The sequence below is a fragment of the Maylandia zebra genome, linkage group LG1, assembly GCF_041146795.1.
Source record: "Maylandia zebra isolate NMK-2024a linkage group LG1, Mzebra_GT3a, whole genome shotgun sequence".
NCBI lineage: Eukaryota > Metazoa > Chordata > Actinopteri > Cichliformes > Cichlidae > Maylandia > Maylandia zebra.
The window spans coordinates 7,939,245-8,011,333 of NC_135167.1; the positions used below are offsets into that span (position 1 = coordinate 7,939,245).

Below are 72,089 nucleotides of genomic sequence, written 5' to 3' on the forward strand. Positions count from 1 at the left end.
TTGTTTAATGATGTACCTTATTGTTTATTCTCTATGAGAACAATGTACGGCGGAAATTGATTATTTTATGTTGTTGTACAGTTCTCACGGCATCGTTACGGCATCTCTGGTGGCATCGTTGGTGGCGCCCGTGTGCAATAAATGCCAGTAAATCAAGAACGCCTTGTGTTCGTTTTTCAACTTGGAGGGAGTTACAGTGAGAACTCAGTCTGCTCGGCATGAGGCGAGGAGACGAGTAGCGGTGTCGTCATCCACTGAGCAAGAAGAAATTCATCGCACGCTAGCATCAGACAGATAAGACTATGCATACGCCAGTTAACCTAAGCAGCAAACAGTTGAAGTTTACATGGACGATCCTTTAAGTGATGCATTTAAAACAAGTTAAATGTTAAGAAGTGGGTCAACTTTGACGACCGTTTAACGGAACACTGTAAGAACTGAAAGTAATCTGTGCTCTGCATATCTCCTTTCTAAGTTCATGGTTCTGTCTAATAAGATTTTTTATAGGTGAAGTCATTTTACCTATTCGTGTTATTTGGATGCTAGAAGTGTTGTAGAATTAAGTGCTGCGTCGTATGTGTTGTTGGTTTAGGAACAAAGTTCACCATATTTATACGACTCAAGATGGTATTCATTCAGATATTTTATTAAGGTTTAAGGTGTTGTAAAATCTTGAAGGTATTATCCATTCTTGATGTTTTGGACAAGTTCACCTAAAGACAAGGTTAAGCTTGTAGCTATTAATATTTCAGGCAATTGAGCTGGTCTGTTGTTAAACCGCATGTCTGTTAAAGGTATAGCTAGAATTTATTTTGTGCCAAGTAATAAGTAAACATCGCAGAATGGATCAAACAACTGAATATGAAACTAAGAACGGCGACTTACTTGAGGATAGTAGTGCCACAAATGTACAGCAGTCATGTGAAGAAGAGCCACGAAGAAGTCAAAGACCTCGAAAGCTTACTGAAAAGGCTCAGCAACTGCATGATGATAAGTCAAAAAAACTTCAGCATCGTTTCACTACAACTTATGATAAATGGAAAGCAAACGCCAAGCAAGCTAAGAAAATGATAAAGGGAGCCCCCTCTGTTGAGGTTGTGAAGGATTTGATGTGTAAGTTAAGTTGTGCATCAGCAGATGTGAAACACGCATATGAAGATTTGCGCAAATGTGCTTCCCCAGACAGTGAGATCCGTCGTAGGGCAGACACCTGTGACGCGGTATCCAAAATAATCTTGGACAATGCAACCACTTACCTTCAGAATAAAGATAACGAAGACGTTCAGATAGAGGATTTAGTCTGGCCTGAGTCTAGTTCAGTGTTTTCATCTTCAGCTTCTCAAGGCACAAGTAAGGGCTCTCAAAGAAGTCTAAGCTCTGCAAGCAGTTCCAGCATAAAGTCACAAAAGTCAAGCCTTTCCTCCATTAAGAGACAAGAGGCCGTAGCAGAGCTAGCTGCTACACAAGCTGCACTAAAGGTCCTGCAAGAGATAGAATGTGAGCAACAAGAACTTGAAAGTCTTGAAGAAGAAAATCGAAAGAAGATTGCATTACAAGAGGAAGAAAATGTGGCAAGAAAGAAAGCACTGGAAGAGAAACGCAGACAAATAGAGCGCTTACAGACTGTTAAGGAGCTAAGTGCGGCGAAGGCACGACTCCAAGTTTATGAACAAGACATAAGCTCGGATGAGGAAATAACAGAGTTACTTCATAACCACGCAGCTCAACAACATAGATCTCCAGGAGTTGTAAGGAGTCCACGTGAGCATCCCGTGATACACCAAGCAGATAGTATCACAGTCCTCGCTGAAGCAATAGCAGAGTCTATTAATGTAAGCCGTCTCCCAACACCTGAACCATCTATCTTCATGGGTGATCCACTAAGGTATAGCGATTGGAAGATGTCATTTCAAACCCTGATAGGCAGGAAAAACATTCCAGTAAGGGAAAGAGTCTATTACCTTCGTAAATATGTTGGCGGACCTGCAAAAAAGGCCATTGAAAGCTACTTCCTATTAGGAACGGATACAGCTTACAACTCAGCATGGGACATCCTGGAAGAAAGGTTTGGAAGTTCATTTGTGATAGCTAAAGCTTTCAAGGATAAGCTTGCCGCATGGCCCAAAATCGGACCCAAAGACAGTGTTGAGCTGAGGGATTTTTCAGACTTCCTTAGAGGCTGCCAGGCTGCAATGTCCCAGATTAAGGGTCTGGAAGTATTGAACGACTGTGATGAAAATCAAAAACTTCTAACAAAACTGCCAGATTGGCTGGTGGCCAGTTGGAATAGGAAGGTGATTGAGATAGAAGAAACTTGTAATGTGTTTCCTACTTTCAGTCAGTTCGTGGAATTCATCACAAAGGAAGCAAAAATAGCTTGCAACCCAGTGACTTCTCTTCATGCCCTGAAGTTTAATGATGGTGAAAAGGTAAAGATAACAAAGGCACGAAACATTGGTGCAAAGGTTCTTGCGAGCAACTCTGAAGAGAATGCAGAACGTAAGAAATGCACTTTTTGTGAAAGATGCAATCATGGCATACAGACATGCTGGAAGTTCAGGGAAAGACCAGTTGAGGAACGCGTTAAGTTTGTTCAGACAAGGAAGTTGTGCTTTGGATGTTTACAACCAGGACATCTCTCAAGGACCTGCAAAAGAAGGAGTCTTTGTGAGACATGTAAGGAAAAACACCCAACATGTTTACATGAAGACCGTGAAAGAGCAACCAGAAGAGAGAAAGGCAGTGATGAGCATGGGGAGAGTGTAAAAAACTCGAAATATGCTAAGTCAACGGAAGGAACAGAGAGCAAACATACTCCTGAACCATCAAATGAAGCCACGTCAAACAGAGTAGTGCAAGGTATGGACAGCATGTACTCCTCTACGGTTGTCCCAGTTTGGCTATCTACATCAAGTAACCCAGAGAATGAAATTCTTGTATATGCACTACTTGACAACCAAAGCGATACCACATTCATTATGCAAGATAAGGCAGAAGCTCTGGAAATGAAAGGGGAGGCTGTGCAGTTAAAACTCTCCACACTTTCATCCAGAAATACAATCATCCCGAGTCAAAGGTTAGTTGGACTGCAGGTGAGAGGTTTCTATTCATCAAAGAAGATTTCTCTCCCTGTAACCTATTCAAGAGAGTTCATCCCTGCCAATCTAAGTCACATTCCTACACCAAGAACGGCAAGAGCTTGGACACACCTAGAGCATCTTGCAGAGGAGATCGCTCCATTGATTGAGTGCGATGTAGGGCTTCTCATAGGATACAACTGTCCACAGGCTTTGCTGCCCCGAGAGGTCGTCCCAGGTAAAGACAATGAGCCATTTGCTCAAAGGACAGATCTTGGATGGAGCATAGTCGGTTGTGTTAGCCCATGTGTCGACTATGGTGATGCTATAGGAAGCAGTCACAAGATTGTCATGAAGTCAGTGAAACCTCACCTCCAGACATCTAAGAAGCTCACAAACGAAGTGAAATATATATGTCGAACCCAAGTCAAGGAGTTCATTTCACCGCCAGATGTGCTGAGGATGCTTGAGTCTGACTTCAGTGAGAGAAGAGTAGAGGATGCTAATCTATCTCAGGAAGACTTGCGTTTCCTAACCATCATGGAAGAAGGAATCAAAATCAAGGCGGATGGTCACTGTGAAATGCCGCTCCCCTTCAAGAAAGATCGACCAAATCTCCCAGACAATAAGACGTGTGCAGTCCATAGGCTTCGATGTTTGAAAGGAAGATTTGAAAAGAACAAACAATATCAAAGGGACTACACGACCTTTATGAGTGAAATCATAACAAATGGGGATGCAGAAAAGGTCCCAAGAGGAGAAATTAACAACAGTCCTGTGTGGTACATTCCTCATCACGGGGTGTATCACCCACACAAGCCAGGAAAAATACGGGTTGTATTCGACTGCTCAGCAAGATTTGAAGGCGTGTCACTGAATGATCACCTTCTTACCGGACCAGAATTAACGAACAGCCTGATAGGTGTTCTCTGTCGCTTTCGCAAGGGACAAGTTGCCATAATGTGCGATATCGAGCGTATGTTCCATCAGTTTCACGTCAAAGCAGAGGACCAGGACTACTTGAGATTTCTCTGGTGGGACGATGGAAACTTCCAGGCTCAACCATCAGTCTATCGCATGCGAGTGCATCTATTTGGAGCTGCCTCTTCCCCTGGTTGTGCAAACTTTGGGTTGAAACATGTTGCTGCCCAAGGACATGGTCACTACAGTGAAACGACCATTCAGTTCATTGAACGAAACTTTTACGTGGACGATGGGCTCACAAGTGTCGCAACCAAGGATGAAGCCATTAAGTTAGTAAAGGAAGCAAGGCAACTCTGCAGTGCTGGCAAACTGCGAATTCACAAATTCATTTCTAACGATCATGAGGTACTTGCATCCATTCCAGAGAGTGAACGTGCAGATTCAGTACGAAACCGCAACTTGGTTCTTGGTGAGTCCCAAATTGAGAGAGCTCTGGGAATCAAATGGTGCATTGTTGCAGACCAGTTCCATTTCAGAGTGATTGTGGATGAACGCCCACTTTCTAGAAGAGGAGTCTTATCAACTGTGGCATCCATCTATGACCCTCTCGGCTTTGTGGCACCATTTGTTCTGGTTGGAAAGCAAATACTCCAACAGATGTGTCAAGACAAGGTTGGATGGGATGAACCACTGTCAGAAGAGCTCAAACCACGGTGGGAGTCTTGGCTATTGGATTTAAGGAACCTGGCTGACATCAAAATTCAGCGCTGTTATCTCCCAGAAGGTTTTGAGAAGGTCGAAAGATATGAACTGCATCATTTCTCAGATGCGAGTGTTAAAGGGTACGGTGAATGTTCTTACTTGAGAGCAATCAGTGTTTCAAACCAAGTCCACTGCTCTCTAGTTATTGGCAAAGCCAGGGTGACTCCTACAAAGGTCACCACAGTACCCAGGCTTGAGCTATCAGCAGCAGTTATTGCCGTGCGAACGAGTGACCTGCTTAAAAGGGAGTTGGAAGTTCAAGCCAAAGAATTCTTTTGGACAGATTCGAAGGTTGTTCTTGGATACATCAACAACGAGGCTAGAAGGTTTCACATATTTGTGGCAAATCGCATTCAGCGTATCCAAGAAGGTTCCGATCCAGACCAATGGAGATATGTGACTTCTGAGAACAATCCCGCTGACCATGCATCACGGGGTCTGACAGCAAAGGGACTAATTACTTCCAGCTGGTTCACCGGTCCAGATTTTCTCTGGCAGGATAAACTTCCTGCTGATGACATTAAGGTGGGAGAGTTGGGAGCTGAAGATCCAGAACTTCGTAAGACTTTTGTCCATAAGACACTGACCACAGAAGATTCGTTGCTCAATCATTTCTCAAGATTCTCAAACTGGACAAGGCTAGTTAAAGCAATTGCACGACTCAAGCGATACGTCAAAGAGCTGAAAGGTCTGACGTACAGAACAAACGAAGTCACCAGTCTTGAGGAGAGGAAAGAGGCAGAGCTTTTCATCATAGCTACTGTCCAAAACGAACTGTTTTCTGAAGAAATCAAAGATCTGAAATCGAAGCAGACAACAACAAGAGATCGTGCAAATAGGTTGCACAAACTGAATCCTTTTTTGGATAAAAGGGGTGTGTTAAGAGTGGGAGGTCGGCTGGAGCATGCAGATTTACACCCACACATCAAACATCCAATGATCTTGCCAAACAAAACCCACATATCAAAGTTACTGATTGAACACTTCCATCAAAGGGTTCATCACCAGGGACGTGGGATGACGATGAATGAGCTGCGATCAAATGGCATTTGGCTATTGGGATGTAGTCACGCAGTGTCTTCCTACATCTACAAGTGTGTCAAATGTAGGAAATTCAGAAGGAATGCTGAGGTACAAAGAATGGCAGATTTACCGCGTGAGAGAGTTGAAGCATCGCCCCCTTTTTCCTATTGTGGAATGGACTGTTTCGGCCCGTTTTACGTTAAGGAGGGAAGAAGGGAACTTAAACGCTATGGTCTGCTATTCACATGTCTGTGCTCTCGTGCTGTGCATATAGAGCTTCTCGACGACATGACCAGTGATGCCTTCATTAATGCTCTTCGAACCTTTATCGCCATACGAGGAAGTGTTCGACAACTTCGGTCCGATCAGGGTACCAACTTTGTTGGAGCAAGACGGGAGTTCTTGGTATCTGTAAGGAAAATGGACCAAGAAAGCCTAAGACAACTAGGTTGTGAGTTTGTCATGAACCCGGCATCTGCCAGCCATATGGGTGGGGCCTGGGAAAGGCAGATTAGGACGATTAGAAGTGTTTTGACATCCATTCTGGATCATTCATCCAGAAGACTTGACACTTCATCCTTGCGTACCTACCTTTATGAAGTCATGGCGATCATAAATAGTAGGCCCTTAACAACTCACCTGTTGAACGATCCCACTGGTCCACAGCCTCTTACGCCGAATCACATCCTGACTATGAAGTCTTCAGTGGTTTTACCACCACCTGGTGAGTTTGTGAAGGAAGACCTTTATCTTCGCAAGAGATGGCGCAAGGTGCAATACCTGGCTAATGAATTCTGGACCAGATGGAAAGGGGAATACTTGCTGAATCTTCAGCAGAGAGGAAAATGGTACAAGGCACGGAGAAATGCTAAGATCAACGACATTGTGGTGCTGATGGACAATAGTCTACCCAGAAATGAGTGGAAGTTGGCCAAGGTAACCAAGGTGTACCCTAGTGAGGATGGAATCATTAGGAAACTCGAGCTGCTAATCAGTGATGCGACATTGGATGACCAAGGAAAAAGAGTTAACAAGCCAGTGTATCTTGAAAGACCTATCCACAAAACAGTTACCCTACTTGAAGCTGAATAGTTCAGAATTCTTGTCTCTGTGATCTATGTGACTAAGGGACTGTATACACTTGCCTTTACAACGAGGTTCAGTTGAAAAATCATTAATGATTTGGTGGGAGTGTGGCTGCCGTCAGCAGCAGTTATGCAATTTGAGACAATTTTATGGTTCAAGTTACAATGAATAAGTGAAATACTTTATTGTTAATATATGTGTGTGATGTAATGTATGTTGTTGGCTGGAAATACATTTACAAGGGTTACAGAATGTTTCCGGGGTGGAACCAATGTTTAGTCTGTTGTTTGGGGTGACAATATTTTCAGTTACACGCCACACTCGGTAGAGCGCAGCATGCTTTTCGTCTCTCTCTGGTGGTGGTAGAAACATGTAGACGTATGCAACGGAGTGTTCGACTATGGGAAAGAGTGACACTACAAGAAGCGTTTCATTTAACCCCTGCAAGTTAATGCGGCCAATGAGGTATGCAATTTGTATATGTTGTGATAGAAAATAAGATGTTTGTTTGTGATAGAGCGAGCGAGTTTATGGTAACCACGTGTATATGTTAGCATTTTGTGAAGGTAAATTGTAAGCATTTGTGTTGTTTAATGATGTACCTTATTGTTTATTCTCTATGAGAACAATGTACGGCGGAAATTGATTATTTTATGTTGTTGTACAGTTCTCACGGCATCGTTACGGCATCTCTGGTGGCATCGTTGGTGGCGCCCGTGTGCAATAAATGCCAGTAAATCAAGAACGCCTTGTGTTCGTTTTTCAACTTGGAGGGAGTTACACTCCTTATGTCCATTGTTGTGTACATCAGTACATAACTGAAACCGATTTAGTTTGTTTAGCCGTGGAGAGTAACAACTGAAAATATGACTTATGGTCCTTCATTTGCAAATTTAAGATTTTATAATATATAACAATATAATACATCAACTCTGGGTTTAACATGAGAAACTCTGAATCAGAACCACACTTAGACAACACCAGATGATTGGGTTTAACTGTTGGCCCACTGCCTTGCTCTCCAGTTGTTCCTGGAGCCGTAGTTGGTACTGTGCCAAGACTTTCCTGTAACCCATTTCCTCTGATACACAGGTGTGGGTTCCTTCCTCCTCAGGTCCCATGCTGTTGATCAAATAAAGGCACTGATCTGCCTTCCAGATGCAAGATGAGGAGTTTTGAAGGTGCTGCCAACTGTACTGAGCATGACGAGATGACATTGAGCACTGCAGAAAATGCTTTGCATGAAGTCTGACTTCATTCTTTTCTGGATTTGGAATGGGACTTGTAAATTCTGTGGAAAGAACACAAGAATGTCCCTTTAGCTTGTTTTTCTCCTTATTTCTAGTCACAAGTGGAATGTAAGATCCTCAGAAAAATGACTGGACCTGCTTTTAGGAGGCAATGGGCACGCTATCAGATTTTGTAGACCTAAAAAAGAAATTGCTCAAATGTGTAATGAAAACATTTTGGTTTTCAGTTTGGAATAAAATGGGGGACTGCAGAACCAGAAATATTTTAGCATCTAAGTAAAATATGCCTTTTAGCTGTTGATAAAATATTAACATGAAAAGAAAAACATTTTACCAGAGAGTAGGCATGGCACTGATAAAACTGAGGTAGAGGTTTATGGCATACAGAGACAGATATTAAATAATTCTCAGAAGACTCAAATCTTGCTTTCAAGTAGATAGCTTGGGGTACTGTAGAGATTTTGCAGTTTTCATCAATTTGCTGGAGCTTTCAGGTGTTCGATTACTTGTGCATGCGCCTGAATTTAAATACCTTGTGTAGTGTCGTCTCCACAGATGCCAAGGTTCCCAGTTGCTGCATCGTGCCACCTCCCACTATAAAGGACGATGCATGTTTAAATAAGGCAATATGCAACCATGATCCTTAACATGGATTTAAGAAATAAACAAATTATTGAAACTCAAAAACTCTATCCCATTAATTTAAAAATTAAATGATCTTTATAAAGTATCTTGACAACACACCTTCAATGAAAAGCTATTGAACATGAAAATAAAAATAAAGAAATAAAACAAACTCGCACAGTACCAAACTTTTAGATACTGCAACCAATTTAGAATCACAAATTAACTTAACATGCACCTAACACTGTGAACTGCTGGGAAGAAGCTGGACTATGTAGAGAGAACCAATGCAGGCAGCGGGACAACATGCATTGGATTCAAACCCAGGACCATTATGCTGTAAGACAACAGTGCTAACCACTGCAACACTGTATCGTCAAAAAGATGATGGAAAAAAGGATGTGCATGGTAGCACTCTACTTTCTTCTTAATGTATAGTTTATTAGTTACATGTTATTATTAATACTAATTCAAATAGACATTTCTGCCAGTGATTTCAAGTTATTTTGGCTGTTAATCATCATCAGCAGTAAGCAGCAAAAAAACGTATCGAGAAAGAGAGAAAATATAGGTGATAACTAGTGAAATATGAATATAAATGTGAACAATAAGTAATGTAGTAGTTCATCAAACTAATCACTATCACAATTCACATGTTGGTCATTATGTTAAGTTAAATCTGACCAACGCTTCAGAGGCAGTAGTAAATCTTGTGAATTATAGCGTAAGCTCTTCAATATCAGTCCTTTGGCTGGAGGACCTAAGAAATTGGCAATTTAATATTTCAGTTGATGTATAAGGAATGAATAGCATTTAATACAACTGTTAGACCTTGAATGTGGTGAGGGACAATAACTATACATAGCTTGGGTTTGTTTACAATTAGATAAAGCTTAAGGGTGTGTCGTTTAATTGTTGGGTCAACAGTTATTGTTCACAGGTCACAGGTCTGCAGGTACATAAAGTCTTACTTTGCATCAGGGGTGCAGTGGGTGCCATCCCAGCCACAGTAGGGATCTCTGGATAGCATACAGTCCTGGCAGGTGTCTCCATACTGGGAACAGTTTGCTACATCAAGTTGGACCAGTTCACTTGCAATATTCACATACAGCTTTTTCTGCAATGATTAAAAAATGTTTTCTTATTGTTAAAGGCCTACTAGTAAAAATGGAAAAAAAAAAGAAAAAAAGAAAAGAAGCTAATATAAGCATGTAACTTACATATAAAGATGTAAGTAAAATGCTTGTCTTTATGATGTTCATAATTTTCCTTTAGTTGACTAAAACAATTATTTCCAATCAGTAAAGCATCAACAATTTCACCTTCATGGTTGGTGGGGACAAAAGTTTTGTAGGCATCATTGTTACTCACAGAAGATTGGTGAAGGATGAGGCGGAGGATGCGAGCGTGGCTGAACGGTCGATACTCAGCGATGACAAAGGTGCGACTTTCATTGTGCAGCACTTTATGAATCCCTCCATTGTCTATGGAAAACCACAAAAAAGAGGAGGAATGATACTAAATATGATGACTTTTCAAAAACACACTACCTGTTGTTTTTCTGGTCATATATTAGTACAGAGTACTTAAATACTACCTTCTGTTACAGAAACACATTAAAACATTAAAGTACATTCTTCGTAACATTTAGTGTGTCCTACTTCAAATTATTTTTTTTACTTACTTAAAGATAAGAAGATGACGTTCTGATTTCTACTTCTGCTGTTTGGTTTACTGTCAACATGGATGTGGGTATACTTGTGATGATTAAAGAGAAGAAGGCCAGAGGTACCCACAGGAAGAACCAACTGCTCCATCTCCGAAGTCTTGAAAATCTTCTTCAGGGTGTCCACTGGAAGCTTGGTGGTATCATCAACGCACTGAAGAAATGAAGTGCTTAACTTAGACTGGCTGAACACCAGATGACTGGTCAATAAGCCTGAAAACCTGTCTCTGGTTTGCTTTTTAAGTTTCTAAGATGACTGTTTAAAAAAAACAAAAAAACATTTAAAACCTTCTAATTTAGTCTTTTAATGAGTCCAGTGTTTATCTTAAGCTGTCTTAAGCTGAAAGAAAATATTTAAAAGCCTGAGCAATTTTTTACTCTGACTACACTTAACCACTTGTTTTAAATTATAATAAAGGGCTATTCTATTCTTGTCTATATACTCCCTCCAAAAAAGGTTGGAATGTTTTTGTGATGGCACCAGTTATTACATTTTATCAATTATCAATATTCAATACCGTCCTTGATCTGTCCATTTGGTCTTTTGTGTAGCCTTTGAATGGGGAGTTTTTGAAGATGTTACTGATGTTTCCTATTGTGTAGATGCAGACAGCACTCATTCCCCTGCAGGGAGACAAATTTAGCCTGAGACATTTGCAGCAATATTGCTATTATTTGCAGTTAGTGGCAGCATTAAAAAAAAAAAATAAATCAAAAAATACATAATATGAGTGAAAAAGAACAAATACACACACAAGATAAAGATAGTTGCACTCTGGTCTGAGGCATTTGGAGGCAGTACAAGTTATTTAAGAGTTATACCGTTTGTTTCTAAAAAGTCCGTAGATCTTAGTATCCTGCCACCGATCTGATTGCACAGTGGCCACATCTACCAGTTCAGAGAAACGCTGCTTTCTCTCAGGGTCTCCACAGAAGAGCCTGGCATTCATCTGGGATGTCCAGGTAAACTGCATGTTGTTCTTAGGACCACCAACATCTGTCTAGAAGAAACACAACTTATTAATAATTGGAAGAATATTTATGCAAATATAAATCTTGTTTTGTAAAGTGGTTATGTGGTTACTGATGCTGTTCATTTTTTTCTGTTTTGGAAAAATGTAGGCATTACCTATTTAATTCAAACTTCCCCATTCATTCTGCTCTTACCATGCAAACCTGGGTCACAAAAGGGAGCCACATTTCACTGAACAGTCCAGTGTCTTCACTTTTCTCCTTATAGAAGCCATAAAGTCTGTTCTGGGAGGGATCCTCTTCACGTTTGCTGAGCACCAATCCTACATAATGCTGCTCTAAACATTGAAAGAGAAATATTTATTTGAATCCAAACATTTATAGTGATGTGATTTCACTAAATAAGGTCTCTGTGGCTCTAACTTTATGAAAATACCTTTATCGTGGTTCTTTGGCCCCACTCTTGCTTTACCAAATTTGTGAATGCCAACAGATTCAACAGATCCACCAGATCCAGAGCGTGTTATGTAGAGATCTGTACTTTGTTCAGATTCTGGAACAAACAGTGGCAAATTGACGTTTTATAGGGATGTACAAACAGGGAGAAACTAGTTCAATATTATAGTAATAGGGAGAAGAAGCAACCTTTAAAAGGGACTGATTTAAATAAAAGATGTTAGTAGTTTTGACAAAAGTACAGACTTTCTGTAAACACACAAGAAGGATTAAAATTACAGACTCATAGAAAAAGGTGAATGAGGAAGGAGGGATTCATCAGCAGATTTATTCAAAAGCATCTTGTGTGTAAAAAACTCACCTGCAAGGGCCGACAGGTCACCTTCCTTTATGTTAAATGAGCTTATATGTTTTATTAAACTCTCCTTGCATATCGGTGACTGCTCTGCCAAATTCTATTAAAGAAAGAACAGTTTATCTTAATGTTTCCCAACTAATGTACATCACAGATAGCACGCATATATATATACCCAACACCCTGTACCTGTGATGTATTTGCTTTCTTTTCAGAAGAAGGTTGTTTCAATTAAACCAAAGTAGAAGTAACTTATCAACCCTGAGCAGAAACACCACAACTACCATTTCCCAGTATTATATCAGTCCTCTGTCACAGTACTCTGTCCTACCGAGTTACAGCAAACTGTTTCATCGTCAGTGGTTCCACACACAAACAACTGGTTAGCATCTTTCTTCGGGTGGACCAAAGTGATGTTATAGCTGCAATCCTAAATGACAAGATGAAAATTGTTTGTTAGATTTCTTGAGTGGTCAAAAAATACAATTTGACAAACTACTTCTTTTTATTTTTTTGTTTATCTGTTCACTGCTTACCTCACTGTTGCAATTCTCCAACCGCATAAGTCTTTGATTCTGTGGAAATACATAATGCAGGACTATTACTTTTCCATGATATTAATATGAAGATACATTTATTTCAGAGCATTCAGTACAGTAATTTACTGTGATTATACAGCTATGTTCTACCTTGTTCTGGTTTTGAAAGTTGTAGGTATTCAGGTATGTTTTTCCAACAGCTAAGGCAGTGTCCGGCTGCTCTTCTAGAAGAATCTGTACTGGTGGATCTTGGGGAAGACTGAACCGTTTCATTGCAGTTTCTAAAACAAATTTTTATTTTTATTTATAATATGTGTGTGTGCGCAATATATATTGAAACTGGACAACGTGCTCAGATGCTCAGAGATTTCTGGAAACCAAAATAAATTTGGTTTTGGTTTAAGAACCAACTTTAAACCAGTTCATCATATGTGCAGTCAGGAAGTCCTAATGAGAAACATGCTCTTCAGACAAAGTCCTCCTGAGGTCATGTAGAGGGATATAAAATATCATTTTAACAGTGGTTTTTTCTTAGCAAATACTTTGGACAGATGAACAAATGAAGCAACATTGTGTAGCACAATATCTCATTTTAATTCATAACATTAACATTACCATTGTCACCACTTTCGATCACGTTACTCACACTTAATGGATTAAATGATATCGACTCTATCTTCATGTGTTTGCATTTCATTTACACCTTTTTTCCTGCAGAGCTGTCTTTTAACTATTTAAAGAAACACAACATCACTGCCACCACAACAAACAAAAGTTGAAGCCAGTATGTTAAATCAACATCGCAGTCTAAATCTAGATTCATTAGCTTTCATTTAATCAATCTTGAAAATTAGTGGTCATTTTTTGACCACTTTTGAAAAACCACTTACATCACAACTAAAAATCAACGGTGCTCTAATAATATTTTAGCTTACACTAAACACAGCAACTTATTAACAACTAACATCGCTGAGTCGACCATTCAGCCACAAACTAACAACTTACATATCACTGTATTTCTTTATCTAAAGCAGTGGCGTTCCTTCGAAAATCAAAGTAAGTAGTTCTTGTAAAGTGAAATCTACACTTCAATTAAACCAAAGTCAAAGCGTGTCTCTCTGTACCTCAATAGGCATTCTGTCTAGTTGGCTGCTTGCACAATCCCTTCAAATACTGACATCTTGTGGCCACAGTTGGCGATTGTCTCTAGAAGAAGGCTTGACTTTTCATTTAAAAGCCACAAATCTAGAGTTTTGAAATTATGCTACATAAATAGTTTTATTTAACATTAGGCACTGAAATAAATTAAAATGTTTTTTTTTTATTTTTTAATTGAATTTAATTTCTGATGAATTCACTTATTGAACGATGTCCTACAGAAGAGGATTAGGGCCACTGGAAAAAAAAAAGTGGACATGTCTTTTTTTTTTCTTCTTTTCCAGAATTCTGACAAAAATGTCAGAATCCTGAGATCAAAGTCAGAATTTTGATTAAAAAAAAGTCAAAATTGTTTTATATTTTTATTTGTTCCCATGAACAAAAATTATAGTGCACACATTCTTTCTATACTTTAAAATTAAGATTTTCCCTTTCTTTTGTGTTTCTGGGTTTATAACTTTATCCTGACATTTAAAGTATTGATGTAGAACTGAAGAAAACAAATATTACCTACCTTTTTCTGTGAATATTATCCTTGGTGAAGACGCAAAGTTTGCCTCAATCCGACTACAGAGGAGTAAAAATAATAAATATGCCGCTAGGCTCATCTTTGGGACCGTCAAGCACGGTTGTCTAAAGATTTGAATACGATTTTGTGAAGAAAAACAACAACACACAAAAATACACGTTCGGATTGCCCAAAAAGTCCTATTTTTTTTTCTTCTTGTTAATAGCCAGGGGCCTACGCTGGGGCAAGAGGGGGGCAACGCCCCTTAAATCAAACTTTTAGAAGCTGAGAAAGAAAATAATAGATTACCCACAAACTGAATATGGACAAGATTTAGCAGATGAAAAATCCACTGGAAAAGGCACAGATGAGATGATAGCTTTCACCTCTTGTTCGTTCTTTCCACTCCGTGGTCTGTTTGTGCTCTGTTCTGCGTAGGCTTAAACAGCACTCGGCAGAGATCTCTCCCCCTGGGCAAACATCCAGTCACGTATGCAAATGGCCCAGTGTCAGGCAGGGCAGAGCAAAAGGAAATAGCAAGTCTCTGTCGTCAAAATAATAGCGACTCGTGAGATAATTAACAAGTAAAAAACAAACAAACAAAAAAAGGTCTATATTTCTACAATCAATGGGGTACTAGTCCATTGTTCTTCTCACACTTTCAGTCTGGCAGAGAAGTTTTTTCTTCTCGATCCAAAAAGCACCACTGTGAGCCTGTCTGCTGAGCCGACTCGACTGGAGGACGTGTTTGTCAGACCCCGACACAAAGCCCCGCTTCAGCTTTCAACTCTGAGCAAACTTTAAACACACTTAAAATTTCTTCTGAAATTTTTGCTTTCTAGTTTCATTATATACTTTAGCTCAGGAAGCAAAAAAACAAACAAAAACATTTATATGTATACATGTATTTAATTGATGTATCACAAATATATTACTTTTACCAGTCAATGGGAGGAAGGTAATTTAGAACCTGTGGAGCAGTGAGGAGGGAGAATAATGGAATAGAGTCATGGTTTTAAATGGTAAATATGAAATTATGTTTCCTGTCTGTTACACAAGCAAAGCTGTCAGCTGGCTTGCACACCAGGATAATGCAATGTAGTGATAATTGGAAACTCCTATTGCAGAAGCAAATGTTGGAGAAGACCTGCTCTCATCACTTTCACGAGATGACATCAAAGATCTGTTTCCTGGTCCTGAACATTTCCTCAGACGTCGGGCTCTATGGCTTGCAGTGCACAAATGTGAAGAAGTAAGTTATGTCCTATCGCTGTGTGACAAAACTGAGAACACACCAGTTTGTTTTATGCAGTTTCAAGTAATTCCACCAATGCTCACTTAACAGAAAGTAGAAGAGATGTTGATCATCTTCTTTAGTTTTGACTTAAATCAAGTGGCCTACATATTTAACACTTACTGATATTGTGTTGTATTTTCTTTCATGTGTAGAGACCTAAAGTTCTTGTGCAATTTTATGTGAAAATTAGCCCTGTGTACACTGTATTTTAGAACAAGACTGCTGCTGAAAAAACGCTAACAACCACTGGAGATGGTGACTTCTCCAGAGAAGAACCCAGCACTTCTAAGTTTGTAACTATGTCCAACCCAGAGTACATAGTCTTCACAGACAGTGAACTTGAGCAAGCTCGACGTTCCTACTTTGAACAGAAGCAGCTGGGGACAGAGTGTGCTGAACCTTTGTCAAAGGAACTCTTTTGTCGACTCGTAAGAAACACCATGACAAACATGATTTCGATAGCAAGAGCAGCTGAGGACTCCAGATATCCCAGCAAACATGAGGTTGATGCCTAACAAAGCAATTGATGGAGTACTACCCAATGCTTAAAGAAACGTGGGGTGACTGGGTAAGTAGCATTTTCTCACTATCACTCTGTGTTAATCATGGGTGATGTGTGTTATCATCTCTTAATTATTACTGTTTGTACCTGTTAGGAGCATGTTGCTAAAAAGCTAATGAAGAGACTCTCCAATGTTAAAAGTCCAAGGAAGGGCAAAAAACCTCCTTCGAAGAAGCCAAGAAAGGATGGGAATGAAAGCGTTGCAAGAAGTGACAGCAGTGAGGAATCCAGTGCATCAACTATTATTCTAGATAAATCACCAGTTAGATCGATGGGCATCCCAGTGCACCACCAGGATGGCATTGATGAAGAATATAAGTATGATTTAATGCACCCTCTTAATACACCTTGAGTGTATATGTGGTTTAAGGGATACTTTTTTTATTTTCTTAAAAATTCCGCTAACAATAGAACCCATCTACTTCACTGTTTATGTTGGAATCTTTGCGTTCCATTTAATAGTGACAACTTGACAGGATGAATGAACAATTTGAGGATAGGTGGTTAGTTAATTTGTTGATCTAATTTACAGATATATTTTTGGTGTTTTTGTTTTGTTTTGCACCAATAACAGATATATAAAGCCTTACTGTTGCAATAAATAATTTACACACCTCTGCTCTGTGTGTTTAGCTGGTTCAGCTGACTTCTTTGACAGCCAAAAAACTCAGGCAAGACACTACAAGACTCTCCAAGATATATAAAAGACCCAAAAACCAAACCAATGCTGTAAAGGAGCAGGACAGAGCAGTGAAGATACCAGAGGCATACCTTTGTTTCAGAGATCTGGATCATGTAAGCAGCACTTATTTCTTTTAGCCATCCTGTTATTCCTTTGGGGACATTTTGATTGTCATCAGTTATTGTCAAGACCACACACAGAGCTAGATAGATCTCTTAGTTGGGTTTCTGTTTGTATTTTTCAGGTCCTGGATGACCTACAGAGAATTATTCAACCATCCAACTCGAAATACATTTCTGAGATGAAGGATAGATGGGAAATCTTCTACTCGAAGGTGCAGTTCTATGGTGTCATGAAGAAAGTTATGAAGCTGCCAAAAACTTTGAATGGAGGTAATGCTACAGTATCTTGATTTGTCTATATTTATGCTTTGCAAATTACATTATTTGCAATGCTTAATGGTGTTGCCCTGTCTTATTTTTCTTTTTTTCAAACCAGTGGAACATGCAGCAGCTGTGTTCAGAGCCCTTCCAATGCTTTTCCCTTCCAGCACAGTACCACCTAAGAAGCTGGGCGTCTGTAGTGAGGCTTTTTTTTCCATGTCCTAAAGGCAAGGCTGCAATATTCTATATTTATATATTATTGTATTTTGCAGTTACTCATGCTTTCCTTTTATATATTTTACTGTGGAGTCGGTCTAAATATTCTTAAAGTTCAGATCCCCATAACATGTTGATGTTAATGTTATGTAATCTTTCAACTTGTTCTTCTAAAAACTTGTGTAATATAGGATAAAAACTTATGTAATTCAAATGCAGATTGTTTTAAGCTGCAGCTAAATTTATTTTTGCTACCAGAGTATGTTATACTGATATTATTCCTGTTAAGAGTATCTGGAATATGCACTTTTTATATTGACGATGTTACACAGTACCCTGCTGAAATGTAGATAATGTTAGACATGATTCTCCTGGAACTGACCTCAGTACTATTAAAATTGAGTTACTGACCCATTGCTGTGTCAATAAAAGCGCAAAAACTAAGAGTGTGTCTGCTGTCTTAATTTAAGATGAAGTCCTTTATTTTTAGTAGCTTTTGAAGAGATGGTGTCTTATTCTCAGGAATTTTTGCTAATTATTGTTCTCAGAGGTGAAATATATTTCTAATAGTTAGTTCAATCAAGAAAGAAACAATTCAGTTTTAAGAAAATTTGTCCTATAGTAATTTTTTTTTTTGTTATGTGGAAAATCTACATTAGGTGTAGAATCTTAAAGTAAGCAAATAATTCTTGAAAATAGCTTGTTCAAGAAAGCATAATATTCGATTTAGGTACAGATTTTCTAAATATCAAAGTGTCTTTCCTTATAATAAGTCACATTTTCTTCAATTAAGCATACATTTTAGACAGTTTTATCTAGTTAAAAGGCATACAGCAGTTAGCAGTTTGCTAGTTTTAAGAATTCTAGTCAAGCAACTTTTGCTTACCCCATTGGCAGATTTTTTTCCTCAAAACAAGAAAATTTTGTTAGATTTGAGAATATTTGGCTTGTATCAAGTATAACTGTTTTTGCAGTGTGATGAGAGAAGGATGAGAAGCTAGTAAGCATTGCTAAGGGAATCCCAAAAGATGCAAAATACACATCTAAGGATATCCAAAATGAAATTATCCCAACACTGGCTGAGCTGCACACATTTTATGTAACAGTACGGGTAATTGGTGTGTCTTCAGAATTGTGGGAGAGCAGTTCAGTTCCAAACAGAGTTCAGTTCCTTGTAAAACAAGCAAGCTTAAGATAAGAAAAAAGAAGAAAAAAGTTCAAGTGTTCTGTTCTAAATCTGTTGTGTTGTACAAATTAGTAGACATGGTGAATTGTTGTTGTTTTTAAAATTACTATGCCAACCCTTTTTTGTTTTGTAAATCTGGCTTTTATTCCTACTTTAATTTGCAAATTTATTTGAGAATTAGGCCATGCAATTAAGATAAATATTATTTTGTTGGTTGCAAAGATCTGGATGGATCATTTATTTTATTCTTTATTTTTTATTCTATTTTTCTGTTTTATTTTTCAAGACTTGGTAAATTTACCTTTTTTAAATAACTTGGCTCACCCTTTTTAGTTTTGTTAATATTGGCAATAGTGAGAAGTGTTATTGTTGGGTTTGAGTATATTTGATATAGGTCATCCAGTTGAGGTAAATGTCATGTTTTTAGTTGTTATAATCGGATGAAGATTATTTTATTTTATTTTTAAGTTTTCCCCCTGAGGGTTTGCCACCTTAACGTGGTCATGGGGTTTGCTGTGTCAGTGACCCTAAGAGCTAGACCAGCAGAAGCATAGCCTTCAGGTGGGACACCCAAGTTGGACAGGTCTTAGGGTAGCGGCTTGACAAAGTGCAATCCAATTGCATGACAAAAACAGTTATCCAGTCTGCAAGAGTGGAAAAAAGGTCAGGAGGTTTTCAACAAACCCACTTCACTAACAGACTATAATACACATGTGGAAATGTCTTAAACATGCATTCCTTATAACTTGCAGAAGGTGACTCTTTGTCTTAAAAAGAACTCCAGTTGTTTAGAAGACTGCAACAAGTTGCTCAAGTACTCACTTGGTATATGATTGTTATGTGTTGCATCCTCCTCCCATATGCGCTTCTAGTATTGCTCCTTCTACAGCTTTGATGGGGATGTTCTCATATTGTTCCCACTGAGAGTACACCTTGGATGGTTCAGTGGAATTATCTGTTTTATTCTGGTTTCTCTCTCTCCTATCTCTCTTAAAGTGGCTAGCCAAGACTTTAAGTTTTCACTTCATAGCTTCCAAGGCCACAGATGTGGATAGCTTGCTGTACTTCTTACACATCCCTTTCTTCATCACACCTGATGTGTGTATTTTTTTTCCTTTATGACATTAAATATTTGAATATTTCAGACCTCTTCGTTTCTGAGACAGGTGTTATAGACAATATTGTATACCAATATGAATGTTACCATCTATCGTGTAGACAACTTAAATCTCCAGCAGATGGCAGTGAATGATCATATGATTCTTCATCTGCAATTCAAATTAAACACTTTCTAGACTTATGATAAAACAATAGCAGCACCAGTTAAGTTATTTTTATTCAGGTGAGTTGTAAGAGTTCTCATTATTATGTGGATGCCCATTAACTGTTACTTTAGCAACAGCGTTTCCTTTAAGGTCACACAAAAATATTTTCTCATGCAGAGGAACGTGAGCAAAACTGGCTGAAAGAGTTTAACTGTCATAGTGGTGGTAAAAATGTTATGACTGATCTTTATAATTGCGCTAAAAGTCTTAAATTAAGCAGGATTTATTGACTATACAGTAGTGTATGCATGTTTGCGTCTTCAACCAAGAACTAGACTACAGTTCATACTGGAAGGAGGCCAGTCCTAAGGTAAATGCAGCTGCAGCATGTGCAGAAGACTTTCTGCAGTTACTAATCAGAGCAGGCGGCTGAAATGAGTAAACCTGTGACGCTCAGGATGACACAATGTAAAGGAACAAAAGGAGCATTTTAAATGAGTGATGTAGGGATTTCATCATCCAGCTGACCAACACCCAGTGGAAGTTGACCGAGGACGAGTGAAAATGCTCGACACATGAACTGGCCATTTAATCAGCAAACATTTTCCTGTAAATGCACACCAGTAGATTGGCAGCTCTGAACAGGAGATAGAGCCTTTGTTTTATGTCCTGCGTGTGCATCACAACCAATTACTTAAAAATCCCCAGGCTGAGACTTGCTATGCTTTAGATTTTGAGAAGGAACTTGCATTTGTCAGTTAAAAATAAAGGCCTGCAGAAGAGTACGTGAGTTGAAACAGCCATTTCATCCAAAAAGAAAAATCTCATTTACATTAGTTTTATTGTCTCAGTATGAAAACTTACCAACTTTCAACATAGCAGTGGATACAGTGAGTAAAAACACATTATAATAATGTCACCAATTTTCTAAATAAATATATTTCTAAGGGTGCTATTGACATGAAATTACCACCCATCTAACCCAAACATTCAAAGAAATCAAGTCATAGATGTTCATAAATTAAGTTAGTTGTGATAATAAGAAAAGACACAGGGAAGAAAGAGAGGGAGATCCAAAAAGGCATGGGAAATCATGACACCAGCGCAAATCTATCAGCAATTACGTCTTATGGTGGGTTGACAATGAGCTCTCGCAGGAACTTTGCAATCTTCTGTTGCAAAAAAGTGATGGAATTGGTTACAGAAGAATTTCTAAACTACTGAAGGTTCCAGTGAATTCTGTTGGGGCCATAATCCAGAATTGGAAAGAACATAATTTCACCAAACTGGCAATGACAGGGTGCTCCTGCAAGATTTCAGACAGAGGAGTGAAAAGAATTATCAGAAGAGTTGTTCAAGAGCCAAGGGCAACAGAAAGATGTGGAATCAGCAGGTACAGTTGTTTCACAGAAAGTAAGTAATTAATGCCCTCAAGCTTTAAATGCATGCACCACGGCCTGTTTGCACCCGCAACATGCAAGACTCCGTTGCTAAAGAAAAAGCATGTTTACGTGTGTTTAAAGTTTACTGAACAACATTTAGACAAGCTTGTGAAACACTGGGAGAATATAGTCTGGACAGATGAGACCAGAATTCAACTCTTTGGATGCCATAATGCACACCATGTTTGGAGGTCAAACATATTGGTATGGTATTTTGGGGGTGATGTGCACATGTGAGGATCTCAGTAAAGATATGCTACCACCTACCAGGATGATGAAGATGAAAATGAGGGTGGACATTTCAGCAAGACAATGATCCCAACGCACAACCAAGGAAACTCTCAACTGGTTTCAGAGAAATAAAATAAACCTGCTAGAATTGCCCAGCCTGAATCCAGCTGAAATGGACTGATAGAACAAAAAGAAGGGGCCCATGAAACCTTCAGGATTTGAAGACTGATTGATTTATTTGCATATCTCTTCTCTGGTGAGAATTTCATGTCAATAGCACCTTTGGAAATATTGACAAATTTACTTCAAATTTAAGTTGAAAATGTGTGATGTGTTCAGTAGTTATTTTACCTCCTGTATATGGTAACCAGTTATCCAGCCCTTATTTATTCCATACTTTACCCCAACACCTTTGCACTCTGCACCATTGCACATATAAATATAAATACAAAAATGCTATACATGTTGTTTTCTGCGTTGCCATCTTATGTGTTGTACGTTTGTGTATTCTGTTTAGTACAGCGAGAGCAAAGAGAGAACCAGAGCCCAGGTCCTTGTAAATATACACACTTGGCTAAGCATGTGAACATATACACATACTTGATTTGTATAGAAACACTGATTCTGATTGTGGTTGTGAAAAGAGAGCACAGTGAGCCAGACTAAGGAAAAGAGAAGACAACCTTTAATGTTGAAGTGGTATATAAACATGTGGGGAGTAAAAAGAGGTGAGTGGAGAAGAAATTTTCAGTGCATCACATGAAGTCTTGTTCCAGTTTGAGCCTAAAACTAAGGGATGGTTCAAGGTACAAGCTTTATTAAAAACGTTTTAAGCCTGAACTTTAAATTCTAGATACATTGTAAATTGCCTGTTTTTTATTTAAAATATAGTGCTTTTCTAATGCACTTGGGAACTCAGTGTTTCATAGAAAGAATGGGTGTCTGTCTGTAATCTATGACAGACCATTCCTCAACAAGCTGAGGGGACAACCCCAACCATCCTAGGTAGCATCTTATTGTTTCTCTCTACCTCCTTATGGGAAGGATGATGTTTCATACAACTGTTTATGTGTAGTTTATGTGCAAGTGAAAAAAAGTTGTACTCCCAAGTGGAAACAGTGAGCCAAAATTAAAATTGTATTGTCCTCCATTCAGGTATTTCTCTGCAGGGAGAATGTGCTATGATTCTTTTTGATTTTACTACCTACTTAATGTTTGTAGGTAAGTCAACTAAAGCCATGGCAAATGAGGATTTTATTGTGTTAGACCCATGCTCACTTTACCAATGGCTAAAGGGGCGATCGTGGCTCAAGAGTTGGGAGTTCATCTTGTAGTTTGAAGGTTGCCGGTTCGAGCCCCGGCTTGGACAGTCTCGGTCGTTGTGTCCTTGGGCGAGACACTTCACCTGTTGCCTACTGGTAGTGGTCAGTGGCGCCAGTGTCCCGTAGCCTCGCCTCTGTCAGTGCGCCCCAGGGTGGCTGTGGCTACAATGTAGCTTGCCATCACCGGTGGATGACTGGATGTGTAAAGCACTTTGGGGTCCTTAGGGACTAGTAAAGCGCTATACAAATACAGGCCATTTAATCACATCAGTTTATATTTCAGAACCATAATATGCTAATCATAAATAAATGCACATAAGATTCCTGTGTTTTTTCTCCCGTATGATAGTCAGTTGTGATAATCACAGCTGACTCTTGCTTCAGGGAGAAGTCCTCTAAAACCATTTGAGTGTGTGTGTGTGTGTGTATTAGGCTGACCTTAAAATATCTGTTGTTGCTGTAAGCATACTGCTAAGATTTGACAGTCAATATTTTTTCAATTGTCTGTGGCATTTTAAAAATTATTGCATTTAAAAATGTGCTTTTGCTCTAATGCAGTTACCTCTCAGCACATCCAAATGGCCAATCTGAGCTCAATTTTGAGGTCAGGTATGAAATATTGCCAAAGTTCCAGATGGATCAAAATCTTATGATCTTTTTCTAAGCACATCCACATTCCCAGTTAGACTATGAATGCACACACAGATTTTCATTTCTATTGCAAATGTGTTTCAAATATCAGTCTCTTTCATAACCGATAATTTCAGAATGACCATACTCAGTTGCCCTAAAATGTTCACGTACAAAAATATTATCTTATTAATTTGCAGTCATATTATAGTTGATTCATCCTTACAAAAGCTCAGAAAAAGTGACCCTCCAGGATATGTAATATTTTAATCTGGAAGAACATAAAACTTCCGTCAAGGCCCATTTTCGCCTTAAGATAAATGTATTTATAGCACAACAATACCCATAGTTCATGGCTGGACATTGCTGCTTTCAGGCATATAATTTCTCTCTAAGACTGAGGATTTTGAGGACAGACTGTTTTTTCTCTCTTGAAGATTAAAAGGGTGTGACACGGTGTGGAGATAGGTGAAAAGGAAAAGTCTAAGTCTTATTTATAGTTCAATTTGAATTTGTATTTATTTTTTTAATGTAGTAATGGTGGTGATAATTATGGGGTGTGTAGCTCGAAATGAGGCATCTGTCTCCTTCTAAGTGCCTGCAAGTTCTACACAGTGCGTTATATACTCGATTTGTCACCAAAAGCAGCTTCTTAGTAAATGTAAAGTAACTTGTAGCATTGCGTAGCATTGTTGCAGGGCACCTTAAAGATGTGGCTTGGAGGCAGGTTTGATTAATATTCAATGTGGTTTAATAGGGTGTTTATATACAAATAAATCTGGATTGGTGCAGCTATTTCTACTGTTTTTCACAGCTGACTTGCAAAAAATCTGATGGCCCAACCGATGGCAATAATTAGCCACAATATTAAAACCCACTTACCTAATATTGTGTCCAGATAATGTACTGATTTATTGGGCATGGACCCGTGATCCTCTGGGTGTGTCCTGTGATGTTTGGTACTAGGATCTTTGCAGCAGAATCTCTGGTATTATGTGGGATGCTCTTGTGTATCCCTATGACACTTGATAAGAAATTTGTAGCAGCCATTATCTTAGGTGTTTTGTTCTTGAACAGTTTTGTGTGTGTGTGTGTGTGTGTGTGTGTGTGTGTGTGCGCGCGCGCGCGTGTGTGTTCTGCAGGTGGAGAGAGCTCCAATCAGAGTGCAATGTCATTGGGGTGCTTGGTTTATAACATAAAAAATTGAAGCCGTTAAGATTTAGCCGTTTAAGCTTTTTAAGGCTTGCAAAAAAGCATATGGTCAAATACCTGATTTCAGTAAATCACATTCACATTCACTAGTTTAGCACATTCTCTTTTTCTTCGACTTCAGCTTACAGTAATTTTCAAACAGTCCCTTACTATTGTCACGGAAGATCATTACTTGGAGATTGATGTAATCAATAGCACGCCGTATCTGACTTATTGATAGGCATGCATGAATTTTAATATGATATTCTGCCTGAGCATTTGTTTTACTTTTAATTTGGTTACAGTTGCAGGACATCTAGCATAAACCTAGCTGCTGTGCCTCATAAATTTGTAAAGTGAACAGTAACGTCGGTTGGCTGAACTGTAGTAAGGAGGCAGCACCTTTTTATGCCTTCAATGCACGGTCAGTGCAACTGAAATAAAAGCCCAGTTACCCGATGAATCTATTGGCTGGAAGGCTTCAGGTTCCTGCGCACTGGCGATGAACCACTCTCATAAACGGTGCTCACAGTGACTCCACACACAAACCAAACGGCGTGGGAACATGTCGCAGTACATGCTGGCAGGTAGGAAATGTTCGGTGTCTTTTTTAGATTTGACTAATTTTGTCAATGAACAGTCTGTGTTTGCTTTAATTTGTACCTTAGTCCCGATGGTCTATTCTTCAGACAGGGAAACATATCAGAGCATAACATCGTTTTTTTTTTTTATATTTGATTGCTTGTTTGTTTGTTTTTTCCACTTATGGCTGTTAAAAAGATTTCAAACACGAAAAATAACCGAGAGGAAAATAGAAACAGCTTTAAAAATCAGTTTGTTTTTGCACTGATACATGAACTGCAAAAACAGAGTGGGAACGTATCCTGGTTACAGTTGTTTTAGATAATTTGGTATGAAGAAGATAAAACAAATGGATAAATAAATAAATAACAATAAAAAAAAACAACCTAGGGAGTACAGTGATCTTAATTCAGTTATTTGCATGCCATTTAAAAATGTTTAGTGTAGGATTAGCTATGATGCATACCATGTCAAAATGCACACACGTCCTTCAGGATTAAAAACAAGAAAAAAAGAAATCTGCATTAAATGCTGATTTATCTCTACTCAGGTTTCACCATCACATCAATTGGTTGGCAATAATGTCCACTGGCTGGTCAGGCTGACTCATATCTTAGAGCAATCCCATCAGCCTTTAATTTTCAACATCACTGCTGCATCCACCCACTCTGTACTGTCATGACTGAGGCAGAGTGAGGAGCTCCCTGCTCCTGGACTTTGACAGGGCTGAAATTGATCTGCTTTGATTGTGATCCCATCTTAATGTAATAAGTGAATAATTGTGGTAAGTAATAATTGTGGCGTTAAAGGGTGCAGAGTGCGTTGACTCTCTAAGTCTCCTGTGATAAGCAATTTTATAGATGTGAGGGAGACACTCCTTTTGGGGGTAAGACCGTATACCTCTTCATAGCAAAACTGTGGTGGACCTACTCTTAATACTTTCAAAAACACAAGTAATGGTTTACTGTTGGCATTGTTGGTTGTTTACCTCACAATAATCATGCTTACTGCGCTGTCCACGAGTGTGTTTGATGCATGAGTCATCTCAATACATTATCCCATTATCTGACATTAAATCAGCATCAGGGCTCTGTTTTAACAGCTTCAGTCTGTGGTTGTTTTGATATTCTTTCATGTTTTAAAGGTGTTTAAAACACCAAAGTGGACTTTTAGCTCATCATAATAACTTGATGCAAACGAAAGGTGATGTTACAGTATGCAAAAACCTGTTTTATTTTTTAAACATGGATGCTTCTAAGATAAATAAAAACAGAAATAATTGATCTTACAGCAGTGCAGTGCTCCCTTGGATCAAAAATGCAACTACAACAATATAAATTATACCGTTATCATGATGACAATTCCTCCAGAATGCAGCCACAACAAGATGTTTTGCAGTAACTTTGTTTGTAATGAATATGCCTTCAATTTTCTGAGCCTTCAGTCAAACAAAATCATTTGCTTCACATTTCAAATACCTGTATCTATACCTGTGTGCTTTGATTTCCTGTTCCTTTCTAGTTTTTGCATTTTTACGACATAATATTAATGTTTTATATTTATACCTTTTTTCTAGTTCACTTGCAGATCCTGCTGGCTGTGGGTCTAGCTGTATTCTGCTATTGTCTAGTTCTTGGCTGCATCCTTTGCTATCGCAAAAGGAAGAAAGCCTCATTGGAGGACAAAGAAGCAGTTTTTTTGTCTCCTCATCCTGCAGAGTGTGTGACTGTGACACTGACTCCTTCTCCCTGTACGCAAATTGTGAAACAGCAATATGAAGAATTGGATGGGGATGTGTTTGAATTTTCTTTCTCTAAGAGCAGCTCTTCTCCCTCTGAAGATGACCTCACTGCTCTGCCCTTTGACTCCAGCCCTACCAGGTCAGCTGACCTGGTAAAATCTCCTAGATCTTCTTTTCCACTGCGGCGCCTCAGCACTCCTGCAGTTCCCTGTTCACCTAATAAACCTCCAAGACATGGCCGAGCCTCTTTGCCTTCTCTCACCAGGTTGAGTTTTGTGCCTAAATCCCGTCGAGCAATCGGCCGGCGCTGCACTGTGACTGGTGAAAATTTTATTTACAGTGAGAGCAGTTGTCTGACTGCAAGCGCCGTCAGACCTCCTGTGGAGGAGGGAGAGCCTTGTCCATCACAGTATGGCTCTAACTCTCTCTCCCCTCCCAAACCAGCTCCACTCCTTCACTTCTCCGTGGTCTTCTCTTCTGCTTGTGGCACCCTGGTGGTCAACATCCTAGGTCTCTTGGGGGTCAGTCGAAGGCGCAGTGGGGTGTTTGTTAGGGCAAGCCTTCCTCCACTTTGCCCTTCCCCACAGCAGATATCCTCACGACGGCGCAGCCTCAGCCCAGAGCTCCACAACCAGAGCTTTGCACTGCAGGTGAGCTCTGTGGAAGAGCTGCGGACCTGTACCTTGAAACTGGCTGTCTACAGTAGGGACTTCTCTGGTCTAAGAGAGGCTGCACTGGGGATAGTGGAGTTGCCTTGTGAGAAGTTGGACTGGGAGCCTGACATTGCCACCACCTACACCAGGCAGCTCTGCCCAACTAAGAGCAAGCTGAAAAAGGTATCGGGTGAGATGATTTGATCATGAAATTTATTTGGCATAGGTATTACAATTAAAAAAGGGGCAATGCAAGTTCCAAAACACAACAGATTGTCCATAAAAGCTTCTCTGACCCTTATGCTTGTAGAAAGTGACTTTAAACACTTGAACTTGAGATTAAAAGAGACCTAAAATAAATGCACAGTACCAGGGAGCATAGTGAAATACCATAGAGAGTATGTGGTAATGCTTTATCTGGTAACAATACCAAACAAATGAAAATTATTATTTTTTAAATATCTCCTAACAGCATTCAGGACTTTTTTCCTTCAGTGGGCTGGTTTCAGTCATTATGCAAATGTAATTATGCAAATGTACTGTTTATAAGATTGGGGAAACCTGCAGTCAGCTGAGACTGAAGAAGTCACTTGTATGAGTGACGAAATGTTTCTCCCACTAAAAAACGCTACGGCCAGATGAACAGAATCAACTTTTGGAGACATGCAGGACTTTAGAACTTCAATAGAAATAAAGAGCACAAAGTAAAGAGTTACATCTGAAACTGTCTCTTCGCCACCTGTGTTTGCTTAGAAAGTATGAAGCTACAGCCACCAGATCGTTAGTTTAACAGAAATCAAAGGGAAAACAGACAAAATGACTGGACTGCTCACTCAAACTAAGATGCAACAATTTCCTAATGAGTATATGGGTTCTATTGCTCTCCAGTCATATTAAATGCAATTTAATGTAGATTTTGCAAATTATAATCAAGCAGGAAATGGACAGTGCTGCCTGCTAAAGGTGGACATCTGGGTGGGGAGTCCTTGAGTACTTACCCAGATTGGCATTTTGGTAACCACCAAAATCTAGGGCAGTTAACAAACCAATGCCAACTGTTTAGATACATGACTACAACTGTACACATGATCAGTGATGGTATTTTAGAGGGGGTAGTTATAAAATCTCTCTTATTGCTTCCTGCAAGTGATTCTATTTTAGATTTCCTCGGTTCATTTAGTTGCCGTTTTTACCGTTCAAGTGTAAATGCATTTTTAGTGATTAATTTTCTGTAAATCTTGTGAAAATGCTATTATTACAATATATATGTGTGATGAAAGTCAGATATTGTAGCAGCCCTGGGTGAACGTTTGTTTTCAGTGAAAAAAAGCAGCATTATACATGATATGACACATCAAAGTCTGCAGAACAGTTGGTTCCTCACATATGCTGCTTGTGTAGCTAAATTAAAAGTACCGTGTCTGCCCTAACTCAGTCAAAATTTCAATCAAATAAATTTACTTTTGTTCTCCTGGTTTCATTGACTTGATAGTATAATTTCAGTCTCCATTTTCATTTGATTTAATAGAAAGGGAAAACTACACTTCAGTCATAAATAACACGTATCATGGTTTTCCCATGAAGGAATGTAGCATCTAATCAGCTCTCCCATTAGCCTGTTTTTCCACTGTTGTTAGTCATGGTGACGCTGTTGTTCGCCACTGCAGAGCAAACAAGTAGAGTGCAGCAAATGGGCAGTGTGCCCACGCTGTGGCCTCTGCGGCTCTGCTGATACTCTGCCAGGAGACATTAATAACAAGCTTTTGAAGGGAGGTGAGCCTAGTGTTTCAGGTCACACTGAGACGTGCTGGATTCTCTTGGGGTGTGCCAACTTGCTTTTTACAGTAAAGTGACAATCAGCTGGGTATACCCACCTCAGTCTCTCACCTTTATACCTGATTCAAACTCTCCACATAAACACACCTTTACCTTCCTCTTTCTTAGTAACAGCAGCTGCCTGGCACAAAGGTGTGTGCATACAAAGCGGGAGTTTACTTAGAAAAAACACAGCTGCTCAGCAATCTGAATAGTTCTTGTGTATTCTTGTTCATGTATATATCAACTGTGCATTGGAAGCTGTAGAAATCTTCTGCATAGATAGTAAAGGGCCAGTTTTCTTTATCAGTGTAATGGGATCAGCTGAAATATTGCTAATCATTCATCTGCATTGCCTTAGTTATTTTGACATTTTATGGGAATGAGGGGCTGATATGTTCAAGCAAAAGTGGAGTGATCAGGATGATCTGCAAACTTTGATTTGTTTCATGTAAATGCACTCTTTGTTTTCACTTTAAATCACAGTCCTGTAGCGTTCCTGGCAAATTTCCACTTTCTCCAGTATAGGAGAGTATAGGAAGGGAAAAATAAATAACATTAGGGAAGCCTTTCTGAAAAACAAACAAAAAACAAATAAACAAACCAGAGAACCGTTTTGCTTGCTTAGCTGGCATTAGTAGCAGAAAGCTGCAGAGTTGGAGTTTCACATAATATTTCCCACCAGGATGCAGAAAGTCTACAAAAATAATCTAAGTATCGTATTATATTGTATCACTGCATCAGTCAGCTGTTACAATTAACTTATTACTTTTCCTTTAATGTAATGCAACTTCTTGTTACATAGCAAATAACCTTTCAGCTACTGGGGGGCAAAAAGCATTCATGTTACAGAAAGAAGGTTAAAAGTACAAACTCTCACAAATTTAAAGTGACCTTTTTACTTTATAGGTTTAAGGTTAATAGTGTTGAACTGGTGTAAAACATCGATTTTTTTTCCTTTCTTATAAGCACTACCTGATGTTCCCAAGTGTGTCACTAAGCTTGGAGGGCCGGTCGAGTGAGCGAGCACTACACCTGTGGGTGAAAGAACACTTTACCTTACTGTATAAAGTGCCTTGAGGCAACTTTTGTGTGATGTCCCGCTCTATGGTATAAATAAACCTGAATTTATCTGATGTAATGGGAAGCTAATATAAGTTGTTGCTTACAGAGTATCAATGTGCAGTCAATTGTTCCTACTTATACACAGAAATTAGGTTGGAGGAAAATATTTCAGAGTCTCTTTAGGCATCTGTTTTTTGGAAATTATTGGATGATTCATAGAATCTGTTTGTTATATAACTCGAGATGATTTACAATTAAGAAGAGACTTTCATAGTCTGTTTGCAAAAATAACAGCCAGAAAATTACATAACGCGATGTTTTCATGTAAAATATAATCTGTGGGTGGAAAAGAATTTGCTTTGGGATTTTTTTTAATTACAGAGAAAATTAAATATTTTTATACAATGATATAGTTGCAAAACTTGATTATGGAACTGACTCCCAAACAATCTCATATTTGCATTAACAATGTAAATCACATATTGTAATCCTGAGTTGTGAGACCTCTGTTCTATTTTACACTTCAAGGATTTTCTTTCTCCAAAAAGTCTGATAAAAATGTTTGTGTAGGCTTCCTGAAGGGACGGCCTACACAAGCCCAATGGCTTCAAACTAATGATGAACATTTGTTGAACATTTAGTAAGCTGTCTTTAAACAGAGTATAAAATGACCAATGCTTTTTGAAAAGACCAATTGTGTCATGAAACTGTGTTATGATCTTCTGCAGTTTTTTTTTTTCAATTTTTGGACTCTGCTATAGTAGCTTTGCATAATTCACAGTTCAAAATAATCCTTCTCTATCTCCGACTGGGACTGATTCCTATAAGGTGACCCTCTTCTTAAAAGCCAACAGCAGTTGGGTGGGACTACTATGTTTACAGCCAGAGCTGTAATGACCATATTAATTATATTCTATTCTAAAGATATCACATAGCGCAAGAGTAGAACTGATCTAAAACATTTAGAACAGGATGAAGCTTTCACTAGGAACTGGGAATTCATTTTTAATTTCAAAGTCTATAAGTGAAATCAATTGAGAGAGCTGCAAGTACTTCTGCAATGTATCCAATGATGACGAGGCAGAAAAGGAGAAAGTGTTCTTTCCAAGTTCTGCACAAACTGATGGAACACTGAATGTAATGAATTCTTGAGACTGTAGACTATGACTAAAATGTTTATGTAACATGTAATCTGATAAATAAGAGGCGAGTATGCAAATAGATTTATAGATAAAATTAAACCAATGAACCTTCCTGCAAATGGGGAATGAGGACCAGTCAACAGTCCAAAAGTCTAAAAGATGGAGAGAATGAGCAGAGGCATTCATATAAATTATATAACCATAATCCAGGAGGGGTTAAAAGGTGGTAGCATCAAGCCTTTTTCCTTGTAGTGAAAGAGAAATAAGATGCATTTCAGGAAAAGAACCCCAACTTCAAAGTCAACTAAATTTTAGTTGACTTTTGTGGTCTTTCATGCCCTTTGGTGTTGCTCAGATGACCGGTGCATTCCTTATTTTTAAAAAACCCACCAGGTTGTTTATTTGATGGCCCTCACTTGCACTTATATTTCTTTGAAACCTTATATTCAAATAACAGCTGCTACTGTAAATGCACTAGAAGCTTAGAATCAACCCCAGATCTTTTTTCGGCTTATTTTGCCAATAATGTGGGGACATGCCTCATTGCACCCTGAAACTGCTTTTCAGTCAATTGTTCAATTTTTTTATGCTCTGAAAACGGGTTACTATGTGTAAAAATGTTTGTAATTCCTAAACAGAAAAAAATAATTGTTAGATCCATTGAGAGGCAAAACTGTGTCATCGTCCAAAAATTTATGGATCTAACTGCAGTACATGTTTGACAGAAAATCAGAAAAAGAAGGATAAACCTACCCACAAGGCAGTGCTACCCCAGCAAGTCGCTGACGGGCTAACACAGCAGCTTGACAGCAGAATGTGACTCACCAACCAATGAAAGCTAATGAAAGCTGACATGAAGTCAGATTAAAATTTGTATCAGATTTAAAGATGAGCTATTGCTTCTATTCACAGTGCATGGATGTCTTTATTGTTTAAGGATGACTGGTCAAATGGAATCCTCAAGCATGACAGCTGCACACAAAAGACAACCTCTAATATCGATGATTTGATTTAAGTGACTGAAAAAGTGGCGTAGATTTAGCCCTGCTGAGTTCCTCTGGCAGGTGAACCCAAGATGTCGTATGATGTTTTGCAGAAACTTATTCAGATTTAAATTTCTGACCTGTTCCTTTATATTAACAGGCAATGATTCACAGCAAACCCCATTGATTGAGAACTAAAACATTGATTTTCACAGATCTGAGCCTTACTGCTTTGATCGACTCACTCAGTGATAGCACTATAGAAGCATATTCATGAGTACTTCTGGTTTTACTGCTTGAATCACCTCTTTCCCTTGGTTTTTATCCACAGTTCCCCAAACAGATGAAGCAAACATCTGCTGAGTGAAAGACAACTTTTCCCCTTCTTCCTAAGCCTCACATTTCTATCTCTTCGTCTTTCCGTCCTTTCTACCCTTAGAGTGTGAGTTCTCAGGAAACGCTGGGCCGCAGGAAGAGCTCTGTGTGTGTGCCACGGGCTTTGGGGCAACTGTTCATCCTGCTGCAGTACCAGACACTAGCCCAGCGCATCAAGGTGATGGTTCGAAAGGCTGAGAATCTGGCCAAGCTCACAAGGATCCCAGGAGCTCCAGGTGAAGACTACACTCATACCTTTATCCATTCATCCATTCTGCTGGCTAAAGCCTATCCCAGCTACCATAGAGCGAGGGGCAGGATATACCCAAGACAGTTTGCCCGAATGTCGCAGGACTAACACAGAGAGACAGTAAAAACCATTCACTCTGACACTCACACCTATGGGCAATTTAGAATGTCCATTTAAAACTAACACCACTAATTACATGTCTTTGGGCTGTGGGAGGAAGCATCATACCTAAATTACAAAATAGACTATTTTTGCCATTGCCTTCCTTAAAGCCCAATTTTAATCAAAACCATAATTAAAAGACACAGACACTGACTATTGGTGGGAAACTCGTGATAACTCAGCTCACAGTTAATTGATGTCATTGACAGGTGCCATCAAATAACAGTAGCACTTTATTTGATAAGTTAATGGATTATTATCTCTGGATGTGAAGTACTGGTTTTCTGCCAGATACCTGTGTCATCTTTAATTTCACACTAAAGTGTCCCAAACTGACTAACTAACCCAACTACATTTTGACTTTGATTTTTTACTTTATCAAAGCCTCTGACTTTGTGCATTTTATGTTTTTTACTCTGTAGGCATTTGGTATTACCTTTGAGAAATTCCTCCCAAAACGCTGAACCCAAATTAAATCTGTTTAATCCTAAAGATTACCAAAAGCAACAAACGTTTTGTCCTGCTTGTCCTGCTCTGCTTGTTTTTTGTTTTTAAAAAATCAGTGGTTCGATGTGAATATCACAATACTGAAGGCTTCTGTAATATTTAGATAGTGTAATATTAATGTTGTTTTAGTAATAAGGTGGCAGAGTGGTGCACTGGAATGCACTGCAATGTTTCTTCGTTCCTGACTGGGTTTTCTGCCACAGTCCAGGGATATGCTTGTTAGGTTAATTGGTCACTGCTCAAGATTATAATTATAATGACATTACTGCTCATAAATTTGCCTAAGGTGTGGATGTGAGAGTGTGTGGTTGTCTGTTTCTTGTGTTATGTCTGTGATGGACTGATAACCTGTCTAGAGCGTACCCTGCCTTTTGATCTGTGTCAGCTGGTAGAGGAAAGAAGGAAAAAAGACAACTCTACCCACCCTCAACAAAGCTAGCTCACAAGTGTGTTATGAACATTTTCTTATATGTTAAGTGTGGATTATTAACCCTTTCATACATTTTGCATTTTAAAAAATTGCATATAGTTTTCTCTGCACTGAGCAGTAAAAAGTAAATGTTAGTATTTTTTAATATACAAGTCACACACACTCTACTGCCTGGCTGGTTATGATCTGATTAGTCTTCCGTCCCTATGCCCAGATCAAAGCCCCTTGAGGCAACTGTTGTTGTGATTTGGCATTATATAAATAAAATTGAATCGAATTTAATACATCAGAGGACCAATTTGGACCCAAGGACCACAACCAGTTTCCTCTGGCTTCACTCTTGCCCAGTGGTGTTGGTGAGACAAGCTGGTGAAGCACTTTGAGCATGGGGACCAGGGATCCCACTTCACTTTCACTGTGCCTTGGGATTTCGATGGACTCTTTGATTCACATGTACTGTAAACTTTTGAAGCCTTAGTCTATGTTTTTACTGCCCACCTCATTTTCAAAATGATATAACCCAGGACAATCCAAATTTACAAACCAAAAAGATAGTGAACCCTTATAATAATCATAACATTTTTTTAAACATGTTTTAATAGTCCAGAAAAAATACTAATAAAATGTAATGCCTGGTTGCTCTGTGGTGTATTGAAGTAAACCATGATCTCCTCCAAGTAAAGGAGAAGGGTTAAATTTCCCATTAGCACATTGTAAGTATACAGATCTATTGTTCTGTCTCCTGTTTGCCCATCTATGGTCAGACAGACCAGATCTCTGATTGGTTTGTTATATAATCAGATTAGGAACAAATCGCCCTGGTGTCATTTCCCCCCGTCTGTGCCATCCGATTTAAAGCCTCGCTGAAGAGCAGAGGAGGAAGTAGGAAATTGTGTCAAAGTAAAAACAACAACCTAAACTGACACTTTGAAGCATAAAGTCAGTTATGTGTTTCTCGTGAGCTTTAACATCAAATTACCCGTGTCAAATATATGAATAATGGGCTTTGCAGATGCACGATTGCACATTGCTTTTAGTTTTAGTAAATCGAATTAGTATGCTTGACTGGATTATTGAGATTATGTATTTATAAGTGATCATGCAGATATGCAACAGTTAGAGAAGAGAGGAGAGCAGAGGGAATTTTAAGGATATAAATAAACTGTTGCAAATCATTTTATGTGAATCTAGCAACACAGCCCTGCAGAGAGGTTGCTTTGGTTTGTTAGCACCAACTGAAAATGTTCCTGTAACTGATGTTTGCTGCTCCTTTTTATTTGTTGACCTTTCTAGAAAGGAAATGTAATTTAATAAACTGATTCAATCTGATTATAATCATAACTAAGGATGTAATTTTATTCCAACAGACCACTATGTTGTCATTAACTTGCGTCAGGATGGGAAGGTAATTGGTACTAAGGAGACTAAAGGGGCCAGTGGTCCAAACCCCATCTGGAACGCACCATTCCTGTTTGACCTGCCTCCCGGTGACATAAATCAGCTACCACTGGTGCTTGAATTCATCGTCATGCAGGTAGGAAGTTCTACAAAAGTCACCAACCAGTATCGTATTATTCTGAGATCTCTGTCGCATCTTCATTTTCTTGATTTATCTACAGGGGCGCCTCTACACTAAGAGCAGCATTCTGGGTCGGGTGCTGATTGGCACTGATGCTTCAGAGGAGGGACAGAAACACTGGAGGGAAATTTGCAGTCGGGGGCAAATAGAAACTACTCGCTGGCATACCATCCAGTCAGATGCGCTGTAAGAGTGTGAATGACTGACACAGCGTGGGACGCCCTTTGCTGACTAGTGAGGATGATTTCAATAGCTATGATCACAATTTCTGCCAATTATCAAAAAACAATTATTAAATAATAACTCTTCATGATTTTCTATGTACATTGACAGACTTATACAAGTAAAAAAAAAAAAAGAACACCTCATCTGCATCCAAATCATTACATATATTTTAAGGACAGCTGTGAAGCTGTTTTCTCTGTATCAATAATATTTTTAAACCATGCATTTATTGTGATTCTTTCCATTGTGACTTCTTAACCTTTATTCCGTTTTTTGTTTTGAGTAAAAAAAAAAGGGGAAACATATTTAGTTTTCTTTATAGCCACTAGAATTACAAATGAGGGGAAATTTTGATTTTAATTCAGCTATACATTGTATTTTCATATTATGTATTATGTATATGCATATTTAACATTAATGAAGAGCAAATTATTATAAAACCTGCACATTTTTCAGACCCCTGTTTTCCATTCTGTCTTACTGTAGCAGCATGACTTACTGTTATTGTGCAGCATCCGTCCATAGCAGCTGTTTTGATGTTTTTGTTACTAACCATTATCTAAAATACACAAGATTACCTACAGTACTTATGATTAGATAAGTAAAAAATTAGGGAGCAAATAACAAAACTAAGGAAACCACTTCTGTTTTTGATAAGAATTTCATATTAAAAGATACTAGAATATATATATATATATATAAAGATGTATAGTTATTAACATCATTTGGGAGCATTCTCATATATAAAAATGATTCTTTAATTATAAAATTTTATTTAGGAATTGTGTGTTTGTATGTGTAGTATACTATCCATGGGAATGCCTACGGTGACTTGTCTTATGTCTGAGCTGTGTACTGTATGTTTTCAGAGGATTAAAAAAAACAAAAATCAATAAAGGATTTTTTTCCAAAGTATAATAAATTCTTATTGATCAATAAAACTGTTTCTTGATGGTATGATCATACAGAAACATATTACAAACGCACTGGTCTAAATAATAAAATTAACAGTGACTAACTTTCATTCAGCTATGACAATGTCAGGTGTTTCGTTGTGCATGCTAGCTCATTACCAATGTCCGTGAGGATTTTGCTACTGTCACAGTACAAGGCTTGTTGTTTCATGTTGGCTTTGAGTTGTAATGTTTACGTTTTAGTGAAGATGCTTTTACTGTTGGAATGTAAATGCTTACAATGCCACGCAACAATTCTTCTACCTGATTTTTATTAATGGCCACCAGGGGGTGACTGTTGTAGCTGAAAAAGTTTTTCTGCTGGCCCTCGGTGTCTGCCCTTTTTGATCTCAGCATACACTTTCCTCATGATTTTAGTTTTTCAGTCACTATTTCCAGTCAGGAGACGTGTGTGACTGAGGGCGTGTCTGTAAAACTATGATGTTGCAAGGAGTAGAAGTAGTGAAGGTGGCTGCATTTAAATACCTGGGGTCAACCAGCCAAAGCAATGGACAGTGCACAAGAGAGGTGAATAAGAAAGAGCAGGATGGAGAGGATGGAGTGTCAGGGGTGGTTTGTGACAGAAGGATGGCATGTGCAGAAGATGAATTGTGAATATATTACATTCAGGCAGGAGGATAAGATTAAGACCACAGAGATGATTCATGAATGGAGTAACAGAGGACATGGTGTGACAGAGAAGGATGAGATGGAGGCAGATGATCAGCTCTGGAGACCCCTAAAGGGAGCAGCCAAAAGAAGAAAATTTAAAACATGAAGTTATTTTGTATTTTGTATTTAGCTTGATCGATCCATTAGTTCTGTCCATGAAGTGGAGCTGACGTTTTCTATTTCTTTTTGAACAACTAGTCATCTGATCCACTTCAAACTTGCTAGTCTGCTTGCTGGGGATCGGGATAGGTGCACTGTTGAGTTTGAGGTCAGTTAGAGCTGTTGCTAGGCAATTAACGGACAAAGCCTGTTGCTGTTATTGCTAGGTGTCATCAACAAAGGCAAATGCATGACCTGAAGAGATGATAACACAGTTCAGATAGTATTGTAGATACTATTGTAGATTCTCTGGCTAATTTGTTTCTTCACAGATGATGTCACATGTCTTTGTGGCTGTGTGTTGATGCTAGTCCAGATACTGTAGCTTAATTAAGCTACAGTATCTCGTTCGTGTTTCTCAGGTGATTACCTGAGAAACACGAACGCTTGCTCAACATTTCACGATAATCCATTCAGTAGCTGCTGAGAGATGTCGCTTAAAGAGGTCTTTTGAAACTGGTAATTGCATTAATCACATTGAAATGTACAATTTACAGCCTCACAGCCCTGAATTAAATAAGTGGAAGAAAATAGGTTGATACATTTACTGTGACGCTGAACAGCTGTATGACATCCCTGAAATAAATACTGGAGCAGCTCCAGTGAAAAATGGTGAATAACTGACTAATGCCCTCAGCCATTATTATGACTTTATGGGAAAATGGAAACGTTTCTTTTTCACTTCACAGCTCAAGGTTCTGCGCTCAATAAAAGAAATGTAAAATAATAATAATAATAATAATAATAATAATAATAATAATAATAATAATAATAATAATAATAATTGTGTGTCATTTTTCCAACTAAAACTCCATAGAGACAGTCACTAAATGGTAGTTAGTAGATTGAAACCTGCCCCCTGGACTAAACCTGGTTGCATTCAAATTATGTGGTGTTGACAGAAATGTGGTAAATGTAAACTTCATGACAAAATCTTCCAGTCACTGTTTCTTGTTGCCAGCATTGTGACGTCCACCCAACGAGTTATAAATATCCATAGGATGTGCAATCTAATGGTGATGCAATCTAGCTCCTGGGGTGATCTTATGTCATATCAGATCACCAACTGAATGTGACTGCTATCACACACCAGCACACAGAGTTATGTCTCAAGTGTTTGTGACTTGCAATATCATGACATCGGAAACTTTAAGGCCAGTTGGCTGGAAAACACATTCTTGCACCCAGTTATACTTATCATATCAGGTCAGGCTTTGTATTCTGCACCTGATCCATGAAGTGGGGCATGAAAATGCTGTAGATATGTTTGAAACCTCAGATTATATTACATATACGTGGTCCCATGTAAAACCTTAATTTGCTTGATTTATTCAGTATATTTATTTTCAGGTAAGCATGGTTTTAGAGCCTTTTTTTAGCTTTTGATATAACTTAATATATGCATACTAAATGTAACTGGTAAATAATTTAAATCTACTAGTGGATTATTAGTATCCTCTGTATTCCAACATATGTTAACTTTACTTGACTTTGGATGTTTTTTCCCCCCCGAAGTGTTTCTGTGGTGCTGTAATGGGAATAAATCATTTGAACATGAAAGCACAGTGAAAAGGACACAAATGAAACCTGCTGGTGTGGGGCTGTAAAGCATTTGATACAGACATGCTTCTCTTTCTCCATTCCTCTGATCTGCCCACTCTCCTGAGGGAGACTAAATAAATGAGATTTTGCTGATCTGTTCGCAGTTCTCTCTGTGTGGGCCTGCAGCAACTCTGCCACTCAGGTTCCCTGAATCTGTTGCTGAGAGACAGAACATTTATTACTTTGAAACCATTAAGATGTGTAAGTGAAAGAGATAAGTCCAAATAATAATCGTAAAATGTATTATCTTCCTGTTTTCAACGCAAACCTGATTACATTATTCTGATATGATCAGACACTCATTTCTAAGCAAATAGAAACATTTATATCTATTAATCTTTGTAACAACCTGGCTACCTATGACTTAACAGATGAGCTGAAGTTAGAAAGAGGTCTCATCTTTTTGTGACACATCAGTTTTATATTAGTAATAATAAATCAAATTATTTACTATTAGGTAGACAGATGGGAAGCAATGCAAATAAAGGGCAGGCAAAATCGCAGTACAAAAAAGCAAAAACCAAAAATACACTAAAACAAAATGTACTAATAACCAGATGAAAGTTAAAGAAAATGATCACAGAAAACACAATAAATGGTAAATGACAAAGAGTTAAAAAGAAATTTAATGGATAAAGGAAGCAGGGAGTGTATTTACAGAAAACCTTGATTGAATAATTTGTGACAGGTGGTGCAAAAACTAATTTGGCAAAGAGTTTATTGGGACCAGCATACATACACTGTCTTGATTTATCATTAATTGATTCAGCTAGTTTTTCATATCTTGGTACAACAGAATTGACCCTTAATAAAGTATCGTATTGTAACAGTAAACAACTAATAACCAATGAAGAGTTTCTTATGTGAAAGTGGTTCTAAATTTCTCTTGCCTTACATTGTGTGTGTGTGTGTGCGCGTGCGTGCGTGCGATTTTGCTACACAGTGAACCACAAAGGCAAATGTTGTACCTTCTCTACTGTAAGAAATTAGTGGTCTAAAATAAGCTACCTGTACTGTTACTGACCTGGACTCTGTGTTCTCACACCAGCGCAGAGAGCAGTGAGCTGCTGTCCCTCACTCATAGTCCCTAAACAACCCTCCATTAATATGCTGTATTGATCCACAGTGTGTCCACATGTCTACCTTTCTGTTCAACACTCTGAATGACCTCTGAGTAGATATTATTAATAATTCCTCTCTGAAACAGAACATAGTGCAAAGTTTTATTAATTTGTGTGCAGGTAAAAGCATCATTGATGTTTTGTGTGGGTTTACTTAGACACAATATACCCTTCAGCAAGTTAGACAGTAATGATCTCTAGCCTCACAGAGTTTGAACATCACAGCACAACAGGATGCATCCATGACTCACTGCTTCGCTTGGCTGCCTTTACTAGACCCACGTTCTGACATTTACTGCCTGTCACTGAGCACCTGCCTTCACCTGAAGAGACAGCAGGGCCTTTTAGAACCGGGGTGGAGATGACGTGTCCACCTTCTCTGTTTTATTAGACTAAATTGAACATTGAGGCGTGCCGCCTACGTTCTCAAACCAACTGTTTTGCTGCCCCTCCATGACAAACAAGATTAAAAAGTTTCTGTCTTCTTCAGGAGTACTGAAAAAGTCCACCGGGAGTGAACAAACAAAACAACTTTCCATTCACATCTACTCACTGTTCAGTTTCTTTGGTCACTGAACTCTAATGATAAAATTCTGACCAAACTTTTTTAATGATGCATGCAGAGGGCAGTTCCAAGAAAGCAAATATCTTTCAGAAATATATCAGATTTGATCTGACCACAGTCTCGAACAAAATCCCAGAATGAAGTTACACTTCCAACTTTATACTTTCCCTCAGCTTTCTACCCCTTCCTGGGCAGAGACAAAGCAAGACACAGCAGGTAACCTCAATCAATAAAGCTAAAACAGCAAATTCCCAAGAGGAATATCTACATTTTGCTTTTTTTTCCTGACTCTGAAGTATAGAAGTACTATAGATGTGTTTTCCACAAACAAAAGATTATTTTATATAAAATTATGAAAACAAAATGACAGAACAGCCCTGGTAATGGAGTGACCTAAAGACACATAGGGGGTAATGCAATTCATTCTATATTTGCATGTATTACTTCAGTGTCAATAGGTGTTTTCTTATTGTACGCTGTACATCAGTGAAATGTAAAAACCAAAATCTCACACTTCTTGGGAACTTCAGTTTTCTTTATAGATAGAAAGCAGTGAGTAGCACCTGAGGCTGAAACATGGGAGGCAAATAATAACAGTGGCTCAGTTCCATTAATTGTTCCATTAAGCCATGATATTAAACATGAATACACAGAAGAGGGATCTCCCTAAGCAAAACTCAACCTTCATACCATTACACCTGTGCTTTCCCTTCTGTGACAAGTCAAGATGTCTGCTATGAAGCAGAGCAGCTGCTGAGCCTCCAGCTGCGACTCGGTCCTGTGCGCACCAACTGGATCAAATAAAAAAACTCACATTTTCTAATATTATGAGTAAACATGTGCTTTTAATACCGGCTTAATTGTACTGACGGTTACTAATGAACCATAGTTGCAACAACAATTTCAGTTTTTCATAAATTATGTTTTTACAACACAAATGAAGCCGTTTGTTTATTAAGATAAGATAAGATAACTCCTTATTATTGATAAGCACACGAGCATTATTACTAGTTAGATCATTGAGAATCACAGCAAAGATTTGAAAATGCCGCACTAGAAAGAAAGACACAGCTATAATTGATAACAATAATGTTATCCATACTGCATGTGCTTTTCTCTAGGTAAGTTTTAAACAGATGTGTGCAAAAGATGAAACAGACAGATACGTGTTATGTATTACAACTGATGTAAGTTATATTATATATAGATAAAGGTTTTATATTTTCTATATTTTCTGTTATCTGTTAATTTTTGCACATTAACTTCTGCTTTAAAGCAGATGCTTTGAAGTGAGCTTTCATCAGGCAATTTTTTTTCAAACCATGAACAAACCATGAGTATTAAATACATCTGTGTGAACATTGCCATCTAGAGGCTGTCTGAGACAAAACATCTGCAGGCTGAAAACTGTAACTGAAAACTTGTGAAACCTGGCGTTTGTCAGTGAGGTCACATCTACATGACTCAAACTTACCTGAAGAGTTTGGGCATGTGTCCTTGTATTCATGTAATGAACAGCGCACTGACAGAAGAAACAGCTGCTGCTCTTGTTGACTTCACAAGATGGTTGTGAAGTTCACAGCAGCTGCGTTTTCCAGGTGAGAACTTCTCCATCCATATTGATAACACAAGAAAGCCACATTTGACCTACATTGTTTCAAAGCAAACACATGCCTCATTGCACATCATGTTATGCACAAGGCATTTTGCGTGCTTGGAGATGGGTGTGTGAGTGACTTCACAGTCCACCCTCACATCTGGAGCCCACTGCAACCTGGTACAGGATCAGAGAACTACAGCTAGAATCAGATCCGCCTCCTTTTCTTTATTAGAAGTCTCTGTGACCATGATTAATGAACAGTGTGTCACGATTAGACCAAGTTTCACGCCCCTTTGTGCCAGCTCAGAACTTTAACCCCTCTGGCTCAGGTTGCTCTGTGCCTTAAAATCGCAGCACGGTCAGAGGTCTCAAGTCCAACTGCACTGGATCAAATGCTTGGCGGATTGGAGTAGACATGAAAACCGTTCATGTTTCTCAGAGATTGGCAGAAAAAGGGTGTAAACATGTTGACATGCTTACTGAGTTCTTGACTAACCATTTGAAGACTATAGGAAAGGTCCAAAAACTGGGTGGGGGCTCAAACTAACTCTAATCACTGCCAAGACCATTGCAAACTCTTACTCATTTGGCTCAGAGTGTTTAAACACTTACAAAGAACAAGTGGAATGTATTTACGATGCACTGATGAGGCTCACAATAATTAAACCAAAAAACAATGCTCCTGTTTTTACAGCACGGATGTACGTTCAAGGTTTAGGTAAGAGTGATCATGCTCTTGCAGGGGCAGCTGCAAAGGTCTTAAACAGCAGTCCTCTCACAATCCCAAAGTAGGCATGTATGACTCTTACAAAGTGCAATACATACATGTTTTATCAGTTGTTGCATGAGTTTTCTTTACATTTCATCATAACTTGCTTTAATATCAACCCAGTCATTTATTGCTGTTAGGTATTATTATTTATATTTCAGTCTACATTTTGAAATAAAGTAAAAATATGCTTATTTTATTTGCATAAAAAAAAGTTTCATGTTTTTCTTAAGTTTACATTTTGCTATTTATTCTGTTATCTATCCCATAGCTGTTGTGTAAAAAAAAAAAAAAAGAATCTTCTCAACCAAGTTCATAATATTCTTGCAGTCTTTTAATGAGTTTTCTTCTCTTTGAAACAATGCATCCTCACAAATTGTATCATTTTAATTCAGTTTTTTCTTTAACTAATGACTGACAAATGATACAATTCATTTGCCACTACTTTCATAGACTCTTACACTTGGGCTGAAGGTGATAATAGCTAATGAAAGATATCAAATTGTCAGTGTCTGAAAAGGCATAGCATGTTAGCACAGATCTACACTACCCTAAAGAAGGTTTGGTGTGCATTCAGGGGAACAGCATGGTGCATGACTACAGCTGCAGAGAGGGCTGGTGAGCACTACAATGAAGATGTGTTGAAGACAGTGAAACTCAAATATTCCAGAGCAGCTGGACTCAGTGTGCCTCTCTCTGCTCTGTGTAAACAATGGGCCAGTTTAAGCAAAAACAGATGAGATTCATTTCTACTTAGACTATCTTTATTGTTGTGTTTGCTGACAGGCCTATCTGCACGAAAAGACATTCTTTAAAACTCCACAAAATTTTAAAGCAGTTGAAGAATGGAAAGGATGACATTTGTGGTTTTAACTCTAAAGAATGTCAAACCAGTTAAATATCTCAGGAGACTTATTTTCTAAATACTTTACTGTAGGAGAAATACAACTGAAAACAATGGAATTGACCACATCCAAAACAGATTAATGTCAAAATTCAATGATTTTCCTTGGGTAATACAAGGATTATTCACTTTGTCATTTGATATATTAGGAGACATCCACAATGTTGGTCCATTTTCTGGCGAGACAATAAAGGATTTCTATGCCAATTAAATGATAATATAAAAAAGGTTCTTCAGTTATATAACATTATAAGAAATAAGAACCACATCCCTATAAAGGGACATCATTTCTCATTCTCACATCCATAGTTATCAGGTGTCAAGAATGGTACAAGAATAAAACATGTATAAAGAGACATGAATAAAAAACCTACAAAGAATGATGGCACTGATGTGTACTGTATGCATTCTTAATTCAGTCATTATGAGTCTTGTTTTAATTTCTGAGCTGCTGACCGAAGGCTCCATATACACCACTCCCAGCCAGCAGACTGTGTCGACTCTACGTCACCTCTGCTCTGTTCGTCTGCCAGGGAAAATAAATAAATAAGAGTAAACCAATAATGGGAGTCAGATGATTATGTGACAATGATGTTACGGGAAATGTTTCGGGCTCAACATGTGATATGCAGAAGGTCAACTGAGTGTTTTACATTGGCTAGAAAACAGAGAAGGAAAACCCACAATTACTTTTTACTGTATTTTACTATGCAGTTACAGTACACATGTTGTAAGTGCTTTCTTTTATATTTTATTACCTTCACTGCATATTATTTTGAATTAAAATCATATCTCATGATGTTTCAGTCAGTCAAATCAAAGAGAATGAGACAAATGTTCCTGTGTTTGGCACTAATGTAAATCACAGAGAGACTAATAAGGAAAGCTTAAAAAGTAAAACAAAATCAAACAGGAGCTTAGTCTGACCATCTTTGTATCTGTGGTCATGACTATGACTAGACTAATTGTTGTTCCCTATTAACATTTTATCTGCCTTTACTCTGCAATGTGTTGTAAGGTGAACATCTGATGACCATGCAGATTCAGTCACAGTCTTGTAAAACACATAAACACAGTCGAAAAAGTTGCACGCACATACGAGTGCCTGTATTTCACAAAAGGTGCTAAACTCTCAGAAACAAACCTCTCTCTGATGTTTATCTAATTAACTTGACAGAACAGCAATCTACACATGAGAACAATATCTTAGTTTAACAGAGCTGGAAAATTACCACTGTTTCTTTTTTTTTTCTGCCTCTGCTGTCTGACACAAAGAGCCTTCTTGTTTAGATGCACGCTGCAAGCAAAACGAGAGCCTGATGATTAGAGAGGAAGCTATGCACAGTGCCTGGTTCCCAGGCCAAAAAGCTAATTTCAGAAGAATTAAATTAACTTTATAGGCTATTTTGTCGTGTCTTAATTAAAAAAAAAAAGGTCTCACTGAACATTCTCTTCTCCTGGTTTTTGTACCACATAATGTATATGAAAATATGCTCACAAGCAGACAAAAACACCACAGTCAGGATCATTAGAATATAAATTATCTGTTATTGTAATCTGCAGTAAACCTTTCACATCAAAGCTGTCAAGTCAGAGAAAGAAAAAAAAGGAAAAAAAGAGGAGCTACAGTGGAAGTGTTTTGCAAAGCAACTTGCAAATGCGCAGCAGCTGTACACAGGATAAAGCAACAAATAGGATTCAAATAGATTTGCCCCTTGGAGGCGTAGATGGATAATAGCCTTGGCATCCGGTGATGTGCATTGGCATGTGATCACCTTATCTGCTTGGCTTGCCTGCTTGAGTTTATGCCCTCTCTCATCTAATACCATGCTAAACATATAGAATACATAGAAAATCATTCTATGCATCATCTTGCATTATATTTTTTTCCTTCAGCTGTTACGTTTACGGGTTGCCAAAGCAGATCATCTGCTTCCATCTCACTGTATCCATTGTGTCCTCCAACCCTTCTACATGTCCTTCTTCACTACATTCATGAATCTTCTCTGTCATCTTCCTCCTTTGTTCCTGCCTGGCAGTTCTTCAGTGTCCTTTGGCCAATGTGTCTGCTATCTCTCACCAAATATAAGTCACTGCATATTAATCATTCAAGCAAATAAGCAAAGTATATTTTTTAATTTGTATAGCACCTTTCAAGATAAACATCATAAAGTGCACTACAACAAAATGTTAGAACATGAAAACAAAGTTAACCAAAAATAAGTTTAAAAAGATGATGTAACCTTCATGTGGTGTACTCTGCACTAATTAACTGATGAGTAATGAGTCCTGTGAGTTCAACGGCCATAATCAGAAATCAGAAAATTCAAGGATGTTTTCCTTCTTAGCTTTGTTCAACAGAAAAGCTTCACAGACATGTGAAAAAGGTTTGTCCATCTGTTCTCAGCATTGTGGGCTGTTGTTCTGTGCAAAATAAAAGACACGTGGGCACAGTAAAAGTACAAACAAAATCAGTTAGGGAATTTATGAACTATAAGCTGACGATGTGAAAGCTTTCAGGGGAATGTTTGTGTTTTCTTTTCATTCTTTTCATCCAGAGTTAGACTTTAGAGTTAGAAAGACAGTTGCACTTAGGTACAGATGTTTGCTGTCGATGTTTCGCAACTGATCTCTTCAGCGCACTTTTTCTACAGAAGACCAACTCTTGTTCATTATTGTATTGTTAACAAAACAAAATGGCTTAAATTAATCTGCAAATCATCAGTTTTTAACGACAATGTCCTTGTTTCTGCATTTTATCCTGATGACGATGTTCACAAAATCCAAATTTTACAGGGAACAGTAAAGACAGCCAAATAATAAAACCAAACATTTAGATGGAGCAATTTGAGGGCCGCACCACAAAAGACTTGCCTGCTGTCCCCATCTGCTCCTGCTTACTGGTACCTTTAAAGTTTTAACATCACCAACTCAGACCCGTTTCCAAACTGCCTGCTTTGTAGAATAATGCCTGGCTTGTTAAAAAAAAGAGGAGTCCAGTTTGTTCGGTATTTATTTACATTGCATCTCATATATCTGTATTGGGTCTACAAGGTTTGACCTGTAAGTCTGCAGGGATGTGTGCATATTCATCCTCATAAATGGAATAATGGGAGGGGGGCTTTTATGTGGGTCAGTGACCACAGGAACACTGCATCTCTCTCTCCCCCTCTTTTCTTCATGCAATGCGAGCAAAAGGAAACTGTAAAACAACAGGTAGCTTTAACCAACCAATCTGATTGGTCAAAAACATGTTCCATTCATAACATGAATGCCTCATAAACAAAGCTAATATTGCAATATAAACTAGAAAGTGCCTATAATGTCAAGTATTCTACTAATTTGGAAGCTTAAACTGGTTTTAATGTGGACTCTTGATACTTAGTTGGATTCATCACCCTGCTGTAATTAGAGAGGTGACCGGTGCATTGATGTATAAAAACAATAACAATAGTAAACGAAAACTCTTTATTTGCCCTTTAAACATTTTTTGCCATTTCATGAGTTTTCATGACCAACATCATTCTTTCTCAGAAGCAAACACTGTAACCGTGTGGGCTTGTTATGTTGTTATAATGCTCTAAATTCTTGCAGAAAGTGAGGCACACGACAGTGTTTATCGATCGCAAATGGAACAATTGCTTCAAATAGTTGTTTCGAAACACTTCTGGTAATGTAAATCTGAAAATTAAACAACTGCTTCAAGAAAAATCAAAAAGAAGAAAAAAACAGATCCAGAAACCAGGAAAGGCTGAAAAGTACAGAATGAGATCAGGCAGCAAGACAGAGCAACAAGCACAGTGATTAAAACACGATAAATAATAGATGATATAACAATACGTCTGAGGCCAGTTATATGTAATAAGAGACTAATTATGGAAGATTAAAAGTGTGCTGTAAGATGCCTGATTACTGACCACTGCTAAACAATAAAATGATGGCTGATGTAGCTGCTTCTCTTTCAGGTGCCTGCACATGACAGCTAATGGCGTCACTGTTGAGGCTTACTAAACAGCTTTAGTGTCTGCTGTAAAAACAACTGGAGTGTTTCCAACTGGTTTTGGTGGTTTGGTTGTTAATCCCAATTGATGTGTGTTTTATTTCAAAGTAAAAGTAAAATATTCAAACACACGAGCCAAACTCAGAATCTAACATTTTGTTATTATTAACAAATGTTTTTAGCAAACTAGTCTTTTACCAAATTGGATCTCATTTATTTTAATAAATGTATATAATGTTCTTCTCTCCCCTTTTGTACAGTCGAGGAGCGTGTCAGGATACATTTCAGTGCGTGTTGTACTTGTATAATGTGACAAATAAAGAATCTTGAATCTTGAATCAGGGTTCATGCTGCAAGATCCAGGAGATGGTCAGTTTGGAACTAAGTATTCTAGAGGATTATGAGGGGTGTCAAATTATGAGGGTCCCCAACTAAACACTACTTTGAAAGTGTTTGAAAATGATTGAATTCGTGTATAAAGTTCATGAAACTTCATTATAATTATAATATTTTTAAATGACTCTCTTTGAAATATGGCCGTGTAATATGGTATAAATAGTATATTGTTTTGTTTGTTTTGTTTTTTAAGTACAAATACAACGAAAACTAAAATTAAAGATGAATTTCCAAAGAACCAAAAAAGGTTAAGATGGAACGGACAGAAACAAAGACACAAGAAGATCAACATTAGATGTGGTTTAGTGGTTTTAAACTAATGGAATCTCTTTATTAGTTCAGAGTGGAGGCTTGTTTCTATTAGTGTCTCTGTATTTGTCGAGTTAAAATGGTGGATTATTTTGTACACAAATTGTTAAGAACCAAATGTCTGTTGAGCCCCGAGACTGCTCAGACTGTTACATCATGTTTGTGGTTGTTGTGTGAAGAGTGCAACCCTCTGTGATCACATTACTGATCACTTTCAGGTTGATGGTGACAGCTAATGACTGTAGCAGGCTGGGTATGAGCTATTGTGGCCTAGGGTAAACTGACTTGGAGTTTTCTATATTGTGACAACTGAAAATAAAGCATTTAATGTGGTTAATTAAAGTGCTAACAGTGCAGTCATTACAGGGCATGAAAATCAGCTGCTGCACGTCTTTGAACTGTGAGACTGCTTATTAAACCGTAATGTTCTGCTTTCTCTTTTTACACGTTTAGTAACAATACGATCAAATACGATGGTTTGAATAATATAATATATTTATTTTGCTGACCATTAAATAATGAATTGTTGTATGTTTTCCCAGTGATTAATGTGTAATGAGTAATTGATTACTGCTTGGCACTGATCACTTCCAACCATCTGTAGAGCTAACTTTTAGTTTTTACTGCTTTTTTCATTTGAACTGATTCAAATTATCAAGCTAAAGTAGACAGACGTCTACTTTAGCTTCGGTCTGTTGTCACATTTGAATTAAATATATGAAGCTGATCCAAATGCAGACAAGATAACGAGAAAGACTGGCATGGATTCAATTGAAAATGCACAGAGAATAAAATACATAAACAGAAAAAATGTGTTTGAATTATGCATTCATTCACTTTATAACACACCACATTGAGGGTATGTTGTTTCCCTTATCCTGTAACACTGTAGGTGTTACAAAAGCATCACCTAACAAAATCAAAAATTATTGTACAGAACTATAAAACGGTCCGCGTTCTCCTGTGCCTGAGCAGAATGATTTACAAGGTAAAACACCTAACACACATTAGTTGTTACTCTAAATAACAAATAAGTAATATGTTGTTAAATAGCTCTCTTGTGGAATATTTTCAGAGCCAAAGCAACTGTGGGGATGCTGTTGTTTACTTCAGACTTCAGCTCAGCATTCAATCATATCATCCCGGAGATCCTGGTCCAGAAACTGTCTCACCTGGGACTCTCCACCCCCATCTGCCTCTGGATCAAGGACTTCCTGACAAATAGACCACAGTCTGTCAGACTCGGCCCCCACCGGTCCAGCACCATCACACTCAGCACCGGGTCTCCACAAGGATGTGTTTTGAGTCCCCTCCTGTTTACGCTCTACACATCCGACTGCTCCCCTACCCATCTCTCAAACACCATCATAAAGTTCGCGGATGACACCACAGTGGTTGGACTCATCTCAAGGGGGGATGAGTCGGACTACAGAGATGAGGTCAACAGACTGACTGAGTGGTGTTCAGTTAACAACCTCCAACTGAACACCACGAAAACTAAAGAACTTATCTTGGACTTCAGGAAGGGCAGAGCAGACCCGGCCCCACTTTACATTCACGGGAGCTGTGTGGAGAGGGTACACTCCATGAGGTTTCTGGGCGTGCAGATATCTGATGACCTCTCCTGGACTGCAAATACTACAGCGGTGGTTAAAAAGGCCCAGCAGCGTCTCCACTTTCTGAGAGTGCTCAGGAGGAACAACCTGGAGGAGAGGCTGCTGGTGACATTTTACAGAGCCACCATAGAGAGCATCCTAACGTACGGCATAACAACATGGTATGCAGGGTGCTCAGCTGCAGACAGGAAAGTACTGCAGAGGGTCATCAACACAGCCCAGAAGATCACTGGCTGCTCTCTGCCCAGCCTGGAGGTCACTGCAAACTCTCGGTACCTCAGCAGAGCTGGCAATATCATCAAGGACCACTCTCACCCCAGCAACCAACTGTTTGAACTATTACCGTCAGGCCGACGGTACAGGTCACATAAAACCAGGACAAACAGATTCAGGGATAGCTTCTTTCCCAGAGCTATCACCGTAGTAAATAAGCACAAAAACAATTGAACCTATTCCATACCGTCACTGTCATTATATTATGCTGCTATTCATACTGTCATTATATTAATGCTGCTATCCTGTATATATTGTACATACTATTGTTTGAGTACTTACGATTGGTTTTTTTGTACTTTTTATATTTTACATTTATATTTATTATTGAAACTTGCACCAAGGGAGTGGCACTCCAATTTCGTTGTACTCTGTACAATGACAATAAAGGCTATTCTAAAAAACAAAATGTAGTTTTAATTTATCTGACGTAATTCCACAGATGCAGCTTCATCATGCTCTGGTAGGTGGATACGCTTCATGTATGTTGTAATCAAATCAAATCAAATCACTTTTATTGTCACATCACATGTGCAGGTACATTGGTACAGCACATGTGAGTGAAATTCTTGTGTGCGAGCTTCACAAGCAACAGAGTTGTGCAAATACAATAATGTAAACAAGCAAAATACAAGAATGGCTACATCTGAAACTAATAAATATATGTACAATATATAATAGTATATGCATTTCTGGATGTGTATACTAAATATTTTTCTACGTGTGTGTGTGTGTGTGTGTGTGTGTGTGTACACATATTTTACAAATTAAATAGAGTAAACAATAAATAAAATATATAAAATAAATATACAGAGTGAGACATGTGCAAAACAGTGGCATTACTGTACAGTATGGAGTGCATAATGTTAAAGTTCCAGTAGTGAAGCTGAGGTGTCTATGACGTGTTCAGCAGTCTGATGGCCTGGTGGAAGAAGCTGTCTCTCAGTCTGCTGGTACGGGACCGGATGCTGCAGAACCTCCTTCCTGATGGAAGTAGTCTGAACAGTTTATGGCTGGGGTGACTGGAGTCCTTGATGATCCTCCCCGCTTTCCTCAGGCACCGCTTCCTGTAGATGTCTTGGAGGGAGGGAAGCTCACCTCCAATTATCCGTTCAGAGCACCACACTACTCGCTGGAGAGCTTTGCAGTTGTAGGCGGTGCTGTTGCCATACCAGGTGGTGATGCATCCAGTGAGGATGCTCTCAATGGCACAGTGATAGAAGGTCCTGAGGATGCGGGGGCTCATGCCGAATCTTTTCAGTCTCCTGAGAAAGAGGAGGCGCTGCTGCGCCTTCTTCACTGTTTTGTTTGTGTGTACTGACCACGTAAGATCCTCAGCCAGATGTACTCCAAGGAACCGGAAGCTGCTCACTCTCTCCACAGCAGTGCCGTTGATGGTGATGGGGGTGTGTACTTCTCTGCACCTCCGGAAGTCCACTATCAACTCCTTTGTCTTTGCGACGTTGAGGGTGAGATGGTTGTCTTGACACCAGTGGGTCAGGGCGCTGACCTCCTCCCTGTAAGCCGTCTCATCACCGTTGGTGATAAGACCCACCACTGTAGTGTCGTCCGCAAACTTCACAATGATGTTGGAGTTGTTAGTGGCTGTGCAGTCGTAGGTGTAGAGTGAGTACAGGAGAGGGCTCAGTACACACCCCTGTGGAGCACCAGTGTTCAGTGTGATGGGGGATGAGGTGATGCTGCCCAGTCTGACCACTTGGCGTCTGTCAGACAGGAAGCTAAGGATCCAGCTGCAGAGGGAGCTGCTCAGTCCTAGATCCTGCAGTTTCCTGTCCAGCTTCGAGGGAACGATGGTATTGAATGCTGAGCTGTAATCTACAAACAGCATTCTCACATACGTGTCTCTCTTCTCCAGGTGTGACAGGGCAGTGTGTAGTGTCAGGGCTATGGCATCATCAGTGGACCTGTTGTGGCGGTATGCGAACTGTAGAGGGTCCAGTGAGTCGGGTAGTGCAGAGCAGATGAAGTCCTTGACCAGCTTCTCGAAGCATTTGCTTACGATGGGGGTCAGGGCTACAGGTCGCCAGTCGTTCAGTGAGGAGATGGTGGAGGATTTGGGTACAGGGACGATGGTGGCCATTTTGAAGCAGGCTGGGACTACAGACAGAGAGAGGGAAAGGTTGAAGATGTGCGTGAACACTCCAGCCAGCTGAGCCGCGCATGACTTGAGGACGCGGCCGGGAATCCCGTCCGGACCAGTAGCTTTGCATGCGTTCACCTTCCTGAAGCACTTCCGCACATCCTCCTCAGACACAGTGTGCGCACTGACGTCATCCGCGGTGCGCACACTGTCCGGTCTCATGGTGTTCGCTGTGTCGAATCTAGCGTAGAATACGTTTAGATCCTCACACAGAGAGGCCGTGGTCTGCGGTGTGCTGGTTTTCCCTCTAAAGTCTGTGATCGTGTTTAGTCCCTGCCACATACTCCGAGGGTTGTCAAACTGTTGCTCCACCCTGTCCCTGTACTCACGTTTGGCTGCTTTGATCGTCTTCCGGAGTTGGTAATGTGCGTGTTTGTAGTCCGATGTGTTCGCGGAGGCAAAGGCGGTGCTCAGTGCCGCGCAAACATCTCCGTTAATCCAGGGTTTTTGATTTGGGAAGGATTTAACTGCTCTGGATGGGACGACATCTTCCACGCATTTCCTGATAAATCCGCAGACTGAGTCTGTGTATTCATCAATGTCCCTAGCAGCCACGTGAAACATTTCCCAGTCCGCGTGATCAAAACAGTCCCGCAGCGCAGACTCCGATTGGTCCGTCCAACAGTGCACCGCCCTCCGGGTTGGAGCTTCCTGTTTCAGCTTCTGCCTGTAGGCGGGCAGGAGCAGGATGGAGCGGTGATCTGATTGGCCGAATGGGGCGCGGGGGAGGGCTTTGTACGCATCCCGGAAAGAGGTGTAGCAGTGGTCGAGTAGCCGATCTCCACGAGTGTTAAAATGGATGTGTTGGTGGAGTTTGGGTGAGACTTTCTTCAGGTTTCCCTTATTAAAGTCTCCGGCTGTGATAAACGCTGCCTCTGGGTGTACGGTTTCCTCGCTGCTGATCGCGCTGTACAGTTCCCTGAGTGCTCGGTCAGTGTCGGCTTGTGGGGGAATGTAAACAGCCGTAATAATCACTGCTGTAAATTCCCTCGGTAGCCAGAATGGCCGGCACTTAATCATCAGGTACTCCATACACCTTGTAAATAAGGTTAGGTGTGCACAGATGTGTGGCATGCATCTTTAACTAGAAAAATTTGCATTTCCTGCGAAAATGCAGTGTGGATGCTTAAAGCTGAAGCTGTATGCAAAAAGTAGCTGAAAAAGCTGAAAAGTTGCAGAAATTGTAAAAACTTTGCAGAAGCAAAAGAAGTTTGCTAAAATGGAATAACTTAGCAGAACTGCAATATCTTAGAGGAAACATAATACTTGGCAGAAATACAATAGCATAGCAGAATTTAGCAGAAATATTGTAACTTACCAGAAACATGATAACTTCTCAAAAATACAAGAATTTAGGAGAAATAGTATAAGATAACAGAAAGAATATATTTAGCCAAAAATACTTAAACATTACAGAAACACTATGATTTAGAAAAATAGTACAACAGAGCAGAAATATTGTGATTTACCAGAGACACTGTGATGAACTATGAATATTGTAATTTTAAATTAAGACTATGTTTTAGCACAAATATTATAATTTGGCAGAAATACTATAATTTAGCAGAAATACTATATTAAGCACAAATCCTATAAAAAGCAGAAATGGTATGATTAAGCATAAATACTACATTTAGTAGAAATACTTTGTTTTAGCACAAATCCCATAAAAAGCAGAAATACTGTACTATGATTTAGTAGAAAAACTATAATTAATCAGAAATACTAAATTTAGCAGAAATACTATATTAAGCACAAATCCTATGAAAAGCAGAAATAATATGATTAAGCATAAATACTACATTTAGCAGAAATACTATATTAAGCACAAATCTTATAAAAAGCAGAAATACTATATTAAGCACAAATCCTATAAAAGCAGAAATAGTATATTAAGCACAAATCTTATAAAATAGCAGAAATAGTATGATTTAGCACAATAGTAATAAGTTAAACAGAAAAATTGGAAAAGCAAAATGGACAGCTGAAAAAATGCTGAACATGCTGAGGGTCCCTCAAATATACTTGTTAAATGACAAAAATCTGAAAAAAAATTTATGACAGCCACACAATTACAAATATGTACACATGAGGAAACACACATGCACAGAGAGACACACACACAAGATCCAATTCAGTCAACCAGTCTAACTATATTCAATTTAAATCCTACAATGACATGCTGCCAAATAAGGGCAGGGTCCTCTCTCTCCCACTAAACACACACACACACACACACACACACACACACACACACACACACACACACACAGACACAGAGGGAGAGAGCTGCCGAATTTAAATCCACCAATCAGAGTGGCTGTTTACGTTTTCCCGCCAAAACAGGTGCATCTTTTTACACACGCAGCACAGAGAGGCACAGGATTATTGCAGCCTATTTCTCATAGTGAGGACTCCCCACAAACAAATGACCATAATTTCCTAACCGTAGGGGCTAGAACGGTCATTCTTAAACCGTTTTGTTCAGAAGAGATGGGGGAATCTTCCAGTGTTAACAATTTATCATTAAAATGTGAATTTTTAGAGATATACGACATGGATGACTTGTTGACTTAGAAGCCACGAATTCCCCAATATGCAAATTTGAATGCCTGAGGCCACATATATGATTGGCTGCCTGGGAAGCCGTGCAGGCCCTGATTTGTGGATTTGAATTCCTCAGCCCTCAGATATGATTGGCTGGCTTAGAAGCCATGAAGGCCCCAATATGCAAATTTCAATGCCTCAGGACACATATATGATTGGCTGGGAAACCGTGCAGGCCCTGATTTGAAAATTTGAATGTCTAAGTCCTCACAGAGGATTGGCTGCCTGGGGACCTGGCAGAAATATATAGAAATACTATGATTAAGCATAAATACTACATTTAGTAGAAATACTATGTTTTAGCACAAATACTATAAAAAGCAGAAATACTATAATTTAGCAGAAATACTATATTAAGCACAAATCCTATAAAAAGCAGAAATAGGATGATTAAACATAAACACTACATTTAGTAGAAATATTATGTTTGAGCAAAAATCCTATAAAAAGCAGAAATACTATATTAGGCACAAATCCCATAAAAAGCAGAAATAGTATGATTAAGCATAAATACTACATTTAGTAGAAATACTATGTTTTAGCACAAATAGTATAAAAAGCAGAAATACTGTAATTTAGCAGAAATACTATATTAGGCACAAATCTTATAAAATAGCAGAAATAGTATGATTTAGCACAATAGTAATCAGTTAAACAGAAAAATTGGAAAAGCAAAATGGACAGCTGAAAAAATGCTGAACATGCTGAGGGTCCCTCAAATATACTTGTTAAATGAAAAAATCAGCAAAAAAATGCACAGGGAGAGAGAAGTAAGTTTCTAGGTCAGCCTGGGAGCTGCTGAATTTGAATCCACCAATCAGAGAGCCTGTGTACTTTTTCCCGCCAAAACAGGTGCCTCTTTTTACACACGCAGCACAGAGATGCACAGGATTATTGCAGCCTATTTCTCATAGTGAGGACTCCCCTCAAACAAATGACCATAATTTCCAAACCGTAGGGGCTAGAGCGGTCATTCTTACACCGTTTTGTTCAGAAGAGATGGGGGAATCTTCCAGTGTTTACAATTTATCATTAAAATATGAATTATTAAAGATATTTGACTTCTAATAACTGAGTAGAGCGAAGCAAAAACTGCCTTGACTTGCCCTCAAACAACGCTTTGTAACTCGAAATCTATTTGGAGTATCGATATCATTCTTTCACCGTAAGAGACAGCAGGCTTTGGTGAACAGTCATGGAAATTTTCAGGTCTCTGTGGAAATCCAAAAAAAAGTTATGACGAGAGAAAAAAGTGGTTCATTTCCAGAGTTTTAAATCTGAAGAAATCTGAGCGAAGGACGAATTTCCTACCCTCAAACAAGTCCAACTCATTTCAGAACGGTAATAGGTGAGAAAGAAATTCTTGAATTGTGAGCGTCAGGGGTGTCTGAAGATATTCGGGACAAGCCTCATGTCTTAAAGTCGATTCGTTAAGGAGATATGACGATTCGAATATGCCTCTCATTACAGAAATCCAGCGATGATTTTGAACAAGCTCTCCATTGACTTTATATGGAGAGTTTTGAGACCTTGTGTTGGTCTGAGGAGATTTGCAAAAATTCTATAAATCCCACAACAATGATAGTGACATTTTCTGAAAGCCAGCAAAAATACCTACGTTTTGATGTATAATTTTGGAAGTTGAGTGAAAATTGAGCAAGTAGCAAGAAGTTGTTCGGACATGAAGTGAAAATTGCAAAACCTTCAGTGGCACACTGGAAGCCAAGAGCATAGCAACCATAACAACGCATGTATTTTGTGAAAAATCACAATTTTGCAACTCAAAACTTTAAGAGGCATAAAAGTAAAACAGTAAAAGATTTCAAAAAGCTGAATCATACCTGAATAGCCCAATAATTTATGAACATTTTAAAGTTTGAATGGTTGTTCTAGGTGAAAATATGAGGAAGTAGTTAAGTTTCAAAAACAAGCAAATTTTAGCAGAATTGCAGAAGTTTCCCATTCATTTCAATGGGACAAATTAAAGGAAAAAAGTGGAATATTTTAAAAAGTATAATAGTTAAAAATAGCAAAAATCGTAGCGTAAATTAGCAGAAATAGCAGAATAGTTTAAAATTTGAACGGTGAAAATCGGCTGAAAATTGTGGAAGTAGTTAAGTGCCAAAAAGTGTACGGAAGCAACTAGAACTAGAAAAATTTGCATTTCCTGCGAAAATGCTGTGTGGATGCCTTAACGCTGAAGATGTCTGCTGAAAAAAGCTGAAAAAGTTGAAAAAACAAAACAAAAAACATTGCCCTGAGCAGGATTCGAACCTGGCCCTTCTGGTCTAAAGGCGGCAATTCACCTCACTGCACCAAACTCATTCACACAAAGAAGAGGTGGAGAGAGTGACAATTGTGGTGAAATTAGCAGAAGCTGCTTAGAATTGTGCTGATAAGAGGTGAAAAAGCTAAACATTTGGCAGAAAAGAGGTGAATCAGAAGAATTTCTGCTGAAAAGAGGCAAAGAAGCAAAAAGATGAGCTGAAAAGAGGTGTAGAAGCAGAAGTACTTGCTGAAGATGGCTGTATGTGTAATGACACACTGGAGAGCAGTGACACACAAGAAAGCAGAGCGCATGCAAGCAGGGAACATGTGTAGCAACTGTCACAGGTAGGATTCAAACCTCTGCCACCGGGTCTCACGGCAGATGCCCTACCCTCTGAGCCAAATGAGTTCTGGTCACAAGCAAAGATATGATGAGAGGGACAATGTGCACTGTGGAGCAGAAGCTCAAATTAGCAGAAAAGAGGTGAAGAGGAAGAACTTTGTTGTGAAATGAGGTAAAGAAACTGAAATTTGTGCTTAAAACAAGTGAAAAAGCTGAACTCTGAAATCCTGCTAAAACAGCAGAAGAGGCTGACATTTTTCAGCTACTCATTGAGCCAAACTGGTTCTCACGTAACTGAAAAAAGGTGGAAAAGCTTACAATTCTAATGAAAACAGCAGAAGAGGCTGAGATTTGTGCTGATAAGAGGTGAAAATGCTGAACCAATCAGAGGTACTGCTTCTGTCTGCTTCATCAGGCTGTGTACTTGTATGTATTTCTGCCATAGACTGTTAACAAGAATGTGAGGTCCATATTAGAAAAGCTGCTAAAATCATAAAACTTTGCAGAATTGTAATAAATTATCAATATGAATTACCGGTCTGTGATAGTGTATAAATTTGTACTCAAAAACTAGGTGGGATAGAAGCATAATTCTTGCACTGGGTGAATCAGCGGACTTTGGTGTACTTTGACTACGATTTACATAGCTCTTTGTATCTCCGTCGCGGAGACATGACGAGAGAAGAAATGGCTTAATTTTCGGAGTTTGAAAAATGAGAGGAGGACAGATTTCCACCCCTCAAACATGTTTTTGCAGAAACACTGTAATTTCGCTTAAATAGTATGAAATAGCAGTAATACTATGATTTGGCAGAAATACTACTTTTTAGCACAAATACTATTGTACAGAATGGTGTACGTCAGTTTAATGCTGGGTGGTGCTGCAATAGTTTGATTGAAATACTATGATTTTGAAGAAATACTATTACTCCATACAAATACGATGCTTTGGGACAAATACTATGTTTGGGTTCCAATACTATGATGTGCAACAAATACTATGATTTGGCACAAGTACTATGATTTAGTACAAATACTATGATTTGGCAGAAATACTATGCCTTAGTAGTAATACTATAACATAAGAGATATACTATGGTTTTGCAGACAAACCAAGTTTTCTGCACAAATACCATGATTTGGAACAAATGCTATGATTTAGCAGAAATACTAAGATTGGGTACAAATACTATGATTTGGCAATAATACTGCGTTTTAACAACAACTACTGAGATTTGATTGAAATACTATGACTCCATACAAATACGATGCTTTGGCACAAATACTATGATTTGGCAGAAATACTAAGACTTAGTAGTAATACTATAACATAACAGATTTCCTAAAAAAAACTATGAAATTGCAGTAATTCTATGACTTGGCAGAGATACTATGTTTTAGTACAAATACTATAACAACGCAGAAATACTATGACTTAGTAGTAATACTATAACATAACAGTTCAATGTTCTTGCACAAATGCCACAATATGGCAGAAATACTATGTTTTAGCACAAATACTGTGATTTGGTATAAATACTACGATTTGGCACAAATACTATATTCCGCAGATACACTATAACATAACAGATATTCTACAACTTAGTAGTAATACTATAACATAACAGAATTATTAATTGGGCACAAATACCACAATTTGGCAAAAATACTATGATTTGGCACAAATACAATGACATGGCAAAAATACTATGATTGGGTACAAATACTATGATTTGGCAATAATACTGCATTTTAACACAACTACTGAGATTTGATTGAAATACTATGATTTTGAAGAAATACTATTACTCCATACAAATACGATGCTTTGGGACAAATACTATGTTTTGGTTCCAATACTATGATGTGCAACAAATACTATGATTTGGCACAAGTACTATGATTTAGTACAAATACTATCATTTGGCAGAAATACTATGCCTTAGTAGTAATACTATAACATAAGGGATATACTATGGTTTTGCAGACATACTATGTTTTTGCACAAATACCATGATTTGGCACAAATGCTATGATTTAGCAGAAATACTATGAATGGGTACAAATACTATGATTTTGCAATAATACTGCGTTTTAACAACAACTACTGAGATTTGATTGAAATACTATGATTTAGAAGAAATACTATGACTCCATACAAATACGATGCTTTGGCACAAATACTATGATTTGGCACAAGTACTATCATTTAGTACAAATAATGTGATTGGGCAGAAGTACTATGTTTCAGTACAAATACTATGATTTGGCAGGAATACTCTGATTTAGCAGAAATACTATGTTTTAACATAAATACTATCTTTTGGCAGAAATTCCTGCTAAAAAGGACTATTTCTGCTTTTTAGCAGAAATACTGTAATTTGGCATAAATACTATAATTTGGTATAAATACTGTGATTTGGCACATATAATATATTCAGCACATATACTATAACATAACAGAAATATTATGATTTGGCCCCAAAACCATGATTTTGCACAAATACCATGATTTGGCAAATATACTATGATTTTTCAAAAAATACTATGATTTAGCAGAAGTACTAAGATGTAGTAGAAGTACTTTGCTTTAGCAGAAATACTATGATTGAGGAGTAATACCTAAACATAGGAGAAATATTGATCCACAGACGCACATACACAGACAGTAAAGGGAACAGGAGCTGTTGAGAGTCTGGGCTTGGTATATGTAGGTCAGTTAAATTAGCTGCACCTGCTGTAGTCAGCCCTTACACACGCAGACACAGAGAGAGGTGTGAGTTTTCTTCAGTGTATTTCTGACATTCAGGATTCCCCTCGAACAAATGGCCATAATTTCCTAACCGTAGAGGCTAGAACGGTCATTCAGACATTGTTTTGTTCAGAAGAGATGGGGGAATCTTCAGGTCTTCATAATTCAGAGATAAAATATAAATTATTAAAGATATATGACTTGTAATACACTGTAACTGAGTAGAGGCGAAGCAAAAACTGCCTTGACTTGCTCTCAAACAACCTTTGGTAACTCTAAATCTATATGGAGCATCAAAATCATTCTTTCACCGTAAGAAACAGCAGGCTTTGGTGAACAGTCATGGAAATTTTCAGGGCTCTGTGGAAATCCATCAAAAAGATATGATGAGAGAAAAAAGTGACTCATTTCCAGAATTTGAAATCTGATGAAATCTGAGCGAGGGACAAATTTCCTACCCTCAAACAAGTCTAACTCATCTCAGAACGGTAATAGGTGAGAAAATAATTCTTGAATTGTGAGCGTCAGGAGTGTCTGAACATATACGGGGACAAGCCTCATGTCTTAACTTCGCTTCGTTAAGGAGATATGACAATTTGAAAATGCCTCTCATTAGAGAAATCCAGCGGTGATTTTGAACAAACTCTCCATTGAGTTTATATGGAGAGTTTTCTGACTTTGTGTTACTCTGAGGAGATTTGCAAAATAACTATGAGTCCCACAACAATGATAGGGACATTTTCTGAAAGCCAGCAAAAATACCTACGTTTTGGTGTATAATCTGTGGGGCTGGAAATTGAGCGAGTAGCAAGAAGTTGTTTGGACATGAAGAGAAAATTCAAACAGTTTCACTGTCCCCTCTGAGTTAATTGCATAGCAACCATAGCAACGCATGTATTTTCTGAAAAATCACAATTTTGCAACTGAAGACTTAAAGAGAGATAAGATGAAAACAGTAGAAGATCTGAAAAAGCTGAATCATACAGGAATAGCCCAATCATTTGAGAACGTTTTAAAGTTTGAATGGAGTTTCTAGGTGAAAGTATGAGGCAGTAGTTAAGTTTCAAAGACAAGAAAGTTTTAGCAGAATTGTGGAAGTTTCCCATTCATTTCAATGGGACAAATTAAAGGAAAAAAGTGTAATATTTTAAAAAGTATAATAGTAATAAACACCAAAAGTCATAGCCGGCATAAGCAGAAAGAGCAGAACAGTTTAGAGTTTGAACGGTGAAAATAGCACAAAAATTGTGGAAGTAGATCCACGGCGAAAAGTGTACGGAAACACCCGGAATAATAAAGAATAAAGAGAAACAGGAACTCAATAGTGTGGATGCCTATTAAGGCATCCACACAACTAGAAAAATTTGCATTTCCTGCGAAAATGCAGTGTGGATGCTTAAAGCTGAAGCTGTATGCAAAAAGTAGCTGAAAAAGCTGAAAAGTTGCAGAAATTGTAAAAACTTTGCAGAAGCAAAAGAAGTTTGCTAAAATGGAATAACTTAGCAGAACTGCAATATCTTAGAGGAAACATAATACTTGGCAGAAATACAATAGCATAGCAGAATTTAGCAGAAATATTGTAACTTACCAGAAACATGATAACTTCTCAAAAATACAAGAATTTAGGAGAAATAGTACAAGATAACAGAAAGAATATATTTAGCCAAAAATACTTAAACATTACAGAAACACTATGATTTAGAAAAATAGTACAACAGAGCAGAAATATTGTGATTTACCAGAGACACTGTGATGAACTATGAATATTGTAATTTTAAATTAAGACTATGTTTTAGCAAAAATATTATAATTTGGCAGAAATACTATAATTTAGCAGAATTACTATATTAAGCACAAATCCTATAAAAAGCAGAAATGGTATGATTAAGCATAAATACTACATTTAGTAGAAATACTTTGTTTTAGCACAAATCCCATAAAAAGCAGAAATACTGTACTATGATTTAGTAGAAAAACTATAATTAATCAGAAATACTAAATTTAGCAGAAATACTATATTAAGCACAAATCCTATAAAAAGCAGAAATACTATATTAAGCACAAATCTTATAAAAAGCAGAAATACTATATTAAGCACAAATCCTATAAAAGCAGAAATAGTATATTAAGCACAAATCTTATAAAATAGCAGAAACAGTATGATTTAGCACAATAGTAATAAGTTAAACAGAAAAATCGGAAAAGCAAAATGGACAGCTGAAAAAATGCTGAACATGCTAAGGTTCCCTCAAATATACTTGTTAAATGACAAAAATCTGCAAAAAAATTTATGACAGCCACACAATTATAAATATGTACACATGAGGAAACACACATGCACAGAGAGACACACACACAAGATCCAATTCAGTCAACCAGTCTAAATATATTGAATTTGAATCTTACAATGAGATCATCCCATTAAAAGGCTTTCTCTCTCTCTCTCTCTCTCTCTCTCTCTCTGTCACACACACACACACACACGCACACACAAACACAAAGAGGGAGAGAGCTGCTGAATTTGAATCCACCAATCAGAGTGGCTGTGTACTTTTTCCCGCCAAAACAGGTGCTTCTGTTTACACACGCAGCACAGAGAGACACAGGATTATTGCAGTCTATTTCTCATAGTGAGGACTCCCCTCAAACAAATGACCATAATTTCCTAACTGTAGGGGCTAGAGCGGTCATTCTTACACCGTTTTGTTCAGAAGTGATTGGGTAATCTTCAAGTGTTGACAATTTATCATTAAAATATGAATTATTAGAGATATATGACATGGATGACTTGTTGACTTAGAAGCCACGAATTCCCCAATATGCAAATTTGAATGGCTGAGGCCACATACATGATTGGCTGCCTGGGAAGCCGTGCAGGCCCTGATTTGTGGATTTGAATTCCTCAGCCCTCAGATATGATTGGCTGGCTTAGAAGCCATGAAGGCCCCAATATGCAAATTTGAATGCCTCAGGACACATATATGATTGGCTGGGAAGCCGTGCAGGCCCTGATTTGAAAATTTGAATTTCTCAGTCCTCACAGAGGATTGGCTGCCTGGGGACCTGGCAGAAATATATAGAAATACTATGATTAAGCATAAATACTACATTTAGTAGAAATACTATGTTTTATCACAAATACTATAAAAAGCAGAAATACTATAATTTAGCAGAAATACTATATTAAGCACAAATCCTATAAAAAGCAGAAATACTATATTAGGTACAAATCCTATAAAAAGCAGAAATACTATATTAGGCACAAATCCTATAAAAAGCAGAAATACTATATTAGGCACAAATAGTATAAAAAGCAGAAATACTATAATTTAGCAGAAATACTATGTTAGGCACAAATCCTATAAAAAGAACAAATACTATAATTTAGCAGAAATACTATATTAGGCACAAATCTTATGAAAATCAGAAATAGTATGATTTAGCAGAAATACTGTATTTAGCACAAGTACCGAAAAGTACCAGAAATACTATGATTTAGCCGAATAGTAATAACTTACAAAATTACAAATATGGAGGCATATTGAAACACAAATGCACAGAAGGACACACAAACACAGGCTCTAATCCAGTCAACCAGTCTAACTATATTCAATTTAAATCCTACAATGACATGCTGCCAAATAAGGGCAGGGTCCTCTCTCTCCCACTAAACACACACACACACACACACACACACACACTCACACACACACACACACACACACACACACACACACACACACACACACACACACAGGAAGAGAGAAGTAAGTTTCTAGGTCAGCCTGGGAGCTGCTGAATTTGAATTCACCAATCAGAGTGCCTGTGTACTTTTTCCCGCCAAAACAGGTGCTTCTGTTTACACACGCAGCACAGAGAGACACAGGATTATTGCAGTCTATTTCTCATAGTGAGGACTCCCCTCAAACAAATGACCATAATTTCCTAACCGTAGGGGCTAGAGCGGTCATTCTTACACCGTTTTGTTCAGAAGAGATGGGGGAATCTTCAAGTGTTGACAATTTATCATTAAAATATGAATTTTTAGAGATATATGACATGGATGACTTGTTGACTTAGAAGCCACGAATTTCCCAATATGCAAATTTGAATGCCTCAGACCACATATATGATTGGCTGCCTGGGAAGCCGTGCAGGCCCTGATTTGTGGATTTGAATTCCTCAGCCCTCAGATATGATTGGCTGGCTTAGAAGCCATGAAGGCCCCAATATGCAAATTTGAATGCCTCAGGACACATATATGATTGGCTGGGAAGCCGTGCAGGCCCTGATTTGAAAATTTGAATTTCTCAGTCCTCACAGAGGATTGGCTATATAGAAATATATAGAAATACTATGATTAAGCATAAATACTACATTTAGTAGAAATACTATGTTTTAGCACAAATACTATAAAAAGCAGAAATACTATAATTTAGCAGAAATACTATATTAAGCACAAATCCTATAAAAAGCAGAAATAGTATGATTAAGCATAAACACTACATTTAGTAGAAATACTATGTTTTAGCACAAATACTATAAAAAGCAGAAATACTATAATTTAGCAGAAATACTATATTAAGCACAAATCCTATAAAAAGCAGAAATAGTATGATTAAGCATAAACACTACATTTAGTAGAAATACTATGTTTGAGCAAAAATCCTATAAAAAGCAGAAATACTATATTAGGCACAAATCCTATAAAAAGCAGAAATAGTATGATTAAGCATAAATACTACATTTAGTAGAAATACTATGTTTTAGCACAAATAGTATAAAAAGCATAAATACTGTAATTTAGCAGAAATACTATATTAGGCACAAATTCTATGAAAAGCAGAAATAGTATGATTAAGCATAAATACTACATTTAGTAGAAATACTATGTTTTAGCACAAATCCTATAAAAAGCAGAAATACTGTACTATGATTTAGTAGAAAAACTATAAATAATCAGAAATACTATATTTGGCAGAAATACTATATTTTGCACAAATCTTATAAAATAGCAGAAATAGTATGATTTAGCACAATAGTAATAAGTTAAACAGAAAAATTGGAAAAGCAAAATGGACAGCTGAAAAAATGCTGAACATGCTGAGGGTCCCTCAAATATACTTGTTAAATGAAAAAATCAGCAAAAAAATGCACAGGGAGAGAGAAGTAAGTTTCTAGGTCAGCCTGGAAGCTGCTGAATTTGAATCCACCAATCAGAGAGCCTGTGTACTTTTTCCCGCCAAAACAGGTGCATCTATTTACACACGCAGCACAGAGAGGCACAGGATTATTGCAGCCTATTTCTCATAATGACGACTCCCCTCAAACAAATGACCATAATTTCCTAACCGTAGGGGCTAGAGCGGTCATTCTTACACCGTTTTGTTCAGAAGAGATGGGGGAATCTTCCAGTGTTGACAATTTATCATTAAAATGTGAATTATTAAAGATATTTGACTTCTAATGCACCATAACTGAGTAGAGCGAAGCAAAAACTGGCTTTGACTTGCCCTCAAACAACGCTTTGTAACTCGAAATCTATTTGGAGTATCGATATCATTCTTGCACCGTAAGAGACAGCAGGCTTTGGTGAACAGTCATGGAAATTTTCAGGTCTCTGTGGAAATCCAACAAAAAGTTAAGACGAGAGAAAAAAGTGGTTCATTTCCAGGGTTTGAAATTTGAAGAAATCTGAGCGACGGACGAATTTCCTACCCTCAAACAAGTCCAACTCATTTCAGAACGGTAATACGTGAGAAAGAAATTCTTGAATTGTGAGCGTCACGAGTGTCTGAAGATATACCGGGACAAGCCTCATGTCTTAACTTTGCTTCGTTAAGGAGATATGACGATTCGAATATGCCTCTCATTACAGAAATGCAGCGGTGATTTTGAACAAACTCTCCATTGACTTTATATGGAGAGTTTTCCGACATTGTGTTGGTCTGAGGAGATTTGCGAAAGTTCTATGAATACCACAACAATGATAGTGACATTTTCGGAAACCCAGCAAAAATACCTATGTTTTGATGTATAATTTGTGGAAGTTGAGTGAAGATTGAGCAAGTAGCAAGAAGTTGTTCGGACATGAAGAGAAGACTGCAAAACCTTCAGTGGCACACTGGAAGCCAAGTGCATAGCAACCATAACAACGCATGTATTTTGTGAAAAATCACAATTTTGCAACTGAAAACTTTAAGAGGCATAAAGGTAAAACGGTAAAAGATTTGAAAAAGCTGAATCATACCTGAATAGCCCAATAATTTGAGAACATTTTAAAGTTTGAATGGTTGTTCTACGTGAAAATATGAGGAAGTAGTTAAGTTTCAGAAACAAGCAAATTTTAGCAAAATTGCAGAAGTTTCCCATTCATTTCAATGGGACAAATTAAGCTTAATATTTTAAAAAGTATAATAGTGAAAAATACCAAAAGACATAGCAGGAATTAGCAGAAATAGCAGAATATTTTAAAATTTGAACGGTGAAAATCGGCTGAAAATTGTGGAAGTAGTTAAGTGCCAAAAAGTGTACGGAAGTCCCAAGAGGAACTCAATAGTGTGGATGCTTAAAGCATCCACACAATAATAATAATAAAGAATAAAGAGAAACAGGAACTCAATAGTGTGGATGCTTAAAGCATCCACACAATTAAATGTTGTGCAGAGATTTGTCAGTTACAATATGTATTTAAAAAATGGTAGGCCTCAAATGTGTTGCAGATGTTCTGCCCTTGTTTAAGCATCAAAGATAATTATGAATATCGGGATCATGATTATGTAAGAGTGGCACACCCATGTAATGTATCAACAGCTGTCTACAATTGTTTGCTAGTTAGTCTACCATGGAGAAATCACTATATAATAGAGGGAGTGAGTGAAAGATTGGACAATGCAAACACAGCTAAAGGCTGAGGAGGAATATACTATATATGAAGGAGAGGCATAATAAGGAACAGGTGAACTTAATCATGACAACGAAGGCAGAACAAGGGGCAAACAAAGGAAGAAAAAACACAGAAGGACATGAATAATATAAAAAAAACAATCCCCAAACCCATGAAAGTCTATGAGTAGAAAAAAAAAAGTTTGGGAAATGCTGCATAGAAAAAAAGCTCTTCATATATTTTTTGGTTTTGAAACAGCTGTTGGATTTCTAAATGCAGCTGTAATGAAACTGATGATAAATAAGCTGTTAGGACGCCGCATTGTGTTTTATCCCTCACACATCCTCCTCTTTTCTTGCAAAGAGGAAACCGCTCTGTAAAAAACACAAAATAATATTACTGTATTTTTTCTTTCAATGTGTAACACAACCCTAGCCAAACAAGGAAATGCTCATTTATAACAGCAGTGGGGGAGAAATTGTACAAGTCCACTCAAATGTTGCCCTAACCTTTACGCAATCATCTCGTCTTTCAAAAATAAATAGCCGTCATCAAAAGCTGCGGTCCGGCTAAAACAATTATTCACAGTTGTGAATTCATTTACTACCATTTTGCCTCTTTGAGTTCTGCCATGATTTATAGTTTGTAGAAAGCTTTGAAATGGGGAGATTATTTTGCTCTCACAGGTGCACCCAGCAGTCAGCAGCTGAAAACACACGCTCTCACAAGCAAAATGTGGCTTTGACACAACTCAGACCACAACACGTCACCCCGTCCAGCACAGCGGCTGTGTACTCACACTGTGCCAACTGTGACGGATATGACTTGGCTTGCCAGATGATGGTATGATGAAGCAATCTACAGAACAACAAAAAAGGGATAAATAGCGATGCTTTATTAGATGTAATGAAATACACTAAACCGGTTCACTTAAAGTAAAATATATGAACGTGCCACCATCTGCTTTTTGGGTTCTGAAATAAGCTTGTCCAACTGCATATAGCCAGCAGGTGTAAAAGCAGATTGCAATAAATAAAATTTATTCCATTATTATAATTTTATTACTATTATTGACGAATGGAGGCTTATTAAAAGTTAGGTAATGGTTTCTATTGAAAGACAAACAACTATCTTCTTCTGTGTCTAATAAAAATATTATTAAAAGAAGTTGCAGATGACCAAGACTGTGTCTAGACCACAATTCAGCCAGTTTTGGGACAAATCAAACAGATACTTGCATACTTTGCAAACATATGAGAGTGGTGTTGTCCAACTCCTGACAGCAAGATAAAAATTTGAATTACTGCAGTGAACCACATGAAGTAATCGCTCAACTACTCCCTAATGATAACATTGTTATTAGTTCTTATTGTGAAATTGGAACAGAATGCACCCTCTGGTTTCTTAAAAAAAAAAAGAAGTTCTGCCCCATGTGTGACCTCCATCAATCATGCCACTGGTACTCAGATTGTTAAGTGGCTTAAAAAAAAAGCTGTGTAAACTGATGTAGGGGGTTAACCCTACATTACATCCCGATCAGGCAGGCAGGGGGGGGGGGAGTCCCGCTATAGTAGCACCCTTGCTCGGCCATGCAGACAAAGCTAACACTTTGTGTGTGTTCACTGATTGGTTTAATGGGCTAGAAAGAGCAGCTACGTCTGGAATGCCTCCCAACATGGCCATGACCTCCTTGGATGAGAGGGGTTACAAGTTGTGGGAGAGGACGGACCTTTCTTCACACACTGAGCAGAGCAACAACACAGCAGGGTCAGAGCCTGGAAAAGCGGGCCTTTTAGATTCTGCCCTCAACAATTTTCTGAACATGGAGACTCACAAGGTTTATGATGCTTACAAAGACCCCTGACTGAACTGCAATGCAAATATTGAGGGGGACTGATGGGGGACACCAGCATTTAGTTCTCTGTATCAGAATCCTTATAAAATGATAGAATTTCCAAAAGTCTTTGAGCTACTGTAACATGCCTGTTGAATTTCAAGTATGCATTACCACAGCAAGAATCTGTACCTGGCAGGGATCTATCCCTTTAGATAAACTAGACCACATGGAGACAGACACAAGATACATAACAGTGAAATAGTGTGCGTAGTTGGAACTCTAGTCTTCCGACTGACTTTTAATTTATATGCTGCCAGCATGAAGCGGGGTGCAGAATGAGAAAAATGTGTAATTCTGCGTTGTTAAACTGCAAATTAAACACCTCTGGAAAGATAATGCGAAACTCTTGTCGTGAATCAGACGGCACCATACCAGGTGCAGCTGTGTGGCCCTGAGACAAATTCCTGCATGCAGTAAGTCACACAGAGAGATGGTGGTAGAACACACACAATGTAAAAGACATTATTCATCCTTCCATTCACACTCATGGGGAACATTTTATTTCTTAATTAACTGTGATGGTGATGTTGTGACCAAAGTAAGACAGGGCGACAGGGGAGTCAGCGTCCGTATTTAGGTTTCAGTTTCAGTGTACTAACACACTGGATCAAAACTGAGGTCTGCTCACTGTCCACTCAGCAGCAGACCACTTCAGTTAATTGCTATACTTCAATTAAAATGCTCCCCAGAAACATAGAGCTAATCAGATCAGAGAGTAACAATGACAGGCGATTAGAGGTGCGCACTAAATCTTAGCTGCATGTGAGGTCTTGCTGCAGCACAACGCTAGCATGTGGTCTCTATGTGTGGGGTGAAATACTGCAAGGATTTTAAAATCCCAGACAATGTGTGAATTGACCCTCATGGTATTGTTTATAGGCAGCTGCACAATTTATGTACTGTATCACAGTCACAAAAAAGTTGTCTTGAGTATTAGGTCTATTAAAAACACATTTGCAGCAAAAGAGGCACGCTTTTGATATACTTTTGTAAAGTGTACAGTGAACGATGTGTGAAAAACAGGGACTACAGGAACACAGATGAGACAAAGTCCTTCTAGAAGCAAGTCATACAGTACCACTTGGCAGCAATTTTGACTTGCCTCTGGGCAGTATTTGGACATTTAAAAAAAAAAAAAGGCTCCCACCAAAATTAATCAGGACAGAGTCTAAACAGTAATTTTAATGGTGACTGTGATATAAATACTGCTGTACAGAACTACCAGTAAAAACCGGTTGGTGTTTAATTTTACCTTGGCTTTGAGCAGTGTCAGGACACTCACCAGCAAAACACTTATATAAATTTCTATTCAGGATTTTTTTGCGTGCAGTGTCTTTCTTGTTTAACATCTCTAGATGAAACACAAGAAGAAAGCTGATGTTATCCAGAAAGAGTGATTTTATATCAACTCTGTCTGAGCAGCAGCCAGACACAACAAAAGGAGAAGAATCAAGGACGTCAAAGAGCGTGGTTCTGCTCAGCAGTGGTGGAAAATAAGAAAGTACTTAAGTAGTTTTTCTTATACAAGGGTCATGTAGACAAAAGGCCTGGGGAACAGGATTTGATAATTCGTTGTGCTTGATAAACTGCAGGCAAATGGAAACCGAGACACTAGAGTAGTTTAACTGTTGTGGCAAATTTGCCTAAATGATTCATACATGTAGCTCCATTTTATTCAATACAGCAAACCTGCAGCAAAATATCATATTTTCCAAAGGGGGCCTGGATCTCAAGTTGAAAATCAGATGTTGAACAGCAATTGGAAGGTGGCAGGATAAAACCTTATAAAATAAACTAGAAAAATAATTTTCCACTGGCTGCATTACATCTCTGGAGCTTTTTATAGGGGCTGCTTTTTCC

At 38.3% G+C, this 72,089-nt stretch overlaps 3 protein-coding genes and 1 pseudogene across 4 annotated transcripts; 3 read left to right on the top strand and 1 right to left on the bottom strand.

Annotated features, from left to right (window-relative positions):
• The first annotated feature begins 3,965 nt into the window (after nt 1–3,965).
• LOC143412606 (uncharacterized) lies at nt 3,966–7,656 on the top strand. The gene is made up of 2 exons (XM_076873888.1): nt 3,966–7,337; nt 7,540–7,656. The coding sequence occupies exon 1, from the start codon at nt 4,038–4,040 to the stop codon at nt 6,876–6,878; it is 2,841 nt and encodes a 946-aa protein (XP_076730003.1). The 5' UTR covers nt 3,966–4,037; the 3' UTR covers nt 6,879–7,337; nt 7,540–7,656.
• Nucleotides 7,657–7,660: 4 nt separating this feature from the next.
• On the bottom strand, nt 7,661–14,975 carry LOC101465994 (semaphorin-7A). Of its 2 annotated transcripts, XM_004539735.4 has the most exons (14): nt 14,467–14,975; nt 12,945–13,075; nt 12,792–12,830; nt 12,587–12,685; nt 12,262–12,355; nt 11,881–11,997; nt 11,640–11,782; nt 11,295–11,473; nt 10,991–11,096; nt 10,431–10,626; nt 10,118–10,230; nt 9,718–9,863; nt 8,655–8,716; nt 7,661–8,163 (listed from the first exon to the last, which is right to left on the bottom strand). In XM_004539735.4, the coding sequence occupies exons 1-14, from the start codon at nt 14,558–14,560 to the stop codon at nt 7,811–7,813; spliced, it is 1,872 nt and encodes a 623-aa protein (XP_004539792.2). In that variant the 5' UTR covers nt 14,561–14,975; the 3' UTR covers nt 7,661–7,810. The 2 variants fall into 2 exon arrangements, with proteins under 2 accessions (XP_004539792.2, XP_076730092.1); XM_076873977.1 differs by lacking the exon at nt 12,945–13,075 and having other exon boundaries at nt 14,467–14,557.
• Nucleotides 14,976–15,469: 494 nt separating this feature from the next.
• On the top strand, nt 15,470–16,671 carry LOC143419836 (uncharacterized; annotated as a pseudogene).
• An 8,711-nt stretch (nt 16,672–25,382) lies between these two features.
• Nucleotides 25,383–37,053, top strand: LOC101465689 (synaptotagmin-5). Its single transcript, XM_004539734.2, has 5 exons — nt 25,383–25,454; nt 27,026–28,026; nt 33,288–33,459; nt 35,940–36,106; nt 36,192–37,053. The coding sequence occupies exons 1-5, from the start codon at nt 25,433–25,435 to the stop codon at nt 36,339–36,341; spliced, it is 1,512 nt and encodes a 503-aa protein (XP_004539791.2). The 5' UTR covers nt 25,383–25,432; the 3' UTR covers nt 36,342–37,053.
• The last annotated feature ends 35,036 nt before the right edge of the window (nt 37,054–72,089 follow it).

Bases quoted from the DNA above. Each gene is read 5' to 3' on its own strand.
- LOC101465689 (XM_004539734.2), top strand. From the start codon at position 25,433: ATGTCGCAGTACATGCTGGCAG. The intron at 28,027-33,287 runs GTATCGGGTGAG...TTCTACCCTTAG, and splicing joins CTAAGAGCAAGCTGAAAAAG to AGTGTGAGTTCTCAGGAAAC. The intron at 33,460-35,939 runs GTGAAGACTACA...TTATTCCAACAG, and splicing joins AAGGATCCCAGGAGCTCCAG to ACCACTATGTTGTCATTAAC.
- LOC101465994 (XM_004539735.4), bottom strand. From the start codon at position 14,560: ATGAGCCTAGCGGCATATTTATTATTTTTACTCCTCTGTAGTCGGATT. The intron at 12,831-12,944 runs GTAGAACATAGC...GTATTTCCACAG, and splicing joins ACTTTCAAAACCAGAACAAG to AATCAAAGACTTATGCGGTT. The intron at 11,998-12,261 runs GTGAGTTTTTTA...TGTTTGTTCCAG, and splicing joins TGACCTGTCGGCCCTTGCAG to AATCTGAACAAAGTACAGAT.
- LOC143412606 (XM_076873888.1), top strand. From the start codon at position 4,038: ATGTGCGATATCGAGCGTATGTTCCATCAGTTTCACGTCAAAGCAGAG.